This window comes from Hirundo rustica, chromosome 6, assembly GCF_015227805.2.
Source record: "Hirundo rustica isolate bHirRus1 chromosome 6, bHirRus1.pri.v3, whole genome shotgun sequence".
Taxonomy (NCBI): domain Eukaryota; kingdom Metazoa; phylum Chordata; class Aves; order Passeriformes; family Hirundinidae; genus Hirundo; species Hirundo rustica.
Genome location: NC_053455.1, coordinates 5,489,014 through 5,560,248, shown reverse-complemented (window position 1 = coordinate 5,560,248; position 71,235 = coordinate 5,489,014). Strand labels below are relative to the sequence as shown.

General features: G+C 43.1%; 2 protein-coding genes across 2 annotated transcripts; one reads left to right on the top strand and one right to left on the bottom strand.

Moving 5' to 3' along the window:
- Nucleotides 1-19,165: 19,165 nt before the first annotated feature.
- SIX6 (SIX homeobox 6) lies at nucleotides 19,166-21,114 on the bottom strand. The gene is made up of 2 exons (XM_040067676.2): nucleotides 20,517-21,114; nucleotides 19,166-19,352 (listed from the first exon to the last, which is right to left on the bottom strand). The coding sequence occupies exons 1-2, from the start codon at nucleotides 21,086-21,088 to the stop codon at nucleotides 19,184-19,186; spliced, it is 741 nt and encodes a 246-aa protein (XP_039923610.1). The 5' UTR covers nucleotides 21,089-21,114; the 3' UTR covers nucleotides 19,166-19,183.
- Nucleotides 21,115-32,299: 11,185 nt separating this feature from the next.
- Nucleotides 32,300-58,264, top strand: C6H14orf39 (chromosome 6 C14orf39 homolog). The gene is made up of 18 exons (XM_058420883.1): nucleotides 32,300-32,348; nucleotides 32,672-32,728; nucleotides 35,653-35,779; nucleotides 39,416-39,505; nucleotides 42,899-43,086; nucleotides 43,562-43,604; nucleotides 44,013-44,133; nucleotides 45,253-45,347; nucleotides 49,872-50,011; nucleotides 50,483-50,562; nucleotides 52,596-52,681; nucleotides 52,775-52,839; nucleotides 53,992-54,123; nucleotides 54,310-54,377; nucleotides 54,699-54,838; nucleotides 55,363-55,498; nucleotides 57,363-57,420; nucleotides 58,062-58,264. The coding sequence occupies exons 1-18, from the start codon at nucleotides 32,300-32,302 to the stop codon at nucleotides 58,262-58,264; spliced, it is 1,878 nt and encodes a 625-aa protein (XP_058276866.1).
- The last annotated feature ends 12,971 nt before the right edge of the window (nucleotides 58,265-71,235 follow it).

Genomic DNA, 71,235 nt, shown 5'->3' with positions numbered 1-71,235 from the left:
TTTCAAAGGCAATCCCAATGGTACAAACCAAGGAATGTTAGAGTGATAACATTTATATCAAGCTGAAAACTGCTGCTAGGAAAGAATTCCTAACCTGACTTTTCAGAGGGTCACGTTTTCACAGCTTTTGTCTTGGCATTGGTTATGACTCCCTCCCTGGGATTTCACACTTGCTGGTATACAAACCGAAGTTTTATGGTAGAGGGAACAATTTAGCAAATATTTCCTCATTCTCTCAATAAATCCCTTTTTCAACCATGCAGATGGCAGAGCAGCATCCCTGGGACCCCTCTCCTAAAGCAATGATGGTGCATCTGGAAGTGTTATTTTGCTGCTCACCTCCTGTGTGAGTTTTACTCCTTCAAAATACCCCAGGTGGTGAAACAAGTTTGCATGAGCACATCGAAGGTGCCAATATCCTGAAATCCAACTTGGATATGAATCCCACTGGCTGTATTTCATATGGGTACCTGATTTAGGGTCATTTAATCTGCAGCTTTTGCTGTTTTAGAAGTTATTGTGATTTCTAAACTGTAAGTCAGTTTAGAACCAACATAAGGCGAAGGCAAATTTAAATACAGAATAGCACACCGAGATACATTATCTTTCCATTCTTTTCCAGATTTTGAAGGTAGTTGTCCATTGCCCACTCTTCCCAAATTAAAACAACATAAAGAAGCTTGGATTGGATATCAGAAGATACCGACAGGGGCTGAAATCAGGGTATATAGGCCTAAAGGAAGATTTTCAGAAAGACTTAAGCACAGATTGTGCAATTTTTTTATTCTGTGGGATATCTGATGCTGTGTGATGTCAGGAAAGGGCTCTGCCTTTCAGAGAAGTGCTACTCAGATGCTAATTTATCTGTCAGATTAGCCAAGAGCTTTTCCTGCTGGAGGCAGTGAAGCAGGAGCCTGGTGAACCAAGAGCAGAGAAAAACTCTTGACTTTGCTGTCATCCAGATCCAACATGAGGATGGAGTTCCATCTGGAATGCTCCAATAAATCCCTAATTTATTCCCTGTAGCCTGCTGGCAGAGATATTCCCCTGGGAGGGATGCATTGGGAGTTCTTACAGCTGCACTGGATGGGGCAGGCACAGATCGTCTTTTTGGGGTGTTTTTTTATGAACACAAAACACCTGTAAGTCCATTTAATAAAGACCTTGATCCTGTCCAGGTATTAAAATGCCAAGGAGACATGAGAATCACCTGATCACCCTTTTCCATGGGAGAGGATGTGCCCAGTGCAGGCTTGGCCAGCAGTGCAAGCACGGAGGATTTTCTGTTCCAGGCAGCGTGGGCAGGAATTTCCATCTTTCTGGCTGACTGGCTGCTGAGCTGACGTGAATTTGCCCCGCAGTTTTGGGTTTACACACCTAAAGCTTGTCCAAGGCTCGCTCCAGCTCTCCCCAGCCCTTTGAGAGCAGCCGCTTTTCTCACCTCACCTCTTGCCACAGGAGGATGGAGCACAAGCCAGAGCAGGCACTCACATGTCCAACATGATCTGTTTTCCCCTGACTGCATCATCCGATGTGACACAAGGCTCACGATCCTCCTGTCGCCTCTTGCCGCTGCTGCGGTGACAGCACAAGTGACGCCGACTGCCAGGACAGCTGCTCTCACACGGGAGGATCCTCGTCCCTCCAGAGCGGCTTTTCTGGGCACACCTGAGCCCCAGTGAGACCAGCTGCACCCAGCCTCACCCCGAAACCTTCCCCAGCCGCCCGCAGTCCAGCCTGCTGCCCACAACGCCGTCCCCGAGGCGGCCTGGCGCTGGCGCCGGCAGGATGGAGACGTTTCCACAAGGTGGCATCAAAAGACCTGGGCTTCCTCTGGCAGAGCTCGGATCCCGCAGGATTCAGGGTTTTCCTGGGGTGGCCCGGCTCTGGGGAGAGGGAAGAGCGGGGCCGTGGGGTTCGTCCTTAGGCACTGCCTTCCTGGGGCTGCGGGGGTGTTTGTCCCTCACATCTCATCACGGAAGGGCAGGCGCGGACGGCAAACGCTTGGGGGGATCGCTAAGGAATTCAATGTGCTCCCCTCCTGCAGCAGGGGGATGAGTGGAGAGGGAAAAGGAGTAATGGGGAATGGCAGCAGGTACCAAAAAAGCCTAGGAAAGAATGACCCAGGACTGATGTGTCCTGATGAGCCAGCTTTGTTTTTTACAGGGCAGCGAGGTCAGAGAGAATCCCCAGGGAGAGGGGAAACACCGAACACAACCCGCGAGCGAACCCAGAGCTCCTTCCTTTTACACAGCTCTAGAACAACCTCATGGTTTTATTTACCAGCCTGGGAGATGAGTTTTGGCAGCCCTTATCCCACAGATACCATCCCTGGGGTGTGCCCGAGCTCCTGCTAAGCTTTTTTGGGGTGACACTCAGTCCTTCACCGCTCTGGGGCGGCGCTGGGTGAGGCCTGGCCAGGCTTGGCACTGCGATGGGCCGCGCATCACAAGGATGGGATCGGCTCTGCGGTTTGTAGCGTTTGGACTGTTTCGGCAAGAGGCAGGCTCCAGCAGGAATGTTAAACCATTACAAACCAAACCAAAAAAAATGACAAATCGGTGACCTATGTCCCACAGCAAGCTGTCACACACGGGACAAAGCCAGCAGCGAGGCCCAGGCAGAATTACCGCAGGCCCTGAGGAGGGGCAGAGCAGCAAGCTGCAATTCGGGAAACATTTAACCATATTCTGTCCACTCCTGCCATAATCAGCTTCTGTGTCCCGCTGTGGGAGCCCAGAAGAAGTCGGATCGGTGGGCGGGGGTGGTGGTGCCGGTGGGGCGCTGGTTTGCTTTTTAAAATGTTTTTAAACTTAAAAAAAAAAAAAAAAAAAAAAAAAAAAAGGAAGCCAATAATGCTGATTAATCGGTAAATAAAGGCGCAGCTGTGGCTGTGGGAGCCGGTGCCCGCGGCTCTCGGCGGCTCCCGGCTCTCACACGGTGGAGCTGTTGCTCCGCAGGAGAGCCGACCTCCACCCCTACAGCCAAGAGCTCACTTGGCTCTCAAAAAGTCGGATTTTGGCTGTGGGGCACGCCAGCAGCCACCACCCTAATATAAGTGTGGGTTGGGTTTTTTGGTGTTTTTTTTTTTGTTTGTTGGTGTGGTTTTTTGTGGGTTGTTTTCTTTTCCTTTTTTTTTTTTTTTTTTTTTTTTGGAGCAAGAGGCTGAGTCAACCGGAGAGGCTTTAATCAGGTAGGGGCAGGTTGAAGTGGGAACTGGAGGTCAGATCTTACCCTGAACTTTGCCTCAGGTGTGCTTGGAGTTGGAGTGAGACCAGAGAGGCCACAAAGATGCTCAGAGGGTTGGAGCAGCTCTCCTGTGCGGATGGGAGAGGGCTGGGGATGTTCAGCCTGGAGAAGGGAAGGGGGAGACCATATTGGAGCCTTCTAATACCTGAAGTGAGCTTATAATGAAATGACTTTACACAAGCAGGTAGCGACAGGAAAAGTAGGAGCAGTTTTAAATTAAAACAGAATTAGAGCTTAAAGATATTCAGATTAGATTTTAGGAAGAAATTCTTCCCTGTGAGGATGGGGAGGCCCTGGCACCGGTTGCCCGCAGAATCTGTGGCTGCCCCATCCCTGGTGGTGTTCAAGGCCAGGGTGGATGGGGCTTGGAGCAACCTGGGATAGTGGAAGGTGTCCCTGGCAGGGAGATTGGAACAAAATAGTCTTTAATATCCCTTTCAACCCAAATGACTATAATTCTGTTACTATCTAGGAAACAAAATAAAATTACTATCTAGAGAAAAATAAAATTTGAAAAATCCCAACAGTTCCAGCTGTTCTTCCAGCTCATCTCTCCTCCCTGAGCACAGGGACGCCCTGCTCCTGCTGCCTGTCCCTGCTGCCACCTCAGCTGCCCCAGGCCTCGAGCAGCTCAGGATGGGCACAGGGAGCGTTTGTGTGGCTGATCCGTGCAGCGATGATCGGTGCCAGCTTGGGGAGCCCTGCCTCGACACTGAGACAGCTCCAGAGCCTGACACTGCTGTGGGGACACAGACACAGCTCTGCTCATCCTTCATGGCACACATCTGCCATCCTCATCCACACCTGCATGCTTTCCTGGAGCAGGGGGGTTCTGGGCTCCTTTTCTCGCTGCCACCCTCAGCAGGTCTGAGGTCTCACTCCTTTCCAGCCACAGATTCGTAGCTGCAGGGGGTAGGCTGGGGATCAATGGCTCCTTTAAATAGCCTGACCCAAAGCCTCTCTAAGCAGCTGGCTCTGCCAAGCAGCGAGAAAACTGCCTGGCTATAAGCTCTTCTATTCAAACATTTAATGTTAACATTACCAGATAAACTCTTCCCTTTCCGAGTGATGGAGGAAGACAATACCTGTCCCGTGAGGAAGACACTGCTGCCGTCCACCTGCACAACAGCTTTCATGGGACAGGGTCATTACAGCCCTGGCATCACAGTCCCACATTCTGCACACACACATGGGCCAGCACTGAGCCTGGGAGCACCCTGAAATATTCCAGGCATTTTTTGAGAGTCTTCTCTGGGAAGGCAATGGGGCAGAAGATTGTGTTTAAGTGCTTCCCTGGCTTGGGGCTTGTATTAACTAATAATCATAGTTAATCTCTGTCTCATACAAGTCAACCTGCACACACATCTTGTTTAAGCTTTTTAAGATACACTTTTGTTTACTGCAACCACCTCTGTGCCATCATTTTCTCACAAATGGCCTATGAATAATCAGTTATGTGCTATTAATGTTGTATGGCAATGTTCAGTGACAGAGGAGCAATGGAAATCTACTGGTATTCAAAGGAAAACCTTGAATAACCCCGTGCAAATCCAAGTGTTCTCAGCCTGCTGCCGAGGCTATGAATATTGCAGATATTACATGCCTTTGTATGGTATTTGTTAAATAATTAAGATGGAGGAAGAGATTTTAGTCTAAATGGCTGCTTGAAGTTGCAGCATTAGAGACTTGCAAAATTATTGCTGGAACCCATAAACACAAGTTTGCTTTGGGATCCAAACAATTTTTATAGGTTAGGCAGATGTTTCCCAAAGATCAAGTACAGGTTCCAGCTCATCCTACCTGGAGATGTGAAGAGACAAAGGAAGGAAGAGATAATGAATGGACAGCAGAGTCCTGTTGGGCTGAGAAAATCCAAGTGTTCTAGGGCATCATCCTCAATGAATTTTTACATTGTGCAGAAGATGGTTATAGACTGGGTTTTTTGAAATATCCTCAGAATTGCCTGAGCTGGTGTAGAGGAAAGTTATTTTTCACAGAATCATAGAATTGTTAAGGTTGGAAATTACCCCAAAGACCATCAAGTCCAACTGATAACCCAGCATTAGCATGTTCATCAATAAATTATGTCCCAAAGTGGTACATCCACAACGCCTTTTGAACACATCAGGAGTGGTTCCAATGCCTGAGCACCCTTTCAGTGAAGAATTTTTTTCTAGTATTAAATCTAAACCTACCCTGGTGCAACTGGAAGCCATTCCCCCTTGTCTTGTCACTTGTCACCCAAGAGAAGAACCTGACCCCCACCTGGCTGCACCTTCCTGTCAGGGAGTTGTGGAGAGTGAGAAGGTTCCCTCCTGTCAGGGAGTTGTGGAGAGTGAGAAGGTTCTCCCCTGAGCCTCCTTTGCTCCAGGCTAAACAACCCCTTGGCTTGTCCCCCCGACCAAACTCCTTGCTGTGCTGTCCCCTGTCTCTTGCTGTCTCTCTGGTCAATGCAGCCCCTTGGTGTCTCCAGTGAAAGCCACACAGGAGCAGCTCAGCTCCACCAGAGCCCTGGAGAAGAGCTGTGGGATGGTTCCAAGACACCAAGCCTGTGTTTAGCAGGTTTTCACAGAATCACAGAACAGTTTGGGCTGGAAGTGATATTTCAAGGCCATCTAGCCATCCCTCTGCAATGATCAGGGATACCTTCCACTGGACCAGATTGCTCAGAGACCTCTCCAACCTGGCCTTAAATGCTTCCAGGAATGGGGCATTCACCAGTTCTGAGCAACCTGTGCCAGTGCCTCACCACCCTCATCAAAACCAATTTTTTTCCTCTTACATACTCCCCATTAGCTTAAAATCATTGCCCTTTGTCCTATTGCCTTTTAAAAGGTCTGTCTCCTCCAGTATTTGATGTGTTAAATTCAGCAGCAGCTGGACCCCCCCCCTTTGATGGGTTGCACAGAAAGATCTGGCTCATGGGATCAGTTGAAGCCATGGCTGGCTGGTAGGGCACCTTCACAGCTTCACATTGGGCTTTCAGGTGTGAGGGCTGCTGCCAACACCCAGGGGATTATAACACATGCTCAGGAGCAGGCAGGAAAAATGAATTCTCTCTGGCAACTCCGTATGGTTTTGTCTTTCCCATCAGCCGTCTCCTGGGAAATGGGCTCCATCCTCCCCCACGTGCAGGCTGCTGGGAGAGCAAAAGCAACTCCCAGTAACTCCAAATCCTGGGGCATGTCCTAAACCCCGCTCAGGCCAACCCCTGCTGGTGCTGCAGCCCCTCAAAGCAGGGGAGAAGCCCCTGAGGACAGCAGCACCTCCAGCCCACTGCGCTGCTCAGTCAGGCTTGACTGTTTTTTTCCAGCAGTCACCTTTGGGCCTGGGCAGTAATCTCGAAGCATCTGCTCCAAATCATCCAGGATTACAGGAATTAAAAAAAAAACCAAACCCAATTAGAGTCCCAGGGTCCTGCAAGCACAAATCCGTTTAGCCCTAATCCAGGCTGCTGCCCCTTCCCAAAAGGCAAAGGGATGGTCCTTGGGGGCTGCTTTTTGTGTGCCCCAGCACCACCTCCTCTCCTCAGCCTGAATTTGGACTGGGACAGCTGCAGTCCCATGCTCACTTTGCTGGAAATTCAATGTGGGAATGCTCTGCTGAGATAAGGCACAGAAATTGCAGTCTTTCAGTAGAATGAGGGTAGAGACTGAAAACCCGTTAGGAGAATATTTCCTTTCCTTTGAAATCCTCTATTTCTTTTGGTGCTGTTGGGGCTTCTCCAGCTGGTTAAACCGTTCACCTGCAGCCCTAGACATCTAAGATAAAAATGCATTATCAATGGACATATGTCCCAGTCTGGCCATAAACTCTGTGAATAGGCATTTTGGGTGATTTTAATCAACATTGGATCCATTTCATGTGTGGCAGCCGTTGAATCTGTTTGCAAATTTGACATCCAGAAGACGTCCACAAGGAAAAAAATCACTGCTTTCATTGTTAATAATTGAATGGGAAAATCTTTGAATTAATATTCAAGGACTTCAGGGAGTTAGCATGCTTCCAAGAGATGGGTGACTGCTACAGCAGGAGGGAAACAAAATGCTTTTTTTAAAATTTGCTTTTTTTCTTACATATGATGCAAGAAAAGGTGCTCACAGCAGAGCTTCTAGACAGGTGATGCTGTGACTATCAGCACATTTAGATGTGCTGAGACATGAGATGCTCTAGGTGGCAAAAACTTTCACAATTCAAAGGAACCTTCATGGGTGGGAAATCCTTTTCTGTCTCAAAAAGTCCTCTCCTGTGGGTATCCTCCCAGGACCACAGGGTTCTGCTCTTTTCTGGTGATGCCTTGGGAAGGCTGACCTGGAACAGAGACTGGACAGAGCTGGAGAATAAAGTAGGTATTTATTAAAGGCCTTTAGGATTCACCTTGGGCAGGACAAGAGCCTGACCAGGGCTACACCCAAGGTGGACCCAAAATGGACACAAAATGGACAAACGGTCACGAGGTCTCACACTTTGATAAGTTTTGGTTCATTTGCATATTGGTATTAACTGTCCAATTACAGCTTGAGGTTGTGAGGTCTCATCCTTCTTGTTCCTTCCCTTCAGCCACTGTTGTTTGTGCTTCTGGGAGTGAAAGTTGTCCTTGGTCTCCAGCAGGAAAAGGATTTGTTTTTTCTCTCTGCTCTGTGAAGAGAGCTGTCTGACACTGAATGTGAGCTCAGAACTGCACCCCTGGGCAGCACAGAATCTGAAAACATGAAAGTTCAAACTTAAGGCACCATATGCCCCCTTTAGAGGCTTGACAAGGCCTTTTCCTTGTCAAGTCTCTATTCTAAACATCTACTAAATATAGGTATTCAATAACAAATAAGTATCTAGCAATAGTAAACAGCTAACAGTAATAAACATCCAACCACAGAAAAATATCTAGCAACAGATAAATATAAATATAAATATAAATATAAATATAAATATAAATATAAATATAAATATAAATATAAATATAAATATAAATATAAATATAAATATAAATATAAATATAAATACAATAATAAGTTAAGGCATCACTGGCACCTCCTCCTGCTTCCAGGCCATGTTCACTCTAGGTTTGGTGTGACAAGGGCAGGTGGGGGATATGGAAAGGGTGTTTCTTGTTAGAAGAGGGGTCCAGGTCTTTCCGTGAGCCTCAGTGGGGATTTGGGGAGAGGGCCTGTCCAAGAGTGATGGGAGAGGGCTGGAAAAGAGGAGGAGCAGAAAGGAGGGGACACAGGGGTTGAAAAGATGCTGAAGCAAAGAGCACATGGACAAGGGAGGGTTTGTGATGAGCAGACACTGCAGGGCAGAGGATCCACCATGAGAACATCCAAGTACTTCCTCCAAATGCGTCAGACTCGCTCCAAATCCCGTTGGTTTTGGGGTCTGGCACCTCTAATGCCTCAGTGCTGCAGGGATCCCCGTGCCCTGGGGTGCATGGCACTCAGGGTGTAAGGGTGTGCCCTGGGGCTGTGGCAGTGCCACAGTTGTCTCATGAGCGTGGGCAGTGTCAGGATGTCTGTGTGCTTTGTCCTCATGGGACACCAGAGCCATGACTGCCCCACCATGTCAGCACAGCCCTCAGCTGACAGACTTCTGCATTTGCTGACTTTTAGTAAAAGCTTTGTTAATTCGGTGTGTCCCTGACTTAAAGGTCCATCATCTTCCTTGGAACCTGGAGCTTTCATCCTGGGTTGGCAGGAGATGCCAGCTGGATATGATCCAAACTGACTTGTTAAGAACAGCACCCATTGAAGGACTCTCCTTGTGAATAAAAATTTGCAAGATAAAAAATACAGGTAGCTCATTTTTTTAAGACCGGTTTCTGAAACTTCTCCGAGGCAGAAATGAGGGACAAGAGTAACACCACACAACACCCAGAGCTGTGCACTTCTTCCATCCCTCACAAAGATCAAAAGGCTGGCAGTTGAAAATAATCACAGACTTCTGCATAATGGCTAATTTTAATTTGACTGGGGATGTGGCTGCCCCACCCCTGGCAATGTTCCAGGCCAGGTTGGACAGGGCTTGGAGCAACCTGGGATAGTGGAAAGTGTCCCTGCCCATGGCAGCAGGTTGGAACTGGATGGTCTTTAAGTCCCTTCCAAATAAAACCATTCTATGATTCTATGATTTTATCCATTTTGAAGGATTTGGATCCATCACAAGAGTTTCCTTCTAGCTCCAAAAGGGAAGCTGTAGTCCATCTCCCCAAGGTCCAAGGCAGTGAGAGGAACTCTCTGGATTTTCTTAATGCCCGGCAGCACAGCCTCTTCTGGAGATAGGATGGAGAATTTCAAGGGTGGAAAAAAAACTTCTCTTAGGTTTTGTTGTGGAGCTTGTTACAAAGTTTTTAATGTCCAGGTAATTAAAGCCCTGAGAGGTGTATTCTCATGCTGTTGTAGAAAGATTTGATCTAATGGCCATGGAAGTTAACATGAACCTGTCTTCTCATCTTAAGATATGTTTGGTTCTGGCTTGAATTGACAGCGAGATGCAATGTAGATCTCAGCAATGAATACTGAAGGAAATATAGTTTATTTAGTTATGCAACAAACAATACCATTCCATTAAAGAAATGAAAGCAATTCACTAATTATGCCTACTTTGCAATGCAAGGAAGGAATCACTCTGCTCCATCACTCTTGGTGCCTTCTGATACTTTTGTGCTGTCAGGCATTCCATCTTCACTGAGCCTTTCCCTCATGCCTTAAATAAATATTCTATAAGTGCAAACAAGATCAGCACTGCCAGTGAGAGCAGATGGACCAAGGCCCTGGGCCAAGGCACCGTGCTCTCACGTGTCTGTACTTGGAAGGTGAAACTCAGAAACCTCACAATGACTGGCTCAGCCCTGTAACACAAACAAACCTGAACAGACAAAGTGTATCCCTACAGCCCCACGTATGTAAGACACACAGAGGTGACATGTGAACAGCCAGCTGTAATGCCTGCAAGGCTGTGAGGGCCTTGTCAAGGTGACTTATTCATAATAAAGCACGGGAAATTGTTTAAAAAAATAAAGATATCAAATGAAAATCACGCTGCAGCACTGTCTGTCACCATCTGCCACACAATGTGGGCATGATCCTGCAGCCCCTCAATGCTTCCTGGCACCACAAACATCCCACTGACAGCAGCAGGACTGCAGGGAGGCTGGGGACCACTGATCATGAAGGTGACTGTGCAGGATCAGGGCAGCACACGGTGACAGATCAGTCCTGCTTCTGCAGTGCAGGAGAGCAGGAAAAAAAAAAAAAAAAAAAAAAAAAAAAGGCATTTTTGATGAAATAGTTGAAGCAGTGGGGATTTACTGAACCAGTGTTACAGTGTCCATGCAGCTTGCTCAGTTTCCTGTTGCTAGCAATTCAGATATTGTCCAAGCTGTCCTGCTCATCAGTGCATGAACTCTGAAAACACTTAGCCACTACCAGCTCTTTGCATTATTTCAGCTGGAAGAACCGTGGTAGGTAAAGCAGCGATGATGGATCTAAACGATAATAAAGTCTCCCTGTTGAAAATTTAAAGTGCTATACAACTATTTTTAGTGACCTCTCCAGCTGAGATAATGCAGAAAGCTAACTAGATGTGAACATCCATCTTAGGAGAATTGATTCTTGCAGTTTGCAAACCAAGGTGAACTGTAGAAGGTTAATGTTCATGCTCCAATACAAGAGATATCAGCTGTATGAGAAGTTGTATACTGTACATGTAAAGCAATAACCTATTCAATGGCTAATGTGGATGAAATGGGGTTTTTATTCCTCAAGCATGTTTATTTCCATAATGGACATTTAGTTTAGACAGAACATTAAGAGCTCCCTCCACCACAGCCTCCTCCCTCTGTGTGTGTAGATGTGTCTGGGCATGAGGGAGGGAGAGGAATCTGGCTTTGGTTCAGGAAAGTGAACATGCAAGCATTCAAGCATGGCCCAAACCTAAGTTCTAGGGTCAGCATTTTCAAATTCAGGCTTTTAAAAAGAGGCAACTGCATTTTGTGGCTTCCTAAATAAAAGAGCTGAGCACCAGCAGTTCTCTCTCTGCAAGGAGGTGGAGAGCACTGGGTGCTTTTGCAAAAATGCAGCACATATTCCAGGGCTGCTACAGCAAATTCTTTGCTTCTCAGAGCTCATTTGTCTCAGAAGGGGCTCCACATCCAGCAATGCAGCCTGCTGCCCTGCCCCTCCAAACCCTCAGATGGCAATTAGCAACATCAATAAGTAATAGAACAAATACTTTGTCTCTAAAAAAAAACAAGCCGCAGGCAGAGCAGCTCATTCACTTTACTCTGAGACTGCGCTAAAAACCTAAATTTTTAATATCTCATCTGCTTAAAGCCCCAGTCCTACAAACACTTAATTTTGAGATGAGACATTTGAAAGCCAATGTGATGAAGGAAGGGCGAAAGGCAAGACCCGATGCTTGTAAACAACCGTATCCATCAAGTCCAGTGCCCACCAAGGATGCCGCTGTAGGGAGGATTTTGAACAGAGTTCCTGTGGCTCACCTCTTTAGCAAAGAGACAATGATTTTCCATCAGAAGCAAAGGCTAAAGAAAATGGCAGAATACAGCCAAAATACTGTAATAGGAATGTTTATGCATTAACTAGTAATAAATTGAAATATCACTGGGGAAAATAGCTTTCAAAAGTTGAAAAATAATGAGATCCACCAAGAAGCCGTGAGCTTTGCTCTCTTAAGTAGCAATGTGGCTCTAGTGTTGCTTCAAGAACCATTCCTTAGAGGAGACATCCCACCACTGGAGCCCTGAAGTCCCTCTGACCCACGAGTGACCTGCCACATGAGTCTGCCAGGAAACACTCCAGCAGTTTAAGCTTAACAACCAAATTGGTTTGCATCACTCCTTCAGCACTTGGGGCTCTCAGGGGATAAAAAGGATCACCGACTGAGTGGGAACAATACTCACAGAAATCAACCCTGGCCTCAGGAGTCTCCTCTCACTCTGCGGTCAATAGGCAGAGACGAGCCTTGGCAGACAGTGAACTCGATTAGAGAGATGATCTTGGTTAAAACTGCCTAGATCTCCTTGCTGCTAAGGACACAGAGGGAGGAGGGTGGGGCCGGCTCTCCAGGCAACACAGCCTGATTGACGGGGCTGGATTACTGCACCAGCGTAACCAGAGTGGGATTAGGTGCCCTGAGTCACCTACCTGAGCACTGCTCTCTCCCACTGACCACACGGCAGCCCCTGCAGATCAACCCCCTCCGTGCCAGTTTTGGGGACATCTGTCCCCAAAGTGACTCCTCACCGGCCCTAGTGGAAGGTGTGGTAGAGAAAGTGGTTGCAAGCCAAGGTTATTTTGAAGAACAACCCATAAAGTCTTCAAATTGACTTAAGAAATGACCTGGCCCAAAGAGCTCTTTCCAATATAAATGTCCTGACAGAGGTGTTTATAAGAAGGCTTTTTTCCCAGTCTGAAGGCACAGTGATTTGCTCCCTGAGGAATTGTATCTTGTGTTCTTGTGTTTCTTCAAGGTGCTTGGAAAACATTGGAGCTCTGTGTCCCTGTGTGTAGCTGGTTCACTGTACATTTAACGGGGAATTACCCTCCCAGAGTTCCAAAGAGGAGCTCTCATTCCATCCTCAGTTACCTTGGTATCACAATGACGTGTTATGAAAGCATTTGAAGAATTGCTTCTGAAGAAGCACATGCATTTCAGTCTGAGAAATTGGGAGGAATGGGAAGGCTTTGTCTTGAATGGAACCACTAATGGCATTGAAAGAAGATTCAGGCTAGCAAAAGGCTTCCAGATGTAAAAAAGAAAAAAAAAAAAATAGAACAAGTCCTGCTCTCCTGTTGTAGAGCTCTCTCTTGAAATCAACAGGTCTTGAAAAAGAGAGGGTAGTGCTGGGTTAAAACTTCCTGCTTGTCCTAGACAAGCCCCAAATAGTGTGCCATTGGGGTTACTATGGAGTTATTGAATAAAGGCCGAGAAGCTTGTTCTGCTGATCAATACCTGTGTGTGCATGCAGACCTCAGCAGCGGCTGTTTGTCTCTTAGAGGCTCCACTCTGAAACCTTTATGCAGCTTTTGTGGAGTTTTCAAAGGGGTTGAACTTCTGAGACCAGTGCAAAAAAGATGTGGGTGCTCAGGACAAAGAGATGCCTCCATTCTGCTCCTACCTCTAGATTATTTTAACTTCTCACATCTTTGCTTTATATTAGACTGTTAAAAAAAAAAAAAAAAAAAAAAAAAAAAAGTATCAAGAGGAACAGCTTTAAATGGAAATAAAGAGATGTGTCTAAATCCTTTAGGCTGTTTGGGATGTCTCAAGTGATTTAGTCTGGCTGTATCTGTACATTAAAGCATATGGGGGCACTGAGGTTCACCACTTATCCTATTAAAACGTTAGAAGAGTCCCTGGCTCGGGTTTGCCTCAGACCAGGCAGAGCTGTGTCACACGATCCCTAGGGAAGAGCTCAATACCTACCACGGCATGCAGAGTCTTCCCCATCGACACAGCCCCATTATTGGGAGGGTGAGGGGGCTGAAAATCACGGAGCAGTGACCCCACCAGCAGGCAGCAGTATCAGGAGAAGTCATTTAATAGCACAGATATGGCAGAGTGTCTTCCTGCTCCACGGCAAGTCTGTACTGTGGCAACACAGAGATAAAACCCTGCCAGGTGTTTTCCATTTGGGAGTGGGTGCTGGAGGAAGGTGAGATAGGGAAAAGAGAGACCACCCCACAAGTCTGGTCTCCATATGGACACTCTCCTGATAAGGCTGTCCTAGTTGCCTGAAAATGAGCTGCAAATCCAGATTTTGGGGGTAGTGAGCTGCAAATCTTGTCTGACACCATTTATTTTGCTGCCTGGTGAGGAGGGGGTCCTGGAGGTTCCTCCAAGCCCCTCCTCGGGCATTGCTGGAAAGGAGATGCTTTTCCCTCAGCAGTAAGTGGGGAGGGTGAGGATCCCATCCCACCCATACTGGGTGTGAGGGTCAGCCACAGAAGTGGCTTCAGCTCAGCACTGTGGGACCATCCCAAGATAAAAGACAAGTCCCCTGGGGTTTACTGCATACAGTGGGAGAAGAGCCTGTAAAGGGAGAGCACTGGGTGACTGGCACAATTTTTAGGATTTCTGGGACAGAAATAGTGGAAAGAGTGGTGAGGGCTGATGCTCTGGGCTGACTCCAGTGGGATGGAATGGCACCAGCTCTGCTAAGTGTAAGGAGAAAATTAACAAAGTGTGGAGGATTATGGGGCAACAGCGCCTCTCTCCCACCTCTGGGAAGAGGCAGAGATGATAAATATGTGAACCCACTTTGCTTTTACACGGTTTGAAGCTGGAAATTTCCTTCCAAACTGCATTTCTTGCTGCGGAAAGTGTGTGCCACTGAGGCCTATGTCACAGATCAGAAGGCAGCAGCGTTAAAATGAGTTTTCTGGGGAATTTCTGCAATTTGGGAGAGTTTAGACTGGATGCAGCCAGTGATGAAGGAAGGGAAGCCTTTTCCTGGCCTTTGACTGGGAGTTTTTCAGCCAGTCCTGGCAGAAGGGAATATACACCCACAGGCTTTTTCTGTCACCATGGTGCCAAGAATAAATGCTGATAGAGTGCAAAGTGCTGAAAGCCTCGGAGGATCTTAGATGAAATGTTTCTTCCCCAGATCCTCAGCTAGGTCTCACCCTCGTGGGAGCACACCAAGGTCAGCCCGGGGTTCAGGCTCCTTTGGGGTGCTGGAGCTGCAGGATAGCCTTGGGGAAGGGACAAGGGAAAGGACAGGTCAAAGTTAGGCAGCTCCTGCACCCCACAGTGCCCTTTCCCTTTGGCCTCTGACGCCTTCATCCTCCTCTCCAGCAAACACACGTGGCTCCTCTCCTGGAGAATAACAGAAACATGGAAAAGCCAGTGCCTGGCATTGCTGGGAGGCGGGGGCAGACACGGCTGGGGAGTATTACGCTCTCTCTCATGGTATTACCCCAGCAGCAGCCAGGGGTAACTGGATCTGAGAGAGTCTGATCCTCCCAAGCCGTTAATTGGATGCGTGAAACGTCCAAAATGCGGCTCACTCTCCTGCTTCCCACAGCTATGACACACATACGCTCTTCTTGTCACACAAGAGTGTTTCCCCCTGCACCCAGCCCCCTCCTACATCTCCCAGCACCCAGCTCCAGGCCAGCAAGATAAAGCTGACCCTTTGTACAGGAGCCCTCCCAGCCAAGAGAAGTACTGCTCGTGGTGCAATGTTCAGCAGGTTTCCAGACATCCCCTTTTTCTGTTCTGCAAAGAAAACACATTGGTTAGACAAGGGGCAAAAGGCAGTGGCAGAACAAACAGGGAACAGTCCCTTTTGTGGGACTGGGCTGTGGGATGGGATGAGGGCTCTGCCAGGGCTGTGCAAGCTGGAGCATGAGGATGGACGTGCAGGGAGCACCGGCATGGACCAGGCAGCAGCTGGGCCAGTACCCCTGGCCTGGAGAGGTGGTGTGGCTTTCCCAAGGCTCTTGCATCCCCCAGCCCTCCCCCCACCCCAGTTCTCACTGCAAGCAGCAGCAGCAGTCCTCCTCTGCAGTGTGGGACTGGGACAATGCTCCCTGGATAAGTGGGCCTTCTGTCCCCAGCTGCACCAGAGCCAGGCTGTCTCCCTAACCTTCAAGATTTTTGCTTTTTCTTTTTTGTTGTTGTTGCAAGGGTTTTTTTCTGATTTTTTTTTCCCCCTCTTGCAAAATCAATTTACGGACAGCTCACTCATTTTTCCCCCTTGCAAACTTATTAGGTATTCAGTCCCGGCTAGCACTCGTAAGCATCCTTTGTCCCAGGGAGGGCTGGAGACCCCTTCATTAGCAGTGATTACCTCTGAGCAGTTTGACAGCCTCCCAGCCCGCTTACAAGACTTTCCCATTCAGCCCTGGCCGGGGCCGCCCCCCTTCTCAAAAGAAACGGAAATATTCAAACATTTCTTCCCCCCTTCCCATCTGAAGAGAGGAAAAGCTGTTTCTCTTCTCCGCCTTCCCCATTCACTTCACTTTTGATACAATATTTTCCTTCTTTGTTAAACCGGAGAGAGAGAGAGGTCAAGGCAGACTTTTTAGCGACCCTTTTCGGAGCGTTTTGTTTAATGTAAATACAAACTCCTTCACTCTTACCTGTTTATAATTATTATTATCATTAAAACAACTGGCGGCTCGGGAGGGCGACGGCTTGGGCTGATCTTTCCGGGGGGAAAAAAAATACTGAAAAAGCCACAGGAAGGACATTCACTTTCAATAAGGGAAGAGAAAGGGCAGTTGGAAAAAAACAAACAAACAAACAAACAACAAAAAAAAAACGAACGGGGGGATGGGGTGGGGAAACCGCCGTTTTGGTTTTTGCTTTTTTTTTTGGGGGGGGGGTGTCTTCTTGGTGGAACTACAGGCGCCGGCGCAGCCCCACGGCCCCGACCCCTGCAGAGCTCCGGCGGGGAAGAAGCGGAGCTGGGAGACGCTCGGTTCTCGCCTTCTCTCTCCCGCAGCAAGCAAGGCCGGGCAGCGGGGCTGCTCTTCCCACGGGGGCTCCGGGCTCCTTTCCCCGCCCCGGCCACTCTTTCCGAAGGGGTTGGTTTGTGCTCTTGCCCACTCGGGAGATCCCGCATCTTTCATGATACTCGAACCCTTTGTCGAAGGACACAATATCTTCCCCGCTGCCTATTGAACATATTCCAGGTGGGGTTGTTTTTTTTTTTTTGGGGTTTTTTTTTTTTTTTTTTTTTTTTTTTTTAGTTGGAAGGAAATCCCACGTTACCGGGCGCTGAGCGCATGTGCTCTCCGCTCTCTTTATATCTTTAATTCCCCACAATAAGCGCTGCTACTCTGCCCGCAGAAGCCGACGGAGAAATTGAATCCAGTTCACCGATTTCCCGGGGAAGGAAAGAAATAAAGAACACGACGTATTTCAGCAGATTCCGTTTTGAGAGCGAACGCCGCTTTGGCTCCCAAAACAACCCCTCGGGTGGGAAGCGCTGGCCATCAGCGAAACCCAAACCCAAGGTAAAACCCCAACCTCGTTTGAGGCTTAAACGCCGCAGCCGGGCTCTTCTTGCACGCTCAAATCTAGTGGGGTTTAGGAGGCAACAAACCCCAGGGTTTGGGGTGCAAAGTGAGCTCCGGACCCTCCCTTAGGTGGGTACCCCAAGGGCAGGTGGAGACCCCCACTCTGCCCTCGCTCCCCGCCCTGCGATCCGACCCTCCCGCACTCCTAAAATGTAGATTATTTTCCTGTTACACCCCACCAGGGAAAGAGCTGCCTGTGAATTGACTTGAAAAAAAAAAACAGCTAAAAAAATTCCTGCTACCTGTCCCATCCCTGGAATAGTCTGTAAGGAAAACCAAGGGACATGCATTTGGGGACGGAACGCAGATTTAGTCATGGGGGGGTTTAAACCCCTTGAATCCAGGTTTTAAATTCAAACTTAAGTCAGAGAGGGAAAACTCGCCGCCGAGATGGGAATATACCTCCCGATTAAAGGCAGCACGACTGAATTAAATTACCACGGAGCTGAAATGTTCCTGCAGGCAGCCGGAGCCGAGCGGGAGCCGGGGCATCTCCCGCTCCCAGCGCTGACCGGCTTCCCCCAGTGCCAGGCTTCGGCTGCTAAATAAAACGAGCCAAGCAATCAGCTTACCGGGGAAGCATCTCTCTGAGGACAGGGAAGTAAACGCGATGAGACCGAGAAGACAAAAAAAGCACAGCTCAGGCGATTTAAAGATCAATGTCAAATTGTATAATATAAAATCCTTCTGCTGGGGAAAAAAGCTTAGCACGCTTCTTGGACCTGGCGTTTGGTCTCCTCCAGCAAAACCGCCGCAAAACAAAGCGAGGGAGGCGGATGGTGGGGACAGCCACGGGCACATCGCAGGGGTCGAGATTTGGGGTAACTTGGCCCCCGTTATGGCCTTTCACCGGCATGGAGAACTGTTAATTACCCATCTTCTCCTTGCCTTTGCCAGGTGAGGGAGGAAGCTTAATTTCCCCGGCGGGGCTGCGCCCCGAGCATTCCTCTCCATAATACTATCTTTTTCTTTCCCCCCTCCCCCTCGTTCCTCTTAGAAAATTCGCCTCCGATAATCCCCAAATCTTCAGCCCTTGGGAGAGAAGAAGCTGCGGCGATGCCGCCTCCTTCCCTTCCTCGGGCACCGCATCCCCCGCCAGCCCCGTTCCCGCTCCTCTCGCCTCATCCCGGCTCCTCCCAGCTCCCTGCCTGGCAAAGACATCACCCCCGGTCCCGGGGACCGGCTAGTTCGATTCCTGCCGAGCTGCTGCTGAAATACCCGTGGCCTCCGAGATTTGCTCTGCGTAAAGTGGCGGGCTTGAGAGCGACACCGTCATTTCAAAGCAGATGCGAGGGTCGTTCACCAAATATTTTATTATGGTTTTAGGCTGCTTCATACAGTTTCGTCCTGCACATGCTCTACAAGTCACCTGTGCACATAGAGAACAAGCCAAAAATAATAATAATAATTAATAATAATAATAGAAAAAAAAATCTACCATAGCAATCCCTTAAATAAGTAAATAAACATTATATATATATATAAAAAACCCTTTAAAGTAAAGCAAAACCCAACCAAAAGAACAGCGTCTTTTCAACATGAAACAACCCCGCGGGATAAGGGCAGGGGCTCAGACATTTTGCAACTTGGCATTCGGTTTTTCTTTTTTTTTTTTTTTTTTTTCACGTTTTCTGGGCTTTCTTAAATGATTTCTTTTTAGGCATCAATTCTTCAAATCCTTCGAAATAAAGGCGACAACGATTTCAATTACGTTTTTTTAAATGCAGTCTGCTGCGGGGCTGGGAGGGAGGCTCGGGCGGGCGGCCGGGGAGCGCCCCGTACCCCGCGTTCGGCGCCCGCGCCGGGCACCGCCAGCCCCGCTGCTCCGGCCGTGTCGGCAGGCACCGCTGAGCCGGGCCTCCCGCCGCCCCCGCTTTGCCGTGGCGGTGCTGTCAGATGTCACATTCACTGTCGCTGGATGTGATGGAGATGGCGGAGGTGGCCGCTTTGCTGGAGAGGCTGGCCGCGGGGCTGGAGGCGGCCCCCATCGCCTCCCCGCCGCTCTCCTCCTCCGCTTGCAGCGAGCGCACCGAGCCCTGCGTTAGGACCTGCTGCTGTAGCCTGCAAGGAACCGGCACACACAGCATCACCGCCCGCCCTCCGCACCCCGGCACCCTCCGACAGCCCCCTGTGTCCCCCCAAGGGGCTCTCCCGATCGGCACCCCCGCGCCGCTGCCCCCGACCTCCGGCTCTCACCAGTGATAGGAGAGAGCAGAAGCTGGCTGGGCACCCAGTTCCTCGGCTCTGTCTGAGAAAGCGGGTGCCCACTGTGGGGTCAGCCCCTCTCCTCGGCTGGCACACCCAGGGAAAGGCTGCCCCATCCTCCGCAGCCTGCCCCCAAACCGGGCCTCATCTTAGGGGTCCCTAATGCCCTGCAGCAGCTCCCACGCCGTGTCTCCTGTCCGGTAGGCCTTACATATTCCCTTAGCCGATAAAAAAGGGCTCCGGGTGACAGTACCCACGTCCCCGAAGGGTGACAGCCCGGCTGAGGGGTGACAAGAGGAATTTTCCCCACTCCGGCAAGCAGGGGAGGAGATAAAGGGGGAACTCCGCTCCCTCCCCTGCTTGCCGGGGTGCCTGCTCGTTTCACTAGCGTTGGGATAACGCTGCTCATTTAGAGCCGTGATTTTGTTCTGTAACATACATATATATATATATATATACACACACACATATATATGTTGTATTTCTATAATATATATTTATATAAAACAGAAACAAGAACATTATCCCAAGGAATGTTCCCGGATGGCTCCGGCGGGTGAACGGGGCACGGCGGCTGTGGCAGGGCCTGCAGAGGGCATGGCCGGCTCTTCTCAGGATGGATTTATCTCAAACCGGTATTTACATGTCCGGGCAAAACTTTGAAGGAGGTTTGTCTCCGCTCAGCCCCTGAACGTGGCCCTTCTGCCGCCAGCTCCAGCCAGTGGCTCCAAGCGGCCCCTCTCCTGCTCCCCCTGTCCCGCTCCCACACAGGGCAGCCAAGAGCGAGCCCAGGGCGGGGATCCTCCCCTATTAAATCCAAGTAATTAAAAAGCCTTAGCGTTTTCCCACTGTTCCTGCTTTATCTCTCTGCATTTCCCGGGGAGAAATCTCCCGGGCTCCTTTCCCCCATCCTCTGCCGGCAGTCTCGTACCGCGTCCCCGCAGCCTCCGGCCTCGGCGGGCGGGGGCGAAGCCTCCCTGAGGGGGAACGTGCGTCCCGACGGGACGGGCAGCACCTTACCTGTTCTTAGCGGCTGCTGCCCTGTCCCTTTGCCGGCGGTTTTTGAACCAGTTGCCCACTTGCGTGGGGGTAAGTCCCGTGGCCTGAGCCAGTTCCCGCTTTTTGCTGGGGTTGGGGTAAGGGTCCTGCAGGTACCACTCCCGCAGCAAATGCCTCGTCCGCTCCTTGAAGCAATGTGTCTTCTGCTCGCCGTCCCAGATGGTGCGGGGCAGCGGGAACTTCTTCCTCACCCGGTACTTGTCCACCGGTCCCAGGGGTCGGCCCCGCAGCTTCTCCGCCTCCTGGTAGTGCGCTTCCAGCCAGAGGGCTTGCAGTTTGGCGTGGGACTCCTTGGTGAACTTGTGGTTCTCCAGGATGTGGTAGAGCTCCCGGTAGTTCCCCGTGTGGAAGGCCACGATGGCCCGGGCTCTCAGCACCGACTCGTTCTTGTTGAGCGCCTCGCAGGCCGCGGGGGCCACGGGCAGGGACCAGAGGAAGCGCCCCAGGCGCTCGATGTCCCCGCTCTCCTCCAGGGTCTCGCATACCCCGGCCACCTGCTGCGGGCTGAAATTGAGGATGGGCAGCTGGAACATGGAGGCGGCGCCGGGCTCCGCTCCGCGCTCCGCGCACCCCCGGCGATGCCCGCCGCCAGCGCGCACAGCCCCGCGGCGGGGAAGGGGCAGCGGCCCCGGGCCGCCCCTGGCTCCGCTGCTGCCTCCGCCGGCGCCGGCGGAGCTGCCGCGGGAGGGACGGCGGAGGGCGGAGAGGCGATGGGGATCGCTCGGCAGCTTCGGCGACTGGGGGCGGTGGGCAGGGGCGAGGCGGAGGAGGATGGAGCGGGGAGGGAGGGAGGGCGGGGAGGAGGGAGGGATGGAAGAAAAAAAAAAAAAAAAAAAAAAAAAAAAAAAAAAAAAAAAAAAAAAAGAAGAAGGAGAAAAGGAATCCAGAAAAGGCACAAGCACAGCTCCCCGCTGCCGCCGCGCTGCTGCGGGAGCGGCTGATTTGCTGCGGGCTCGGCAGATTGGCTCCCGGGTTTCCATGGCGGGGCTGCCACTCACTGTCAGCCGCTGCCAATCACGGCGGAAGGCTCCGCACCGCCCCGCTCCCCGCCCCGCTCCCCGCCCCGCTCCCCGCGGCTCCCCGGCCGCTCCCCGGGGACCGCGACCCCGCCGCCCTGCCCCGCCGACCCGGGCAGGTCAGAGCCGCCCTGCCGCCCCGGGGAAGGCAGGCTGAAGGCAGGGAGGGGGGCTCCCGCTTCAAGGTGCTGGCGGCAGGTTGGAGGGAGTGGTCCTAGCGATAGGACGGCCGGGACCCCCACATCCTCCCGGTAAAGCTCCGGGGTCCGGCCCGGTGATGCTCGCACGGAGCTCCGCGCACCCTCGGGCGGAGAGCGGGATAAGGCAGAGCTGAGGAATCAGATTAAAAAAATTGGCTGTGTTAACAGTGACAATGATGCTGGGAGCGTCGCTGACAATGGATGCAGCGGGAGGACGGCAGGAACAGCCGAGATTTAGGGAAAACTCTCCCCTTTCCCCATGTAGGTGACTTCCCGTTTCCATTAAGACGAGGAATTATCTGCAAAGAGCCCAGAGCCTTTCCTCTTTCTACCAAAGCGTTATATACACACACACACACACACACACACACACACACACACACACACACACACACACATATATATATATATTTAAACCCCTTATTGTTTTCGGCTGAATGGTCCTGAATAGACGCCGAGAATAGCAGCTAGGAGTGAGAAGTCATTTGTAGGTCAGGAAAGCGACTTAAAGCAGATTTCGGGAATCTTTTGAAATATTGATCACCTCGTAGCAATCATTCCCCGTGGGTTTTTTCGCCCCTCGGTGCCCCGAGAGAGCGACCGCGGGGCTGGGTGCTAGGTGAGCCCCGACAGCCCCTTCGGAGGAGCGGGGCCAGCTCCAGGTGTCTCGGGATGGGATGAAATCACTTTCCGAGCTGCAAGGATACGATTTATTTTCCGTAGAGAACGGGAGGATGATCAAGAAGCCACTCTTTATCCTACAAATAGCTGCTCAGTGGTAATTTCTTCCCGGGAATATTAGGGATTATGCTCGGAAAGGCAGCATATATTTTGAATTAAGCTCAATATGTTCTCCCCTCTGCTTTTTGCAATATATATATTTTTTTTCTAGAATGCTTGTCAAAAAAATCCCTTCTTAATTTGATATCTTGTTATTGTCTCTTCCACTCCCTTATTCTTTTTTTTTTCCCTATTGTTTTTGTTTTTCTTTCTTCCCGTCTTTAAGAAAGCTCCTTTGCTAGTTGCCTGTAGACTGAAATTAAACAGATTTACATTTTCTCCAATCATTTCTCCGCAGAAATGGAGCTGGACTGAGGCTCGCCGTCTTTTCTTTAGTATCAAGTACAATTTGTCTTTTGCTTGTGAAGATTTGGTAAATCAGAAGGCAGATAGATAGCGCAGATGGTCGGAGGTGTCGGGTCAGATTATGGTACGCCTCAGTACAGTGCTAAGCTCATTCTGACGGAAAACCCTGATATTATTTTCACAGATCTACACAGTTCACTTGAAAAAAACCCTTCGAGCCATTTACATCATTTATGTGAGGCTCACAGCTAGCGGGATGGAAAAGCTTTCAATACTGCTCATTTTCATAAAACCCGACAGAGCTAGGGAGACATAAAAGCGCACACAAAACTCACGAGTTCAGAGACACTCCACAGAAACTTAAAAAAAATAAAAGAAGTGACTTTTCGGCTTCACCTTCACTCAGGTTTGATTTGCCGATCTGTTTAGGGGGGGAAGGGAGGGAGAAAAGAATTAGAGAAGAGGAGAATATAATCTATAAATATTGCTGAGAGTCTTCTTCCAGCCTTCCATCCCATCGCTGTCCTCTCCTTTAGGGAAAACAATAATTTGGCCGAGTCAACGAAAGATCCCAAATAACCTTTTCGGGCAGGAATTTAAAAAGCCTCCAGAGCTCCTCGCTGTGAGCATCGGGCTTCCCCAGCGAGCGGGCGAGAAGGCGGCGACCTCGGCGGCTCCGGGCGCGTCCCCGCGGGCAGGAGCTGCCCCGCCGCCCCCAGCCCACCCCGCCGAGCCCCGGCAGCGTCCCGGGACGGGGCTGATGGAGAAAAACCTCTGCTAAGAGAGACGTGGGAGGATAGAAATCCTGTATTAACGAGTAGCTAATTTAGAACGGCCAGATGATGATGGTGATAATGATTATTAATATTACTGAAGGGGTTTTTTTGGTTTTTTTTTGGTTTTTTTTTTTTTCCTTTTTTTTTTTTTTTTTTAAATCATGCACATGATCTGGCGAGGGAGTTACTGCGCTGCAGCCTAATGACCATGAACAGAGCGAGACAGGCTCCGTAATGAAAGCCAGGACTGTAGGCTAAAGAAATGAATCCTCATTAAGAGCGGCTCGCAGGGGCGAGGGGCTGTCCCCCAGGTCCCCAGCCTTTGTTCCCCAGAAACCGGCCCGGATGGGGCGATGCTGGCAGCACTGCTGGGAGGGGAGAGGAAAAGAAAGAAAAGCGACACCGAAATGGACCCAGGAACCTTGTGTTAACCATTTAAAGGGTCGCCCAAGGCGGAAAACCAGCTCAGCCCCAGTAGTTTTGCACCCTCTCCAGCTGGGAACGATGGATTCTGATTAAGGGAAGTGGCACGGTCCAGGGTGACCGGATTGTCTCTATTTGGGAAAGGTTCTTGGGTCTCCTTGCTTTGTGCCACCAGGACCAAGAGACATCAGCTTCAAGGGGGCTCCTCCATCCCTTTCCCCGCTCTCAGGGAATTTCATCCATGGCCGGTACCACAACAGGTTCCCCGTTGCTCCTCAGGAGCTCTACCGCCGGGCCGGGCCGGGCTTTGTCTCCTGAGCGCGACCCGCAGCGATGGCAGCGACCCCAGGAGCGACCCCATCCCCGTGGGACGCGACGCCGCATCCGGGGAAGCCGAGATTCCTGCGGTGCCCGAGCTCCCGGCTCAGCCCCCATTGTATTATTAGAGCTGCTGGCGAGCCTGAGGGTGCACTTGGCCGTGCCCTCTTCTTTTCGGCCCTTTCCCCACATTTTCTTCTTCCCTCCTCCCATAGAACAGAAACACTACTCGTGACATTAATACCCGGCAATGATTACAACTTTTATTTAGGTGACAACTTTGACCCTTGCTACAGGTAGCGTGATGAGTTAACACTGCAGAGACAAACTCGCCGGAGATCAAGAAATAAAATTGTACATGAAAAAATATTTATCAAAAATATGACCAGCCTTCTCTAGCATTTCGACGGCCTGCATGGACACGGGGATTCTGGATAGGACACATTCCTCTCTCCTCAGAGCATTAAAGCAAAAATACGCTGAGCAACATATCTATACATCTTCACATTAGCGTTTGTCAGCTATCCTGGGTCCTACAATCTCAGTCACTGGGGATTATTTATCTAGACGGAGCTTCCAAACGCAGCAGAGGTGCGAATGCATTTTTAAAGCCCCTGATTCGTGTTAAGTAGTGTATTAAAAATATCTTCGGGAAGGAGAAGCCTCACTTTAAAGTCTCGGTAGGATTGTCAGAGATGTGGGGGTTCATTAAGGGATGCTGACCGGGAGAACGGGAGCGCAGGCAGTCCCTCGGGCGGATATCGGGGAAACCAGCCGGGATTCTCCGGCCTTGGATGGGTCTCGGCAGGACCCGAGCTGGTGCCGTGGAGCGCTGCGGGACTGGAGAGAGCAGGAGTCCGTGTCCTCCCCCCGGCTGGCTCTTACCCCTGCTTGCCCCCCGGAGCAGGCGGGGGATGCTCAGCCCGAGGACAGTGCCCGCTGCCGCGGATAGAAAAGGTTACTGGAAATGTCAGCTCCCCTCGAGGAGCGGGGACGGGGCTTTCGGAAGCGTTTCCCACCGAGCCATCCCGGAGCTCTGATGGAGGAGCTCAAGCTCAGGATGCTGGAGTGGGGGATGCTTGGTGGGGAAACGACATGTGCCTCCATGTGTTTCCCTGTGTTTCCGTGTGTTTCACGTGCTTGCCGTACTATTTTTAAGAGTGCTACAATTGTTGAAATAACAGCTATCAGTCGTTCCATTCTTTCCTAAAAATGAAGCTACGTTTAAAGCTGTAATCTGCTTAATATTAAAGAGAGTGGCCAGGTTGGATCTGCACTTAAGCTCCTGATTCCTGTTGAAAGCACCGAAGAGTCCCTAAAATGCTGTTGGACAGGGAGAGACGTTCACTCAGTTTCTACTCTCACACAATACATTCATTAAATCTCTGTTCTTTGGTGTATTAGAGTTAAAAGAAGTACCAGGCCATGGTTGGTATATCTGAAGTTAAAATAAAGATGCACTGAAAATTCAAAATATCTAAAATATTATGATATTGGTAAGGAAAGACATTCATTGTACAGGCCTGGTCAAGGCTATGGCTACAGACAGAAAGGATCTACCTCTCAAGAGCTCACGTGTAGCTATGAACCTGCTTTTAAAGTTTCAAATCCTTTGTGATTTGTTCGGCTGCTGCCTTCACCTGCAGGTAAATACACACACTGCCAAATCTCCTTCTACAATGAGATGTTCCTATACAACCTTCAATCTGCTTCCATCAGAATTTCACTGAAAAATTCAACAAAAACAACAAAATCACGAAGTATTCAAATAAATAGATTTTTTTGATTGCTGGTGTTTTTCTCCCCATTAACTCTCTCCTCTCCTCTCCTCTCCTCTCCTCTCCTCTCCTCTCCTCTCCTCTCCTCTCCTCTCCTCTCCTCTCCTCTCCTCTCCTCTCCTCTCCTCTCCTCTCCTCTCCTCTCCTCTCCTCTCCTCTCCTCTCCTCTCCTCTCCTCTCCTCTCCTCTCCTCTCCTCTCCTCTCCTCTCCTCTCCTCTCCTCTCCTCTCCTCTCCTCTCCTCTCCTCTCCTCTCCTCTCCTCTCCTCTCCTCTCCTCTTTCATTCATTCATTTCACTTTTCATTCATTTCATTTTTAATTCATTTCATTCATTCCTTTAAATATTACAACTTCCCCCAGGACTGGGACGAGGGTTGTCATGAAAACACTTAGCAGAAAGCAGGAACGAGGACAATTCGCGGGTTTGGGGGAGGTGAAGAACTACGGTCAGATACCCTGAGGTGTCTATATGTTTCTGGGGCTGAGTCCGGGAGAAATCCTGTGTCCCGGCTGGCCTGGGTGCTTGCCCTGAGCTGGACTCCAGCTCTTCCTGGAGGTGGCTCGCTGCGGTTAAAGGCTGCTCAGGAATTGGGGTCCCTCTTTTTTTGGGAGGGAGCTCCTCCCAAGCTCTGGGTACCATGTGAGAGTCAGACACCACCCCGGGCTTGCAAACAGGTTTGGGGCCATGGCTGAAGGTGAGCATCTGCTTGGGCTCCAGCATCACAGCACTGCTTCAAGGAGAAAATTCATCCCAGGGCAGCTTCATGAGGACAGGAACCTTCCATCCCTTATCCCGATAAATCAGGCAGAGACATTTCCTTGCTTTCTTTTGGGGGTATTCGGCCGAGTGTCTCCAGAAACCTTCCCAAACTCGATCACAGTGGCAGGGGCACTGGGTTTCCTGTGCTCTCTGCGGGGAGGTCTTGGGTTTCCATCAGCTGGAAGAGCAATCAGGACTGGGGGAGCCGCCAGAACACAGGAAAGGGGCATGGAGCTCGACAAGAGGCAGCACCGAGGCTGTCCGCTAACAGGATGATGGGTCTGGGGGTCTGCCAGCAGTGGGGAGAAGGTTTGGGAGCCTTTTCTGAGCACTGACTTGACTACATTTCTTTTCAGAATGAGGCAACCCATTCATCATTGATTAGAGATGATACCATGAAAGCCCTTCCTTCTTGCCATCGCTAATGAGAGTGGTTGTTCATGGCTTTGGGGTTACTTGGGGACTTTTTAGAGGGATTCTGCTGGGAAGCAAGAGAAAACAAACAAGTCAGAACCAGCGGTATACAAAATTCCCCTTTCTGCAGCTACAGAAGGCGTTGGTGGTGTTTTTGTGGTTTTTTTTTTTTTGTGGTGTTTTTTTTTTTTTTTTTTTTTTTTTTTTTTTTGTTTGTTTGTTTGTGTTGTTGGTGTTTTTTTTTTTGTTTTTTTTTTTTTTTTTTTTTTTTTTTTTTTTTTTTTTTTTTTTTTTTGTGGGTACAGAGTGATAACCTCGGCTTGGGAGTCCTTATAATAATTAGATGGGTAAAGGAGCTCCCGGGCCCTGCCAAGCCCCGGTGGGAACAGGCTCTAGGAGGAATTAACCGGGAAGTCCCTGCCGGGTTTATCCAAAGCCTGTTGAACTGGCTGACCACCTTCCGGGTGAACTGGGGTCCTTGGATCTGTGGAAACCTCAGCCTCCCTTGGCATCGATACTTAAATTACCGGGACGCGGCGAGGTGTTAATGAGCATCATTGAAGTTAGCTGCTACTCTGCTGTTAAATTCCCATTTCGAGAAGTTTAGAGCGTCTTTAACGAATTGCTTAAGGCAGGACAAAGCTTTGAAGCCATTTCTCCTTGGGAAAACGTTTTATGTTTTGGGAAGACGGAGTGGCAAATGCAGAGCCTCAGAGGCAGGGTGATGTTCCTGGAAAGGACAGAGCCTCACCACGGAGCACAGACCGCAGATATCTACTTTACAAAAGAGCACGCCTATATCCATATCCCTCTCTTTTTTATTTCCCTTCCTCATGTCTGACTCGAAGCCAGGTAGATCAGCTATTTCTCTCTGAAGCTGCATTTCTTGTTGGTTGAATTGACGGCTCTGAAAGCAGCTTCGCATCTGACTGACGCCTGGGCTGCAGTTGGCAGAGAGAATTTTCTGTGTATCTCTCTCTTCAGTCCTGTTTCTATTTCTCTATCCTTTTTTCTTTCATCGGCTGATGCTTTTTTCCCCCTCCAGCTTGTACCCTATCCCCCAATTTATTTTCCTTTTCTTATTGATAATCTTAAATCCATCCTCTGCCTCAGTAATCTCAGTTGGGAGTTAAAAACAACCAAGTGTAGAGGGAGGCATCATGTTCTAGTTTCTTGCACGCCCGGACTGTGCATTTTTGCCTTGTAATGCTGCACTTCCATAAACCAACGCACGGGATTTTGTGAGCACAACTTGTGTTGAGGCAAGCGGCGGCATTCCACAGCATCCTTCGTGCGAAGCACTGCTCCGTGATGGGAAAGGAGATGCTTTAATGCCTTTTTAAAGTATCTGAGGGCCGGGCCAGTGAGAGTTTGAGGGAAGGAGGATTTAGGTTGCTTTTCACCAGCTGGGTCAGCAACACCAGCGGGACCTGGAGGGTTGGATAAAGCACGTTGCACACTGCAGCTCTTTATTTTTGTAACACATCCCGGAGCGTGTATGTGTGTAATTAACCCCCAGTAGGCTTCCTGACCATATCCCGTTCTAGCGGCGCTGCCTCCTCTCCCCGCCCGGCCACCGCCCGCCTGCGCGCTGCCCCCGGTAGATGGAGCATCCTCATCGCTTTTCGCCCTCAGAAATGTTGGTCTTTCCCTCATGAGTCCCACTGTTCAGGCAAACGGGTGGTTTGGGGGGCACACGCGCTCCACCGCTGTGTCTTTGGGGGAGCGGAGCGCCGCGACCGCTGGCGATAAGCCCGCCCGGCCGGCCCTGCGGTTGTTCCGCTGGGTGAACGGGCTCAGCCCCTTCTCCCGACCGCCCAAGCTGCTTCGGGCTTGCCCGACTATTCCGGCTCCCAGCAGCCCCGGCACGGAGCGCGGCGGGCAGGTGGCATCTGCCGCCCTCCCCGCACCCTTCGGCGGGGCTGAGGTGCCCCGGGACGCGGGGCTGCCCCGCGGGGCGTGGCCGGCGCTGAGGGGCAGCGTCCGGCCGTGAGGGGGGTCTGGCTCCTTCGTTCTTGGGTGAGTCTCTGGACGGCTCCCCGCCCTTTCCCTTCTGGCAGCGCCCGAGGCGGTGCGGGGCCGCCGCGTTCTGGTCGCTTTCCCAGTGCTGGTGGCCCCCCAAAGGCAGAGAGGGTCCCCGGAGCGCCCCGGCCCCGCTCTCCGCCTGAGGGACTCGGGCCCCCTTTCGCACGCCGCCATTTTGTGGCGTTCTTCCGCAGCCCCCGTGGTGTCCCACAGGATGGGGGTTCCCCCCAATTTTTTCTCTTTCGACAAAAATAGTTTTACTTTTTAAATCCAAGGTTTTTAGCGAACATTCTGCAGGAAAAGCCTTTTGTTTGGTATGTGCTGGACTAAGTAAAATGTGGCAATCCAGTGGGTGCTTGGTTCAGGTCTCCTCAGGGGGTTCAGGTCTTCTCCAGGGTTTCCTACAGCAGTGTGTTAAAAGAAGCGCAGAGGTGCATAAGCAACACGATGAGGGGCACATTTTTATTTTATCAACAGAGGTAAAAAAGCTTACGAAATGTAAGCTCTTCTAAATTTCAAGAAGATTCAAACAACCAGTCCCTTTACAGTCATACACAGTAATGAATAGCATGGGAGGAAGCACAAGTTTGCTCTCAAAAGAGCCTCCCTAAAATGAAAATTATTCATATAGAGCCAACTGAAATTAATACTCTTTCACAGCCTACAACTGGTAGAATCGAGATTTTAAGGAAGATATTTACCTCAAAGGCTATGGGTGCTTTCCACCTTATTTTAATGAAGAACTTGGCTGTTGCCAGATGGGTTTCTGAGAAGTGGCATTTTTAATGTTAGTGATATAAAGGCTTGAGACCACATCAGGCAGCTTGCTTGTGGGTTCTGCACCCAGTACAATCTTCTACTATATGAAATTTTATTGCCGCGATTGAATTCCATATAATTACATTAATGCCGTGCAAAAATGCAAAATGCATAATAATACTTTTCTCCTGGCAGCATTCTGAATAGCCCCATTAGAAAGAAGAGACGCAGTCTGAAGCTGGCTTACCCAGGCGTGTGTGTTACATATTTAACAAAAATATCAGCCGCGTAGGAGAGTTTCCTCTGAATCTCTCATCCTAAGTTGGCTGATGGTTTGATACTACTTTTCTGCAGCATGAATGTCCAAGAATCAGTCTTTGCTACAGTCATATCCTGGAGGACATCAGATGTCAGAAGTTTGTTGCAGGCTGGTGTTATCTACTGTTTTTAAAGTCTGCAAACACCGTACATATTACCAGTGCTATTGAATCTCTCAGCCCTTTCTGCCAGTGACACCTGTATCCTCTTAATTCACAGCACAAAATAGCATTTGACATTTGCAGTTACACTACTTCATTTTAACAGTACCGGAATAACAAGTATTTTACATAGGCATGCTCTGAGAAGCACTGTTTTCTGCAACTTGACCCTTTTCATAAATTTTATTGTAAAACTACAGCAAAAGAAAAGAAACACTTTAGTTCTCTCTACAAAAGCATTAGTGCTCTTCTACAAAAATATTGTAAAGGTAAAATTATTTGTATTTTTATGTGATAATATAATAGTCTCTGTCTTAATAATATACAGCTATACAGTTTGCTCTGTTGATGAACTTTGTGTTGCAGTTTATTAAACAAGAAATAATTTTTTTTGCCCCAATATCTTTCAGTTTTTATGGGAAGTTTCAGAAAACCAGGTAATGAACATTATTAAGTTGTTTCTCCAGAACAGCTTTTTGATACATGCTCCAAACCTTTTTGGTTTTTTTTTTTTTTTTTAGTAGTAAGGAATTACTTTGGATTTTTTTTTTTTTTTTTTTTTCCCACATGGTGTGAAAGCAAAATTATTCTGCCTTAATCTGTGGTTTGAGGTAGTATTTTTCTCAGTATTTTCTGAAGATTTTTTTTTAATTAATTTTTTTTTTTTTTTTTAATTTGCTACCTGAAGTGTTTCCAGGAGCTAGGATTTCAATCTTTTAAATACATTTGGTAAAACTATTATTTCTTTCTTGGAGTTTTTATCACAGCCTGTGCTAATCCAAGCACTTGGATTAGGTGTTCTGATCCTCCCCTAACTCCCTTATGAGACAAATTCATTTCTGTCAAACACCCAGCGTTTTAAACTCTGCCTCCCGCTCCCACAGCCTCAGTGCTGCAGGGTGTAGCCTTAATGCCACTTTGTTTAAATTCTGCAGTTGTTTTCTATTCCACTTTATCCTGGATTAGGATCTCATCCTCATCACCAGTTTGTCGTGGCTTTGCTCCTCTCGCAGTGTGATGGGGAAGCCACTGTGGAACAGTTAAAGCCCGGACAACTTTGCTCACTGTTAATGCACCTGAGCTAACGAGCTGTGTCCAGAGCGTTCTGATGAACGGTGTTTGCATCCCTCTTCGAGATCTCCACCATCCCCCCATCAACTCATAGCTGAGTTTCTGCACAGAGCAGCATGGTACAAACAGAAGAATGAACACTCCGTTTTCCCTTTGATAAGAATTCTGTCTTTAATCACACTTAGCATTCGTACACCTTTGATTTAAGTGGAGCTGGTGGTTGTGCGGGAGGTGTGTGCTGGATGCTGAAGGAGCTTTTCCATCTGCAGCACTGCAGTCCATAGGCTTAGTAACCAGCCGGAGTGCAGGCTGCACATTTTGTACACAAACATCTCTTCTTGCATTCTTGATTGCCTTCTGAGAACATTCTCTCAAACAGAACTGCTCCAGGAGCAACGCTCCTAAATTATAAATCTCCTTTTTTTCCTGACTGTGATTTAGACTCTTACAAGTCCCTCACCACCATTAGTGAGAAATTTGGTTTCACTAGATAGCAATTCAAATGCAGTTAAAACTACTTTTCTCCCTTTTATGTTAAAATGTGTGGTATTGTCTTGCCGTTTTGACTTGTTTATCGTATCAACAAGGCTTTTGACTGTGTAAATCCTTGAATTTCATTTTTCTTTTGAAGTTTAAACAATGAGTGACGAGGTTTTGATCAACTTGGACAAAATTCTGGTCAAGCTTGGTAGGTCATTCTATTATCCATTTTTTGTTAGCAATTACTTATGCACTGCATGCAGTGGTATTTTCTGCTTTAAATAGTTATATTAACTTCAAATGAATGTATTATAATATTAAGCTTTTGTTCTTTGCCTACATAATGTTTTGTTAGCTGGGAGGTTATGGAGAGGGATTCTGACAACTATTTAATAGTAAAATTTCTCTTCAGATATTTTGCTAAAATAATTGTTAATCAGAGTTTGTGCAATTAATGCTGCACAGTGCAAGATTGTTTCACGGCTCCACTCATATATCTGTATATAACGAAGGGTCAATCTTCTTCTTAAGCTTCCGAGATAGAAAAAACTCGCAGTGCTAAGGAACATGTGGATCATCAGATAAATTGTGAGTAGTGATAAATTATTGTTTTATTGGATGCTGAACACTGATTTTGTTTCATTAATCCTGGGACACGTTCTGTGTCTCGGGGGCGGAAGCAGGGCAAACAATGGAAGCTGTCCCGTGTCCTGCTCTCACCCTGCCTCATCTTTAGCCATCAATGCTTGCTCATTCTCCCCAGCAGACTTTGCTTTTGCTCGCGACTTTTAGCTGAGGCTGTTCAGCTGCCTCATGGGCAGCCAGTTTCATGCTGCGCCATTTCCTGCTCTGACTCTGCAGCTCCTCACAGGCACTGGCAGCCCTTTGATTCAGCTGTGCTTGCTCAATACATCTGCCACTTGCCTCCCTTTCTTTCTTCATGTTTTTTGTTCTTTCCAGATTTGGACCTCTGCCTCACTGCATCTTCTCTCTTTCTGTTTTCTTAAAATAATGAAAGTTCTCTCAGTTGCTACTACGTACTCAAGCCTGGTTCTTCTTTTTTTGCAATCAAGCAGCTGGTTACTTTATTTGAAATTCAAAACAGTAAACCCAAAAAGAGAGTCTTGCTCTGCATAAAATTTCTCCCCCAGGGTTTACAAACAACACGATATTATGGAGTTATGTCTGGACTGATTTTTTTTAACCATGCTACTATGTGGAATCCCTCATAAGAATGTCTGAAGAATAGTTTCTCTACCACAAACAATCTGAGAACATCTGTGCTCATCCTCTGGTACGCCATAGGTAGATATTCGAGCACATAGCCTCCATTAAAAAAAAAAAAAAAAAAAAAAAATTCTGGTCTGATTATTGTTCTTTCTGATTATAACATTTCAAATACTCTTCACTGATATGTCCAAGCAAGTACTTATTAATTAAGAAGATTATTACAATTAAATTGAAGCATCTTAAACATCAAAACATCTGTAACACTAAATCTGGCACACCTTGGATTCTGGTTTAACTCTCCAGTCACGCAATTGAACCTTAGAGATGAGGCTTTTAACATTTATGCAGGCTTAGGGTTAAGTGCTCTTGGGGAAAATCCAAAGGCTGTGTAGTAACGTGGCATGGCTGATTTTGTGTCCAGTTCAGGAATACCTAAATATGTGTAAACACATAGCCAACACTCAGGCTTTTAGCAGTTTGGGTTAAGTCTTTCAAAAACTTAGCAAAAAATAGTAACACTGATGTAATTTTGTTTCTGTGTGAGTATTACTTGGCAGATGAACAGCTGTAGCATTCAGCCTTGGACTTTTGGTGTGAGATCCATCAGGCTGTTTGGCTACAGTCCCTTTCTTTCCAGTGGAGGGAAATAGGCACTTTTAGGGTGTGATTTACCTTATCCTGAAGAAACAGTTTAGAGTGGGTTAGATAAAATAAACTTTGAGGGTGTCAGCTTGTCTCAGCTGGGTGTAGCTACAGCCAGGGGGGTGCTGTTCTGAAGAAGGTCCCTGCGCTAACATTGGGTGAGATGGATCTCACCCACCAGGTCCTTGTGAAAGCACAGGGTGAGTTGAACAGGTCACAGAAGAGCTTATCTGTGAAAAACACTAAAGGAGATGTGAAGTGGATATTTTGTTAATAGTGTTATGGTACATTTTGGTAAATGTCAAAAACTCATCTGCAGGGTTCTGCCGCATTCAGCTGCTTATTTACAGAAATGAAGCTGTGTCTGTTGTCCAATATTTATGCTTCATGCTAAGTAAAGGCAAGTTATTGACTTTAGATATTGAAAACATTAAGAGACTTAAGACAACCCAAGATACTAAATTACATTGAGAATTTTTTTGCTTTTCACTGACTGACATTTCTCTATGAGAAATGGTTTATTTTCTGTTATAAATGCAGATGCTGTTGAAAACTAATATATAGCAAGCAGTGTAAAACCAGAGCCAAACTTCAGGATGAACTGAAGTTCCAGAGCAGTAATTCCAACAACTCAAGACCCGTCTTGCATTACTAAGATTCTCTTTCCAGTTGAGTAGATGAGGATGTGGCAGGATGTGATTGACTTCTGTATAGGGCCACCTACTCTAGCATTTAGTATTTCAGGGCAGCACTGATAGCAAGGGATGATTTAGCACTGATAAATCTGAAACCTTGCATGGAAAAAAAGAATTAAAAAATGCAGAGAAAAAAGAAAATCACCAAGGTGTGCTTATTGCATTGCAAGGTGAGTATGCATGATAGTTCTCACAGCTTTTACTTGTGGAAAGAGCACTGATCATGTTCAACAATATGGCTTCTCCTCTAACCACTCATTCAGAAAGTGTTATCAGCTCTCTGCTGTCAGAAGAGGCAGAATTAAAAGTTTGCCTTAAGAATCTCCACAAGTATCATAATCCTTGAGAACCTGTTGCTATAATGCACTTTTTAATTAGTTAACCTGTGTCCTATATTAATTTATCATACATTGCACATTCCTACATTGAGTAAAATTCTTTTTTATTTTAATTTTTTGCTTTCTGTTTTCCAGTAATTGCTTTCATGCCTTTTGTGATGTTTTTATTTTTCCTTTATTGTAGTCAACTTTCCCACTCAGAACATTTGACTTTCTGGGCTTCTGCAAAAGAATACAAATGTTTGAAAGAGTGTCCTGGTTCTGGCTAGAGAGTGAGTGAGCAGTTCATGGTTTGGGGTGTTTCAGTGGGAACACTGAACTGGGGAATTCCACTAATAGTTACTTCAGTTCTATACAGACTGGGAGTCAGAAACAGCACAAATCATGGCAGTCACACAATATTAGATGATAATTAAGGTACTCACTCCCACAGTTCTCTGTGTTTTGACTCACTTTGTTGTTACTTTGCTTAATTGCAGGCTCTCCTGGAATTATGGAGATTAAGCTTTTCGGATGGAATTTTTAATAATTCTGAATGTAGACTTTTTATTTGATGGATTTGTTGAAATACTTGAATATACTTTTAATATTGTTCTTTTAATTTCAGTGTACACTGCAAAAATCACAGAAAAAAAGAATCAGATTGCTTGGTTGGAGGAAAATATAAAAAAAGGCAATGAGGAACTTGCTGATTTGCAAAAGCAGAATGAGAGCAGCAAGAAGAGCTGCGATGTGTGAGTATAAAAGGACCTGAACTCTGAGTTGTGGCTGGTATTAAAGAAGTCCACGAGGAAAGAAGGAAAAAATAGGTGTGGACGTGTTCTGGCAGCAGTGATGTTAAAGAAAACTTTAGTATTCTCCTGATTTTTTTAAACTGCAAATCTTTAGGAATAAAAATTACAGTACTACCCATCTGCTGAAGAAGAATTATAGAAAAGCAGACTACATTTAATTTTGGTGTTTTTTAATTAAAATCCTCAGTTTTCAAAAGATCACATGTACTATCTTTGCAGCATGCTAAAGTATTCCTGTGTTAAGGTAATAGAAGCGTAACTTTTCTACACTTGGATGCATCTGAGTTTTGTCAGATTTGACGAATACTAAGAATACTGTTCAAAAAAAGACTTCCCTAGAATGGAACATCTTTCTATTCTTTGTTCACAACATGTTTCATGTTCTATATTTTGTTCTGTACATATTGTCACACAAGATGTGCCATAGCTGCCTTTCACACACGTGTGTGTGCTTCTGCGGGCAGATTCTAGTATCAGTTTTGCTCCAGACTGCAAAATTTGTCTTCTGGGCACAATCTTTTGATGAAAGCAATGGGCTGCCATTCACAGTTTTCCTTACATAAATGTTTGTATCAGATAATTAGTTCAAGTTTTAAATGCTGATTGCTTTTGGATCTTAGCAAAACTTTTCGAGACACAATTTAGCTACAAAGAGTTTTATCTCCGTGACATGTAATTTAAAAAAAATTAAAACCTCAGGTGTTTGCAAGGGTAGCTGAAAAGGCATATCTATATTTGACAATACAGAGAATTTGTCCTAGGTGATAAAATCCATCAGTGTTCCATTTCTCCACAATCTGACTAGTTCCTCAGCAGCTGGAGTGAGGATTTGTTGGCAAATTCTGTTGTTTTTTTTCCTTACAATTCTATATCTAAAGGTAAGTACTGCAAGAAAAATAGCTATGAAATACATTTGATTTTTTTTTTTTTTACAATGTGAATGGAGAGTGTGGGTGTTTCTGAGAATAGAGAGGGAAGTAAAGATGGCATTGGGCTCTTTCTAGGTTTATTTTGAACTCTCAGAAAGAGATAGAATGGAATCATTAGTGAATAAAGTGGATATAGTGGCTGGCTTATTTGAATGAATTGCCATTCAATGCTGATTTGTAGCTTTACCATTAAAAGTGTTGGGAAAAGATCTGACCTTGGTAAAAAAATTCTGTTTTTCCATTACATTAAGTCCTTGCCTCCAGTGTAGTAAACATAAAATGAACACTTTAGTAAATATAAAATGAACACTTACACAAGTTTATGAAACAATGCACACTGCTTCCTTTGATATCTTTTTGAGGCTGCAAATCTGTTTGCAAATGACAAACTGTTAAGTGATGCAAATGAAGGAGTGAAAAATTAAGGGTAGAACTAACGATCTGATCTAAATTTTAATCATTGAATTCAATGGGTTTTGGCTCAAGTCCTACAAAGAATAATTAATGGCATTAGTGTAAAGAGACTGAAAATGAGAAGTGACTCATTAATGAATACATGTATTCATAGAAGGACAATGCTTGCAGAAGAGTGGAGACTTTGTGTCTTAAATTATTGGAAATGTCATTTAACGATAGACTGAAAACTTCAATAAACAAGCCCTGGCTATAAGATCAGACAATTAGAGCACTTACACAGTAGAATCACCCCAAACTTCTAAAATTTATTCTGGTTGACACTCCATCTATACTGGACATGATTCTAATGTTGGTTTTGTAAATTCAGATACTGTTTCGGAGTCACAATCACCCTCACAGCTGACTAATTGCCAGTGATAGAGCTCAATAGAGCTCTCAGAGAAACAACGTTTTGTCTGGGTTACGAGACATCGTCGGTATATTGAAGCAGGTTTGAAGACTTTGAACAAAATACCAAGTTCTTAGATTCAAAAAATCTAGAGAAAATATGATAGATGTATTGGGATAATACTGTGTTTTCTGAAGAAATCCATATTGGTCCATGTAAAAAAGACCAGTAGACCGAAAATGACCCAAATGAAACATATTTTTAGACAAGTGATGGCATTTTGCTAATATTTAGTTTCTTGAAGGATCCAAACGAGAAATGTTGATCCCAGAGCAGTAGGAAACAGTGAAACGCTGCTGATGGAACCTATTCCAATTTTATTTTTTCTCTTAGAATTTTTAAATTTGGATGCAAGGATGGTGGGATTTCATGGAAATAGAAGGTAATTTTAAAAAAGCCACATGAACTCAAAACATTGTTTGTTAGGAAAAGAAATTGTTGTCTTGTCCCACTGGCCAAACTGCAGGATAATTTTATTGCTTTCAGAGTAGTGTGGATAGAGATCTTTTCTATTCCCTGGCTGATGAAAGGAAGGACAAATAAATGTGATGGCTACCAAGGACATCCATGAGACAGCGATGCATTTAGCAAACAAGTGAATGAGCTGCTTCAGTCCTGCATACCTGGTTGTGTTCACAAATCACTGTTCTTGTACCACATGTTTTTTTCCATGTCCACAGAATAGATGTGAACCAAACATCTAACTCACAACATGTGCTCTGATTAATAAAATCTCTATGAATTTTACATCTCAGGGTTCTTTTTTCCTCCAAAGAAAGGAATGGAGTTTTCTGAGTAAAAGAATGTCACAGTGTGTGGTGTGCAAGTGCATTTTTATATGTGTGTTGGTTTCTGCTTTTGAAAAATCTGACCCTTTTGAAATTCAGCTTTCTCCTGAATTTGCAGTAGATGCAGTGAAGTAACATTTTGTTGTTCCACTTTTAATCCCCAGTGGTGTCCAACAGTTTGTGCCAGGAGTGGTTCGTACTTCTTAGACCATTTTTTTCTTTCAGACAGGTTGCTTTCTTTTCAAAAACTTTTTATTATGCTTCTCCTAAAGATCACATCTGAATTTCACTTGAATCAGAAAGTCTGTCTGCCTGTTTTTCTAGTATTCCCATATCCAAGGCAGAGGTATCTCTAGTGCCTGGGTGTTGAGAAAGTCGTGCTCTTTCAGTAGTCATAAGTATTCTGTGAAGCTGCTCTGCTCTCAGTACCATCTACAGCATCCTGCTCTAGGAAAGTCACTTTGATGCCTTCTGAGCAGGAGAGCTTAGCAAATGGAGAAAATTCAGAGTTTGTAACTCCTGCTTGCATTTAGGTGTGAGATGGGTGCTGGTGATACTGGTGAGAATGAAGTTGTGGGTATCTCCTACAAGAAGATTCAATATATCTAAAGGATTTACTGATGGTGATGTGTTGAGGACCTAAAATGTGGATTTAGATACTTTGCTTAGCGTTAGCTCCAAAAATGTGTGAAGTTCATTCCATTAATTCCTCAAAAAGTGCTTTGTAACGTTTCTTAATTCTAAATATATTTTTTTCCTTGAATTTGCATGTTTAAAATATTAACAAAATAAATGTGTTCCTCCCGAATCTGTCCAAACCAGGACAGCCTGCAAAAGATTTCTGTACTAAACCTATTTATGTTTAAATTTTAAAAAATTTATAAATCATTTGTAAGTCAGCTCATGTAACTTGGTGTCTTCTTTTTTAATTTTTTTTTTTTTAACTAAGAGAGACCACTAATTCGCCTTTGTTTTTTGTTTACTTTGTCCACAGCTGGAAGCCCACCTATGCAATTCTTAAAAAGCATGGAGAATGTCTGAAAAATGAAATTAAAGCTTTAGAGGAAGCTACAGAAAATGAGAGGTAGCTATGATCACATGGGATGAGGTTTCCAGCAGTAGTACTGACTAAACTGCTCAGCAAAACCAGTGCTGTCTGCATGGAAAAATTGTTGCAAATTTTCAGGAGTTTATAGTCACTTATAAGGGACTGAATAATTAAAAGTTTTTTTGGTTTACATTACTATGAGATAATATATTATTTTGTAGTTGCCAAAGAGATATGATAAAATATGAACTCTCGAAATTCAGTTGCTTCCCAAATGCCTATCACAATTTTTCAGAACATTGTACAATTGCCTATTGTTTCAAGAAAAGCCCAATAGATAAAAACAATTAATGTTTTCAAGTAGCAGAAGCATTCAGATAATTTTATGCTTTTCCTTATTCTTGATTATGAATTGTGTAGGATTATCAGACTAAATAATCAAGGTTTTTTATAATGTATATTCTTCAAAATAACCACGCAAATTCACTCTTAGGTCCTGCAAAATTAGTAAGTGGCTCAGAAAAGCCTGGTCTAGAGCCATTTTAAGTCCAGTTGTGGGCAACCTTCTAGTCATCATTAATTGCAAATTCAATTTCATTCAGTGAGTGGCATCTGAGGTGTTTTCATCTTCATTAATTAGAGTCGGCATTTAAAAGAAATTATTAATTGTGCAATGTAGCTGCCTAGAGTCAATGAAATAAAGAACAGACCCTGAAGATTCTCACTGAAATGTACCAAATGTGCTGTGCCAAGGTAACTCTCCAAAGTTCCACTGGACAAAGTAGAGCTAATCTCCATTTTAGAGAGGCTGCTCCCCTGCACTGCTGTGCCTGTGAGGGGGTGGAGGCTGCTTGGTCCTGTGGTGCAGAAGTCACTGCAGACCCCTCCAGATACCCAAATACCAGTTTAGAGTTGTAAATTTGGGTAATTTCAGACATTGGCTTTGAGTCTTTTGTAATCCTTCTTTTTGCCAGTTGTCTAAGGCAGCAGAAACAGCATGCCTGAGAGCCTTTAATTAACTCACTTAGTAGCTTATCTTTCTTCTTCCTGTTCAGAGCTCTAAATTTGGTGAAAAATAAGGCTAAATTGGCTTTCTATGAGTATATGATTAAGCCATTTTGGCTTTCACTAATTTGAGCTGACAAGCCAAAGAAGCATTACTTTTAAATTGCTTCTTTAGATAACTAGTTTCAGTTCCAACATGAAAGTGTTTGATCTGTTTTCCTGAGCTTAATTATAAGACAACATGAGTACGAATCACAAAATAAATTTAATTCGTGTATTTTTCAAAACGGTGCCCCAAATACAGTCTCTCTGCACCAAAGCATTTGATGATATGTTCAAGTCAGCAAATTCTAAATATTTAAATTAGGAAGAAAAATAAGTGTCTTTAGAACTTTATGAGCTGAATGTTGTTTTTAGCCTGGCATTTGGGGGCACTGAGGACATGCTGCTTTAGATGGAAAGATGTTTTTAAAAGATGGGCAGATCAGCTCATGTTTAATTGAGCACTTATAATGGAGGTTTATGAAATGTTCCACATTTTTTTGTTGTTATTGGTTTCAAGAAAGTATAAGAACGCATATATGAACTGGAATTTAATCCTGAAAATGAATTATATGAAGAAGGAAAAAGTTATAAATTGCTATCCACATAATGTTCAGGGGGTTGTGAGTCCTGCCCTTTTCCTGTTGTAATTAGATAAAAACTTTTTCTAATTAATGTGAATGGTGAATTCTAGTGGTGAATTCTAAATATTCTGTGTTATCTGCATGAACTGGAGAATGTAAATTACTTGGCGAAAATACTAAAAATAGTGATGATTACTCAAGACTACTATATATATATATATGGCCATAAATATTACCTGTAAAAAATAGATTTTGGGAAAAGAGTACAAAGTTTTAGGATTATATTCACAAGCTTGAAATTCACCTGTTACAACAAATTATTTTACTTATTTATATTATTTAAATTTATTTGTAATACATTCTAAGTTTATTAGGAAATTAATTTTTTTATTAACAAGCTATTGTTGTAACATCTATTTAATTAAATAGAACTGAGTATTTTTCATGTTTCATACCTGGAAAATTTTGTAGAGTATACAGAAATATTAAGTAAACCAAAAAACTTAGATTTCTGAGACCACCTGTGTAGAAAAGTAAATAGATTATTGTCATTTTCTATGTGAAGTCTGGGAAATATCAATTCCTAGGCTTGATTCACAGTGTTGACCTACAGCTTCTCTCCCCTAAAGTTTTACAGTCAGTTTAACAGGAACTCGTGCCTGGAGTATAGTTTGATTTGAAAATTAGAATCTGACTGTGTTTTGCATTGTGAATTTTTTTTTCCTTTTGTAAGAGCAGAAGATTCTAGTATTGAATTTGGACATAAGTTTTTGTCTCTCCCTTTGCCTGGCACAGCCATTGGGCAGCCAGGACTGTCGAATGCAGCCTTTCAGTCATGCTGCCATGAAATGATTAATAGCAGTTTGAGATAAAATGTGTTCCTTAAAGAGAAGTCTCATGTGCTTTGAAGTGAGAGCTGTTCCTTAATGTAGGGGCAGGTTTAAAGGTGGGCTTCTGGCTTTAATTACTTTTATGCAACCATGTTGTTCCCATAAAGGAATTTCTTGCTAATTTTTAGGTGTACTAATAACTTGATTTATCTCTCCATTGTTCACATAAGCTTTTCCTGCACTAATGGATGTTACCTACTTCAGTGTTTCATAGCTCTGTGCTCACATGATGTCAGTGAAGTGACATTTAGTGTAACATTAATTTACAGGGCAGCCCCACAAGAAGCTGAGCATTCTGGCTCTTTGTCACTTAAAACATTTAAGTGTTTGCTTAACCTTAAGTTATGAATAGTCCTGTTGTTCCAGGGTGACCGATGTGTGTTTTTAAGGCTTCCCTGAGTCACACAGAGATTACTCAGCATCTCCTTGGAGGCAGCTCTTAGTCCAGTGGTGCACCAGGCTGCTCTGAGTAAGGGAGGTTTGGCCAAATTCTCTTCTGCTGTAACTTTGATCCATCTCCACCAAAACTGATGGAACTGTGCCAACGTGCACCAGCAGAGACTTTGGCCTACAGTGAGTTTCATGATAATTACACAGGGAAAAACACATTTGTCATCTGCCAGGCTGTCTTTGAATATGGTATGGTCTACATTCCCTTCAGAACAGGGAGGTTTGGCTGGTTTTTACATCGTGACTATTCTTTGTTACATACAGCATAGTCTTCCTTGAATATAACTGGAAAACAAAAAATAAAGCCAAATATTGCCATATTTAATATAACCTGACTTTTCTTCCTATGATAGCAGCAAATTAACTGAGCTGATGCCATGGATTTATAGGTTTATTTTTTTCTTATAAACAATGGTTTCCTGTGGGGGAAAAAAAAATAAATTGCATGTATTTTATAGGAAAATGTATGAGGAGTCCATAGCCCTGTGTAGAAAGACTTTGGAGGAACAGCGCAAAAAATATACAGAAACTCCTCTTGCCCAGAAGTATTACAAAAAAAAGCAAGAAGTTGAGGAAATCCAAAAGAGAGTTTTGAAACGCCTCGAAAAATACAAATGGAAAGAAGATGCTTGCTTGGATATTCTGGGTACTGCTGTTGTCAATGCTTTTACAGTAAAGCCTTTTGGCAGTGCACTGCACTATAAAGGTGCCATATGGAAAACATCTAATTTTTCGAAGTTAGTTAAGCTAATAAAATATATTCTTGTTATTATGACATTTATTAAAAAAAAAAAAAAAAAAACAAACCTGTAGCAAATAAGAATTTAGATTATAGATACTAATACTCCTTCCTCCAACCCTTAAGTGTAATGGGGAGAGATTTGTCATTGAACTTCTAGGGGTAAACATTCTATGATTTCTTTAGATCAAGCGTCTCAAAATTTTAAATTTAATTTTCATCACTTTTTAGTGCTGCTTTTTAATGCCATTACTGTTATACTGCAATTTTTTTTATTTACACTAAGCCAAGATAAATGCTCCTGATCTATTAATTTATCTTATATATTTTAAGAAAATGGATTTGTTAGTTAATGATCTGAAAGCAAATTTCATTTTTGCAGATGCTGCTCCTTTTACATCCGTAAATGCTTGGGTTGTACACATGTATCCTTGATTTCTAGTTTTGTTTTGTTGGCAGGAAAGAAGTTTTATGTTTACCTTTCACAACTTTCTATTTGAAAATAAAGTAATTATTTATATATTTATGTTTAGAGTGGCAGCATTAGCATTTCTCTGTGAGAAAACTGAAGGTCAAATTCAGCTATTCAGTTTAAATTTATGGGAGCATTTTGGGGAAAGAAAATAAAATTTAATTAATAACATATCCATCAAAATGTTTAATTTTGGAGAAGTTTAATTGAAGTTATAGTTGAAGATTTGCCAAGGAAATACGGATTTATCAGCGCTTCCTGCACCTCTAGCATTTATTATAGCATAGAGAGGTCAGGGATCTGGTGGCACTCCTTGCTTGAAAATATATATTATTGTAAAATATATTCCATGACTTGGAAGTGCCTCCATGAGGAAAAAAACACAGGAAACCTTGCAGCTTGCTGAGGCTGCTGCGCAGGAAACCGCCAAACTGGAAAAAGAAGCAGAAGAATTGCAAATGAAAATTGACTACATAAAAAAGGTAACTCTATCTTAATTTTATTTTGTATAAATATGTGTTATATATGTGGTCATATATTACAGCACCGTTACATTTTCTGAAACATCAAAAAAGTCATGTATTTTCAAGCTCACAGACCAACAGGATGATTCCAGCCTTGTAATTATGTTTCTATAGCATCCCATATGTTTTCTCAGAGAAGAGAATGTACAGGTTGAGTGTAAATGTTCCTAAATCTTGATTTCTGCTGACCTCAGTTTGTGCCACGGTTTCTGCTAAGGCACCGTGTGACGATGACTTTGGTGTCGGCTCAGGAGAATACACTTGAAAATAGACCAGGGCCACTCCTCAGTGAGCCCCAAGGCTTGAGTGTGCAGCTTTCACAGGTCCTACTGGGTTTTTAAGGGTTTGTATTTAACTAAATATGATTTACAATAAGAATAACATAAATTCTTTCTCTCCTCATTTTTTTTTCCCCCAAAATACATGTGCGGGTTTATAATACCCCGCTGTGAAACTGGCTGATTGATTAGGAGAAGCACCGATCCCAAATCTTAAAAAAAAACCTAAAACAATCAATGGGATTTTATCAGTACAGAATTTGGACCCACTCCTCTGTAAAAGGTCTCTTCAAAGCCTGAGTAACCCAGTCTTGTAAAGGTTTAGTAACTTTTTATGGCATTGCATCTGGGTGCTTTTACCTGTCTGGACAGGGACTCCATTTAATGCCTTGTGCTGAGAGCAGCAGGTTTTGCACAGGTGATTTTTTCTGTTTATATCCTGTGATCCTGTTTGACACTCCTAGTTCCAGACTGAAGTTCCCAACGTGGTTTGTGCTGTGTAAACATACAAGAAGAGGGATGTGGTGAATTTGTTTATAGCTACGAAAGAGACCACGTAAGGAACTCCAGGTTCTGATATTTAGGCCCGTGCTCCAAAACCTCTGTGTTTATTCCAGTTGTTAGAGTTGACCCAACAAAAAAGATTGCCTCTTTTTAACCTTGTTCTCCTTATTTCTTCAGAACTTCTTGGCTACAAAATCTACTACTGAGCACTGATTCGTGATGTTTAGAAAACTTTTGCAGCTAAAGTAGTTCAACTTTTGTCAGTTTTTATGCCATTTGTTCTTTTTTTCTTAAGAACTTCAAAGAGACTAAAGAAGATCAAAATAATCCCAAAAATATTGAAGGAAAAAATCAGAAAATGCTTGAGAAACCAGAAGAGTTTAAAGAAAGGTACACTTCAAAATTATTTTTCCTCTTGTTTTTATCCGGAATACTACCTCAGAATTGCACAAAGACTGCTACAAAACACAGATTGTTGTTAAATAAGGACTGGCAGGCTTCTCTAATCTTGGTCATCTAATTTAATTCTGTAATTTAACAAGTTTTATATTTCCGAGGGTTAAGATAGTGACAACTCTTGATTCTTGGAAGCCCAATGTATATGGAAACATGCTGTAAAAATATTTTGTAGAAGCATTTTCTCCTCAGCTACTGCTGAGAGATCTGTGTAAGTAGTTTTGGATGCAACTACAGTGACTGTGCAGTCATAGATAAAATAACATTAACTCTACTAAATATTTATTTGGAAAAGGAGTCAGGGTTCCACATGTCAGTTGTCTTCACCTCTGAACTACTTAAGAAATTTAACTCTTAATTTAGTTCTTAAAAACAAGCATGAGTGAAAGTTTCATAGACAGGATTAATGGCTTAGTAAATTAGTCAGCAATCATTTACAGCTGGGACTCACTTTAATTTGAGCTCAATTACAATGATTGAAAATCACCATGAAGACTATCTTGCATTTATCTGGAGTCCTTGTGAATGTTGAAACATCTCCTGTTGAGCTGATACTTTTGGACCAAAATCCATTTTAAAGTGAAAATATATCTGAAAGACTTAGACAAAGTGACTTTATATTATGGTGTGCTTGAAAAATATTCCTTTTAGGCCTTTAAATAGGCATTTAGTGGAACATACCTATAAAAAAGTGTCATTTTAGTAATTCCTAAGATTCTTTTCACAGCAGCCTTTTAGGTCTTAATATCTCCTTACAGGCCTATGAATAATTCAGATGATCATTTCTTTGTGGTGTAGCCTTTGCACCCATTTTACCTTCTCATGTGAGATTTTTGTGATTGGCAAGAACAGAAACTTGGGGAAGCAAGAAATCCCCTTAATTTTAAGACAAGGTAAAAAAAAACAGATGCGAAGCACTGTCTGAATTTTCTAAGAAACCCATGTGTGTTCAGTCTGCAGAACACAAAATACCAATTAAAGGTAAAAATACCAGTTGGAGGTGTAAGAATCCCTCAGTGAGGCTCCTCGTGGTAAGGAATCCATAGGGTGCACTGCCAGACCTGTCATTTGTACATTTCTTTTCCTGTTGTGGAGTCTGCATGTTCCTTCACCTGAAGTTGTGTATGTTCCACAACATAAAGACTCGTAGAAAATGGCATAAAATTGGATTCTTAATATCTTCATCTGATATTAGTGTATTAAAAAAAGTCTTCACTAGAAAGCATGGAAGTGAGTGCTTAAGTAACTATTGGTGTTAAAATGGGTGTATTATGAAGCTGTAAAAAAAACCAAAACAAAACCAAAAACCCCAAAAGAAAACTCTGGGGGAAAAAAAAAAAAAGATAGAAGCTGTGTCTTGAGAAAATGAGCCATAGGAAATAAAACCTTTGCAGACTCAAAGCAATGTACAAAAATACAACACCAGAATGTGGGTACCAAAGGCAGGAGTTTCTTTTGAGTCCTGCACCCACTAAGAAGTTACTATTGAGCAAAAAGATCTTTGTGAAGAAAGGAGATATCTTCATCTTCTGCCACAAAAGAAGAAGAAATAAAAAGGAATTCATGTCAATCTCCATGAGCTGGTCCAGACCAGCATGAAACCAGCAGCATCAAGGGAAAGAACTAAAGAGAACAGTGAAAGCACTGGGCAGAACAATGTACAGATTAATACCCATGAAAAGCTTTAGAAGGCTTCAAGACAAGAAGCAAGCTTGCAAGCCAATTAATAGTTGCTGATATACATGTTCTGCTCTGGGCAGCAGGATGGCAGAGGGAACTGTTCCTTTAAAAAGCCTGGAACGCTGTTGTTTGAATCAGTGAGGTCTGGCCAGTTTTTGGGTCAGAGTGTAAAACACAGATTCCTCTGCTCTCACCAGCTCTTGTCTCTGATTCACAGCTCAGCAGTTACACTGACAAGTATCTCAGTTTAATTTCCAAAGCAAGAGTTCTCATCAACCACCAAACAGGACTCAACTCTTTTGAAGACCTGGTCTTGATGTCTCAATTAGACATTCTATTCATTACATAGAAAGGCTGATAGCTTAAACTGTGCTATGGCATATATAGTGCTCATTCTCTCTGCTTTTGTAAAATGGTTGGGAGAGATTTAATTCCATGACTCTGTAATTCTTTTTTTTTTTTTTTTTTTTTTTTTTTCCCAATTTGGTCATGTATTAATTCCATCTCTTACTTTCCAAATGAGACCTTTTTGCTATATCTTCAGATAAAGGAGATTCTGTGGTGGATTATTGCAGTTCTTTCAGCATCCTTGCATCAGAAGTGATTGGCTTTTACTGATCAAAGAAAAAAAACTTGATAATATAAATCTTAGAAAAGTACTTATGAAGTTGTTTCTGGATTTCTAATGTAAACGTATATGAGGAGCCAACTCAAAAGAATGCTCCTGATGAGAATACTGAACATAGTTTCAATAGCTGTAAATGCCACAGAAGCAGGTGTGATTCTTCATACATACAATGAGATACACTAGATTCCTGTAGTGGAAATTAATATTAATCTTTGGGTTTCTTTATGTTGCAAAGAAGAAAATACGACTAAGGAATTGGCAATTTATTTTGGCTTAAGAATATCTGTTTTTCTCTTTGCACTTTAAAAAACTCCTGCAGTATGGATCAAGATAGAGTTTTTATCTACTCAGATTCTACTGACAATGAAGTAGAAAAAGAAGACAAATGATTATTCTTGTTGCTGCAATTTGGGTTGTTTTGAGCTTCGTGATGCAGTTTTATTTTTCCTCCAGTGGTATTAATTAATGTCAGAGCAGATCTGCATGGTTTATATTTCAATATTTCTTTTGTGCAGGGAAGGGAGCAGGTGTACTGCGTATGCATAGAGTTTAACTGCAGGCTCTTTTGGAAGGTTCTGTTACTTAAGGAATGAATATCTTAAGAGCCTCTTAAAAACTCTACCTTTGAGACATTCTTCTATATAGATATGCATTGTAACGTGATTTTTTATTTAATGGAGAGTAAATCTTTAGAAATATAGAGTTGTCTGCTAGGCTTTACAGAAGCACAAGGAAACAGACTCCAGGAACTTTTAAAAACAGAGTTTGACATCCTGAGTTCTGAAAAAAACTCAAACCAACCCACCAACCAGAAAACCTCCAATCACAAACCCTCCCCTATGTATGGCAGTCTAACTGATGACCTCAGCCACAGCAGCCTTGTTCAGATGATTTTTGAGTGATGATTGTGGTATGAATGAATGAAATGTGGAGCCATGTGGAACAAAGTGAAACTGTTTTAGCCAGAGTTCTGTGCTTAGCTCTGTTTTGATTTCTCCTTGCTTTTGAGCTCCCAGCATATGAATTTAAAGATACACCAGCCACACACATCTTGTTTTCTGTATTCATTCTTGACATAGCTTTATCTAGAACTAATGTAACAGAAGGATTTACTGTGTTTTTTAGTTTTTTAGGTGGTAGATATTTTGTACAATTTGTTGAGTCTCAGTCCAGCACAGCACCAGGTACAAATGTAACTGCAAGAGAAAATAGTCCTTTTCATCGGAGATCCTTGGCTGAGGTGTTTTATGTGAGCACAGTTCACACAGTTCACGTTTAATGTTCATATGAGTTCATATGAGTTTAATGTGTTAGGTCCTTGCATTTAACCAGTGCTTCTCAGTGATATTTTTTCATTAGTGTTACTAATTTTACTCCACACTATATTATAAAGTCTGTCCTACATTTTATCTTATTTTTGTTTATGGAGAATTTCAAGAAGAACAAAAAGACTGACTCAGTTCTTCATTTGTTCTGAGCTGCATTGTTCAGTCAGCTACAAACCAGATGTTGTAGCTAGAAGCACAGAAGCACTAAGCAGGAATGCCAGAGAGAAAATAAAATAGAACTCATTATTCTAAAAAATAGTAAATGTTCCTGTGCCAAACAGCCACTTTACTCTTCATTGTTCTGCTAACCTTTGTCTTTCTGCACTGTAAAGGGCTATTTACCCTACACAGATAATTACCCCACAAGTGAAAACACTTGCTGCGGTTTTCTCTTTTGTGTATGTGTAGTGTAAGTATTCCAGATAATCTCAGAGAGAGAGAGGGAGAGAAAAAAAGTGGTTTTAAATGTGAAAATGTGATTTCAGAACTGCAATAATGAGGCACTTTAATCAAAGTGTAAAACTCCACAATACTAATACTTTTCTTTGACACTGACAAAATTTAAGCCATCAATGTTCTTATTATTGGCTGCTTACTTCTTTATGGCTTCCTTTTCAGGGATACTCTCCCTCTGATATTATTTAAAGAAAACCTCACTTTTTGTCAACTGCTGGTGCTGAAAGCGATAGAACTTCCTTGACAACATCCAATGCCTTTGAGAATTCCACTTATTTGATTGTAGTTATATTTTGTGGTTTCTTTCTTTTGCAGTGATGACGTTTGTTTGTTTGTTTGTTTGTTTTTTAATTTAAATTTGTTTAGGGTGTTTGAAGAGCGTGAACACCCACCTTTGCCAAAGAAGAAACATCAGCTGTATAAAACATTGCATATCCCATGTATTCCTTGGAAATCTGTCCAGTCTGTACAGAGTTTTAGATTCTCAAAGCAACGAACAGAAACAGGTGTAGTGTGTTTAACTACTTCAGTGAGCATTTTGAGCTATTTTTGTGCAAAAGAATGGGTAAGTGATGATAACAAATCAAGTGAATGCTCAACTACTTATAGTCAAAGTCAGGCTTTCAATGGAAGTTGGGTGCTTACTTTTTCTATATTCTGGAAATCTTGTGTGTCTGATTTCTCCCTTATCTGTGCATTGAGTGAAGTAACATGACATACACCTGATGCATGGTGTCAGAAGCATCTGAAGATAATTTAATTCCTAATCTAAAATACCTTTAGCATTGTTCACATTAGTGCAATAAATATTAAACAACTGTTATTTGTTTGATACTTTCGTATTTTTGGATAAATTTCTTCTTGCTCTCTGTTTTCTAGGGAAAATTTATAAGGTTTGTTCCCATGTTCTGTTTAACAATGCCATGCTTTGGATACTTAATCTTATTGATAATATCATGTAATACTTGTAAATTTAGGGAGAGAAGAAAAAGAGAAACCAGTGGAACCTTCAGTGGCCACCAGCAGTTCCTCCAGCCTTGCAGAAAATCTATCACAGGTGTGTTGCTCTCTCACTGGTAAAAATATGAAGTTATATAATATGTTTTTGTAGTTGTTTAAATTTAAAATACTTCAAGTATACCTCATGGTATTATGTATTACATAAAACCTGTTAGCACTGTAAGTTGCTAATCATGGTAATCTGCAATTGCTTGGTAATCACAGCAAAAATCTTTCTTTGGTGCCTTTTCGTTCTGAAAATATCTGTGTTCTTACAAAGTGCATTCTAACACCAGAATCGAGCTGGAGCATCTTACCAACTCATTTTGTATGACAGTTTTTAGCATTTAAAATAACTGCTGTAGATTCTGTATGTAGCAAATATTTGGAACTCTAAAGGAGGATCAGAATCTTCTGTTACTGATGAATCATGAGCCATCTAATCCATAATGAAGGATTTCATAAAGGACTGAGTGTACAGGACAGCCCACAGTTAACATCTTCATTCTGAGGTTTATCCAGAAACAGAAATCTGAGCTGAGAGGAATAAAACCATGAGCAACACTCCTTGGTGCGCTGCAGGAGCCCACAACTCCATTTTATATCTCTCACCCATAAGAATAATTGTTACTATGACATTTTTGAAATGATGGAGTGAGTTGCGGCTTTATTCAGATACAATATTTTTTATTCAAATACAATGAAATGAAAGCAGGAGGTACAACTTGCAAAGTTGTGGAAATGACCAATAGTCTCATGGAGTGCAAGACCATTCATAGGAGCAAGACACTGTTAAAATATTAAAAGGAGAAATCAGAGGTAAGGTCATAAGGGGGAGAGGAGTCTGTAACTGTGTTTGCTGTGCAGGAGCTTGGGGAAGTTTCTGTCTCTAAATCATCTTTCTAAAGGACATCTCACTGGATCTATTTAAAATCAAAATTTAATGAATGACAAAAAATCAGGTAAAAAAAGTTAGCATAACCAGTTGTGATTTTCTTAAGAATTTCAAGGGAACCGAAGAATGAGGTGACTGAATCACTAAATGGTTTAGAGTGAAGGCTATGTGAGAAGACAAAGCCTTCATAACACCAGACAAGATGAAGGACAGGAACAGGACTGGGTGGGACATGACCAGAAGAAATTTCAAGCAAATCTGATTTGTGACTGACTTAGGGAGTTGGACATGATGAGGATGATGGAAAAGCTGTTGCCAGGGTAATCTAGAGATGAGGCTGGGAGTCTGGGACCTAGAATTGCACTTAGACAATTGTAGGAAGCAGTAAGTCAAGGTTAAGAGAACTTTAAAAAAGGATGATGGCAACAAGGAAAAGAAGATGGAGTCTGAGGAAAAGGAAAAAGATTGGAAGAAAGAAGATTGTGATGCTTCAGAAAAGGTGTGCTGTGCACTGCAGGAGTTGAGTGGCAGGCAGATTCTGCAGAACCAGTTCTTTTGTCCCCTACCCTGAAAAGAATTCAGTTTGATACATTTTGTTAATTAAAATTAAACAAGAAGTAGACATTCCCTGTAAAATAATGCGTTGTTTGATGCTGAGGCATAGATTCTTTATGCTGCTCTTAAGGCACAGATACCTGCTACATAGAAGAGTGATGGTTCTGCTCTGATGAAAATCTGTGAGGTGGGAGTATTTAAATGTTTTCTGCAGCTTTTCAATCCCCACATGAAACCTGTGCTGACTGAGACTGATGTGGATGCTCAGTTGGCCATCAGAGGCAGAGCCAGGCCTGGCCCCAGCCCTTTTTGTGTTGACAAGCACAAGCAACCAGGCTGCAGCAGCAGCAAACTTGCATGAAGTTTGTAAATGACATAGCATTATTTGGGTTACAGAAATGTTAATTAATCACATCGAGTTATCAGTGCTGTGGCTAAGCCTTTATTAAAAAAATTGTAGAAGTGGTTTTGGATGTCATGCTGTCAAAATGTAGGTAAAACAAAGAATAGGTTTTTACATTGTCTGATCCTTAAGTTCCAGTTAAAAGAAGGGATTTGCACAGTCTAAGGAGAAATCAGAGTGATATTGTTGAAGTGACAATTTCACTTGCTGCCTTGTTTGAATTTTTTCTGTCTTTTAGATGGTTATTGATACTGCAGGGACTAATAACCCACAAATTGCCCAAGTTCCATCAATAGTAAGCATGCAAAACCAAGTGAAATTCAGGTAACTTTTCTTTAATAAAATAGCTTTCATTCTTGAGGCTGGCATTTATGGAAATAATTCACATTTAGACAAACATTAATCTTTGTCTTTTAGACTGTCAGATCTTCCAAAGCAGTTGACTTCCAATCAACAGTTTGAGAGTGAAAATGCAGTAATGGGTAAAGTACTACTGTGAAAAGTGCACATTATATGGCTCTACGCAAGATATTTACTATATGTATTATGTTGTATTAATTGTTAATGTTGTATTAATAATTTGATAATATAGTAAATGTAGTTTTGTAGTTAAAATGTAGTTTTTATGTACCAACCACAGGAAAACGTAAATCTTTCAGAGAAAAAGAATTTACTACTTCTTATCAGAAGAGACCAACTCCTCCTGCCTCGCTCGGCCTTGTGGATGCCATAGAGAGTAAAAGAAAAAAAGTGATACTAACCACAGACAATTCTTTGTTTGAATAGAATTTATGCATCATGTGTGAAATGTATGAATATTCAACAGGCTATTGCTTTTAAGAAATACTCCTTTGTTAGCAGGGGTCCTTCTTCGGAGCTTTTTTGCTCAGAGAGGCACCCAGACGTCTGTGACTTTGTTTTTTATTGTCTCATATTGTCCTAACTCTAATTGTTCAATTTTTTACTCTAACTCTATTTTTATAACCATCTTATTTTCTATTAAACTTTTAAAATTTTACAACAAGTGATTGGCTTATTTCACAACTACCATAATTTTTTTGATAAGGTTGGTTCATATAATTATAAACCAGAAAATTCTAGTCCAGCATCTCTTGTAAATTCACACTCAAATTACTTGGGTAAAATGAAATCCAGTCTTAACATCTAGCCATAAGGCATGAGAAAATGCAAAGAAAAGGGATATAATAAAACAAGTAATTTGGTATCTTGAAGAATCAGATCAAGATTATTAAAAATGAAAATTAACTGGAATAAAACATGCAGAATGCTTACAGAAAAAAAACCAGGGTAGTTAAAAATACATCTGGAGTTTTCGAAATCACAAGGAACTGTGCTTCAGTTTAAGTATTTATTTTCCTAATTGTACTGCTAATTTAGATGCATGTAAAAGATTATAACCTAGATTTTTTTACAAAGAGAATACTGAAACAAAGGACCTTAGCCCACAGTGCCTGAGATGTAGCACAGTCTGAAGCTTAAAGCAAAAATGCTGACAGCAGAAAGTCTGATAATGCTTCTAATTTCTCATCCTGACTCTTGCCCAGTTTTTTTATACTACACTTCATGGATGTGCTTTTTTATATTGTTCCCACCTGGTTTCTGTTGACTGTTAGCACTCTCAGAGAGCAGTAGCTGGAGGAGACAAACACAGCACTCTCAGGGAACAATGGGCAGGTTTGAAGAACACCAAACCACAAGCGGCAGCCTGAGTAATGCTTTGACAACGGCAAGTGGCAGAATAAGAGGTAATTGTTACGGGCAGAACCACAGAGTGGGTTGTTAAGAAAACCACAGTCAGAATATTGGTATTCCTTACCAATAGCAATGCCAAGCTAGTGTACTTCTCTCATAGATTCTTTCCCACAATGTCATTTTTATGTGTCTGTTTAAAATGCTGTTATAATACAGGCAGTGCTGTCTTTTTTGTGCAGCAAGCCAAGAGGCCAAACATGTTGCTGAAGAAGCGGATGAGCGCATGGACTGTTTGTATGTACCTCAAGTAAGAAAAGCATTTCTTATGTCGTAAGTAAGAAGTTTATTTAGAACACTCAAAGGATTTTGACATACTTCATTCAATTAGCAAGAGGCAAGTCTCAGAAAACTCAGTAAACTATCAGCTGGTGCATAACTTTTTCATTAATGTGAGCTGATGAAACATTTTGAAAAAATTTCTGCATTTAAAACTCCTTTCTTGCACTGAACTATAAATAAACAGGCTCATTGCTGGCTCCACTGAGAACATATTTCTAGTTAAAAGGACTAATGATATTTTGGGAAATTTTATATGTTACGAACATCATTGTTTATTTCTTTTTAATAGGATGTGCACACAGGTTTTAAGCCAAATGAAGATAATCCTGATATAGCAGAAGAAAGGGCAGAACCTTTCTTAAGAGCACCTAAAACACCTGACTTAAAGGGGAAAGCCTCACACTTCTCAAGAACACCTCCATTTGACTCGTATGATTTCAACTTTTCTTTTGATTCTGAGCAAAAAGCTGTACTCACGTTTATTGTATAAACATTTCTGCTCTTTTTGAAAGATACTAGAGAAAGAATTTTCTAGAAAACTCTTCTCAAAATGTTCAGATTTTTTTCCTGAGTTATGCTTGATATTTATTAAGTTTTTTTTTTCTTCCAATGTAATTTCCAGTTGAAGCTGTTTTGAAAGATCAGTACTTTGCTTAGAAATATATGAGACACATTGTCTTTTCCTGCAGTAATATTTGTTACTCTGATTTCTATCTTTAAACAGGCTTTTTGGGGCTTTTTTTGTTAAGAGGGCAGGGAGTTGCTAAGAACACCACCTCCCTTTACTTTAAAGAACTGGGTTATCTGTTCTGTGATGCAAAAAGCAAGTATTGATAGAAGCTGTGGGGATATAAAAAAGTGAAAAAAGAGGAAAAGGAAAAAAATAGGAGGAAAAAGCCATCTATATCACTTGAAAAACTAATAATATAGTTTCTACCTTTCTGTATTTACAGCATTCAGAATTTAGGTTGTGAAGAGGGAACATCAAAATCTCCTGCTTTCTTTTCTCTCATGAACTTCTCCCAGAAGTCACCTGGCTTTAATTTATTTGATTCTTCTCTGTTTGGAGCACAAAATTCATCTGATGAGGTAAAAATGATTAATTGTGATCATTAAATTTCCACAAAGCAAAATATGTGAACAGAACAGCATTGACATTTTTCAGACTGGTTATCTTTGTAGCAAACATTTTATTAATATCTTGGTTACTTTTAAGTTTGATGTTCTTTGAAAATGTTTAATTTTGAAGAAAGGACAGTCTGTAAGTGTTCCTGAACAGCAAATATGGATTAGCTATACTCAAATGGAGGAGCTAGGTAGGCAACTAAATGGAACAGGGAATAGAATCCAGGTCTTCCATTTTCTTTGGAGGTTCCCTAACTGCAGTGCTCTAGAGTAATTTTTCCTCTCCTGGGCTATTAGGTTGATAACTGAGGATCCAGGATAGATGTGTGCCTCAGTGTCTTGGTTTGGGACAAATTTGGGAGAAAACCCCTGTATAGGATCCTTCTAAGGAAGCAAACCCACGTGGCTCCTCCCTCTAACTGGTCTGGAAAAAAAACCCAAAACCCTCTTTGGAGAAAAGTGGAAAAAACTATTTTACTAAACAAATGAAGTGCATACAAGTATAAAGAATGAATAGTATGAAACAATAAAACCTCTCCTTCTGAAGTGAGATGGCAAATTGAGAAAGTCCTTGCCGTGGGTGTAGCTCGGCTCTCTCTCAGCGTCTCCAGTCCCAGTCCCTCCGGCGCTGCTGGAAAATGCCGAGGTCCAGGCCCCGGTGGGCCGCAGGTGCAGCCCCCAGTGCTCCCCTGGGTTTTTAGTCCAGAGCAGGTTTAAACAGTTCCAAGAAAAAGGAAAAAAAAACAGTCCAGGGAAATTCTCTGCCCTAGCTAGCTGAAACTAACTAAAAGCAAAGGAAAAAAAAATCTGTCCTGCAGTCTCTCCAAGCCTCCGCCGAACACACTGTCCGCAGCAGAATGTGGAGGAGTCAGGCAGTTTTCTCAAAACAAACTCCCCGCTTCTCCTTGCTTTAGAACCAGTCTTAAAGGCACAGGACTCAATATACAGCACAAACAGAACAGACGATTGGGGATACAGGCATCATAAAGTTACCCTAGGACACTCAGACAGGGCTTAGGTGGCACTTGGCAGTGCAGCTCCAAGCCCCATTATACAAAGAAGGGATTTGAGCCCAGGTAGCTGCTGTTGCAGGGGGCTGGGAGCTGGAGCAGGGATGAGGGAAAGCACCATTTTATTGTGGGTTTGGTGTCTCATAGCATGAACTGTGTGTAGGAGACAGCACACTGGTGTGTGCTTTGTGAATTGTTTGGGAATTAAGTTGGTTTGAAGTCACCCAGTGCTGTCAGAACTCACATTGTTTTGTGCCTGTTCAGCAGCAGAAACCAAGAATTGATCAGGCTGTAGCAGGTTTGGGATTCTTTAAAGTTAGATGAGAGTTTTGAAGGACTTCAGTATCTATTTTCAATATAGTCTAAGAACACATTTTAGGAGTGACAAGTGGTTATCCTGCTACTCTTTCTGGCAATATGAGGCCCTACACAGTAGGATGTATTTGTGTTGTTGCTTGGAGATTTTATAAAATGTCACAGATTTGAACAATTTTGAATTTTTTTTTCAGTTCAAAAAACCAGCAGTAAGTCAGGTAAGCTTTGGGACTGTTCATCAGACTGATGTCTGATTTTTTCCTAGAAGAATGGAGGAAGGATGTTTGCAGCTGCATGCAAATAATCATAAAACCCATCTGATCAAAGAACTTGCAACTTTAGGCAGCGATAAATACCTTTAAATCCAGATTTTGTAAAGGCAGCTACCATTCACTGAGACAGTGTTTTTCTCTCTAAAAGCAAATGAACATATTACACGTTAGTAATAAAATTTACTTCTTGCCTTTCTCATTTGTCGAATTAAAATTTTGTCTACACTTCAGACAGACGAAAATTATTCTGTGGGAAACCTGAACTCTCTGTCCCTACACAAAGATATTGGTAAGTCTGAAACTCAGATGTACTTGTGTATATCAGCTGTCTTCTTCTTGTGTTCCTGTGACTGACATGGCTCATGATCCAGCTTACCAGAGCTGCTTTGGCTGTCTGGAAGGATGCTCAGTTGTGATAATGTAGCTCAGTGGTTTTTTTGTGCTCGTTTGTGTTTTAACTAAATCTTTATCTTAAAATCTTCCTTTACATGTTGGGCTCCAAATGCCTGATGTATCATGGAAAAGAAGAGGTATGAGAAAGAAAGAAATAGGGATAGTGTTAGGTGTGTTTGAAGCAAAATGAGAAGACTTACAAAGGGGAAGAACAAGCCCAAGTATTTCAATGATTGATCACATTTTTCTCTAAATAAACACTTTTGCAGATTCTGTTTACAGATACCTCTGATGCAAAATGCGTCATGCAGAAGTGTTTTGTTGTTCTAAACCATTCAAGTGCTCCTCACTTCCTTCTATGTCAATTCTAAAAACAACACCCTGGAAATACCATCTCTGGTGTAGCAATAAACACACAACTGTGGGGTGATGCTCAGAGGGATATTTGGCACAATATATTAATAAAGAAGCATATGCTGAATGCATTATTCTCTCAGATTTAATCTAATAACAAATATTTATATGAATTCCATATAGGAAGCCTCTTTGGGAAACCAGAAAATGAAGATGCATTTGCCTTTCCCTTCCCCTCGGAATCAACTTCTCATGCATTTGGAGATGGAAAAGATGACGTTAGTTTTTCATTTGCATTTGGACAGGATCAGAGATCATCACAGTCTCCTTCTATGGAAGGTTTTCATTCTTCCATACAAAATACAAAGCCATTTACACTCTTTTGAATACCTTTGACTTTCTTTTAAATTGTTTTCCTACTTAGCCTTGACAAATGTTTCCAGTTTCTTGAGTTAAAGCGTTTCTTCTCCTTCCATTTCTTGTAAGAATACATTACTGCAATTGCTGCAATGTGTGTTCATCAACCACACGTTTTGAGATTTTCTTATTTATCTTTGAAATGTGTTTATTCATAAATTATTATTATATGCTCTTGCTAATTGGGCACGCGCAAACAGAAATATCGTTTTAGGGTAGAGTGTTAATTCAATGTCTGAGAGAGCATTTAAACATATAGAGGAGAATTTTCAGCTTTGATATGAGCTAAATTATTTATGTTAGTAAGAATAATTGTTGTAGCAGTTAAAGCCGAATTTGAATTAAAGGCAATGTTCTTGAGTATTCTGTGTATAACAGCCGGTTTATAAAATATTTGAAATAAACATTTTTGTTCATTTTATGTCAAGTTTTGTAGGTATTTCTTAATATCTGAAGTGGAACAATGTTACAATTGTAATACTTAACCTTCCTTCCTTCCTTCCTTCCTTCCTTCCTTCCTTCCTTCCTTCCTTCCTTCCTTCCTTCCTTCCTTCCTTCCTTCCTTCCTTCCTTCCTTCCTTCCTTCCTTCCTTCCTTCCTTCCTTCCTTCCTTCCTTCCTTCCTTCCTTCCTTCCTTCCTTCCTTCCTTCCGTTTCCTCCTCTTTATCAAATGTCTTTGAAAAGAGACAGAGACATTTTGCAAAGTCCAGCTGTGATCAGTACAAGTATATTCCTCAGTTCTCCACAAAGGCTTTTCCATATGGAAGAATGGCTGTTAGAACAACATCAGAGTTACTCAGCAAGGAATGGTCTGAGCCACCAGAGCCCTGTGCCCTGGGAATCCCTCAGACCATCTTCTCTAGAGCCACAACATTCATATTTATGGCCTTGGAAGGAAATACCAGATTGCTTTGAAGTTATTTTTTCTGTTACATATGAAACATAGGTTACTATTTTTTGAAACTCCTCACGTATTTATAAGGGAATTGGGTTTCCCAGTCACTTACTGTGAGAAAACTCCCTGCCTGACAGCAGGCAAGCACAATAAAGAGAGGTCCACATCATTCAGCAGCCCTCAAAGAAGAGATTGCAAATGCAGAGTCAGAAGGGCACAGACTGAGAGGAGCAAGTGGCCAAAAAGTATCCTACCTGTAGAGTCTGCACAGTCTGCCAAAAAAATGTCAGCCAAGTCCCAAGGGGAGTAGAGTCCCTTCCCCTCTACTGCCCTGAAAAACCCTTAATGAGTGACCAAAAGCTTGATTATCTATGCCACTGTTGCTTTTCTGCCAAACTCCTAAATGCCTCCTAAATGCTTAAAAATACTATTTTTAAGCCTGGACATTTGTGAAAATTCGATTTGTTTTTTTAACTGGAAGTGAATCAGGAAGTTTTAGTGAATTCCTGCTGAGGTCCAGCTACTAAGAAGAGAGACACAGCTTTTCTAATCTACTGCATACCTGTCGCTCTGAAAAACCTAAGGTAGAGGGAAGTTTGAGTCTCTACCTTTTTATTTGTGGTGGTGTTTATGGTACACTGCTGACAGATATTCTGAGATCATTTAGAAGGCCAAACATTTAATTTTGTTTGCCCAGTTATTCCAAAACCAAAGATCTTTCGATCTTTCCTGATGAATTCTGTTATCCATGCCTGAGATGTTACAGTGTAAAAGTCAAGGCAGCAGGAAAAACCACAGCCCTGGGTCTTGCTGGATGCTTACTGACACAAATTGGATAGACTGATTAATAACAAAGCAAAGAAAGCTGCTTCAGAAGAGGCAACCTCGCAGCATTTGGGATACTTTCCTGAGGTCTAAGACCATGAACTGCTTATAAACACACACTGGGATTTTTTTCATTGGTACCTGTCAAATTCCACCTAGAAATTGTCCCTGGTTATGGCTGTAAAATCAACAGCAGTGGTGTTGATGGATTGCTGACACTGGTACATCTCTCACTGCCCGGTGTCATTTTGCTTTGCCCTTTACACTCTCACCTGCTACCCCCATTTCTAGCCTGAAAGTTGAGCAGAGAGAGATTCTCTTGTCAGTGTAGCAAGGGCTGCTTGAGAAAAAAACACCAGGTACTGCAGCTATCCCACACGTGGTTGCAGCTGCACTGGAGCCCAGGAACCTCCAGAAGCAGCGGCAGTTGGGAGCTGCAATCCCTTAGAAGCTGTGCAGCTGTCAGCAGAGTGGCAATAGGGTGACACTGTGCACTTGTGCTGTGACTCCTTGGAGGTGTGGAGGCCTTTTTGTTCTCTCCTTGGATTGCCCCGAGTACAACACAGTTCAGACCCACAACCAAAGGTACCAACTGCAAAATCCTCTCTTAAATAAGCAGGGGAGGGATTTGATTATAAGAGTATCCTAGCTAGAAGGTGAATGTTTATTTAGAGCCCCTGATAGCTTTACTGTTCCACTTAAGTTTTTAATGAAGTTTTTGACAGAAAACCACTTCACTTGAAATATTTCTTGTAAAAGCTAATGTGCTCCATTAGGTTGAATAAATATTGCTAAATGTGTTATATCACCAACCTTGTAGGAGATATGATACCTGAATAAATAGATTTTTGAATTTGTTGAGTTAAAAAAAAAAAAAAAAACAACAAAAAACCTTTGAAGAAGTTTATTAATGAAATTTACACTTTTATCTGCTGCTGTGGTGAGGAAGAGACTGATGCCTTGGTTTTCTCTCCCACAGAAATAACAGCTATATGGAAATGCCATTTTTCTGATCAGAAATAACATAGAGAATATTTCTGCACATTTGCCTTGTTCTGCAAAGTGGTCTTCCAGTAAAAAAATGTTTTAATTTCTAAAATAACATAACATCATGATTGGAGCATCATCAACTATTTTACTGATAATTTTACTGATACATAAATGTAAAACATATTTATAAACAGTTAGGTATATTTGGCTGATAAATAAGCAACTGCTGTGTACGTTTGACACTAAAAAATTAATTTAGGAACTATGAGGTAAAGACTAAAATGTAATGACTTCCAGGGGTTGTGGAATATAAAATTTATTTTAATGTACTACTGTTTTATGTTACACCACTTTTAATAGGAAATAAGACATTCAGTGAACTGTTCCCACTCAAAAATCAAGTTTTATGTTCAGAGCAATTTATGAATTTTGTGTAATTTCAATCCAAGAATATCCATCTAAAGTGCATATGCTCAGCATAACTTTGCAGGACAAATTTTGTTGTATTGTTAGGTATCGTACTTAAGGTGATAAAACCACAAGAGTTATTTATATTTTATACAGAAAAACTGTATGAATGGGGCAACAGAGAGTGTTGAAAGTGTCTCTTTACCACACTGAATTGTCAATGGCAACATGTGAATACTTTGAGGAAAACAAAACATTTATGTCATGACATTGTAGGCTCATCTAATTGCTCACTGACTTTATGTGTAATATAAAAAGTGCAACCAGGATTTCTGGGTTGGAAAAACTGCAGTGGTACAAACCTGGAGTTACAACCCACAGGGTAGATCAGAGAACGTTGTATATAAGTAGTGGCTTTATTTCTATCTACCTCTTAAATGACAGCAATGAACCCCATAGAAATTCTGTACATAATTTCATACCCAGTCTGGGCTCCATGCAAAGAAAAAAAAATTAGGTTTCTTTTTTTTTCATTTCAAGACCATGAACATAATTAAAACATCCTGTAGGGAGTAACAGGGCATCTCTGTGGGTAAATGCAGGCTTTGGGGGCAGGGGCAGGTGAATCACTGCACCCTCAGAAAACAATCTTACACTACAGCATTAATACGTTTAAGCATTTCAAGGAAATAAGCTTTAAGTGCTACATATTGTAACAGATTGGAATGTGTAGACTTACAGCATTAGATGGTCGTAATCCCCCCAGTGCAAGGCTGATTGCAAGGGTAGCAAGAGTTGGCTAATCCTTTTGGGCCAATGGCATAAAACAAGGATTAGTTTTTCATTTACTGCTACTGAGTGGGTCATTAGGATCCGAAGACACTAATGAGCCTGAACAGGCAATTGGATTCCGGTTTCAAAGTTATGGGCCAGTTTGAAAGGAGATTGATTGTGTCTTTTAATGATTTAAAACATGATGTTTTGGTGACCTTTTGCCTGAGAAAAATGAATGGAGGGTATAACCGTGGAACACAAACCTGGAATTCTGGCTTTTTTCCTCCTGAAACATGAGTTATTGCCAGATTCGTTGCCTTAGAGGCTGAATGGCTCATTTAGAAATATCTCTGTTGCCTTGCTTTTATGTTCTGCTCTTGATGTCTCCAGAGTTGACACAAGTCACATGCGATCAACTCTGTATTCCTGGTGGACAGGCACTGTCCTAATATTCTCTGACTCACACCCAGGTTGTTTGCAGCTCAGCAGTTCTGCTTCCAGACACATCACTTTGTGTTCTGATGCTAACATCTTGCTGAGAAATTGCCTCTTGGCACGTTGTTTCTTGGATCCTTTACCTTGCTTGATTTGATGTGAAGATGATGCTCTTTTTAGCACTTGCAACACGTTACCTTTGGAAAGGTAAATCTTCCCTCCCACCTTGCTACATCCCAGATTTTTTTCTTCTCAGGGATCACTTGAATTTGGCAATAATAGGTTGCTTCTATTTGGTTTCATTCAAATTAAGCAAGGGCATGGAAAAAATATCAATAGATGGACACTACCACGCTACTAGAATGTTTAGACATACACAAAAGGAAAATATTTTGACTTTTATGACTCCATAGGAGAAATAGCGTCAAAAGTTCTAATAACATGAACTTAATTTTCTGTATCACACCACAGTCCACAAAGCATCCACAAAATTATTTCATACAGCACAGGACTTGATCCATAGTCCTTTGAGGCTTGGCTTGGGGAAGGGAAAGAAGCAAAGGATCAAGCTACAAAAAGTTCTTGCTAGTGGGGAACCAGCTGATCTGACTGGTGGGAAGCTTGGAAGCTGACAGTCCATACTGAAACTCAGTTTTGAGCTTGCAGTCCTTATCTGCTCCCTTCTGCCAGAGCAGGACTGCCTTGAGCTAAGTGTGGTCTCTTACTGCTCTTTTCTTTTTCTTGAGGCACATGTGTGGCAAGTTTTAACCGTTTCCACAAAATTCCTGACGCTGTGATCAGTGATCTTGCTCACTGCCACGGCTGCAAAGGACTCCTGTCCAGAAGTTATGGGTAAACAGTGGTTAAAAATGTTTCTTAACAATTAAAACCCCCTTGGAAGCTCTGTTTCCATTGCATTCCAGGGAGATGCCAAGCTTCTGAAGCACTCTAGCCATTACCCAAGCTGTACAATACAATTTCAAATTGTGCCACATGGGCTGAAAGAAATCCCTGGGCATAACAAGGTAATTTTTTTCTTTGGGAATGAAGGCCTCCACTTGTGTATCTCACTCTACATACATTGAAGGAGTTATCATAGGCAGCTGCTTATTTATTTTTCTCCCTCACAATTGGAAGAGGCTCTTGAAAATCATGCACGTTGTTACAAGTATGATCTTTAGTGAGAAGTTAAACCAAAGCCTGACCACCTCTGCTCAGTGCAGACCCAGTGTTGCCACTGCTGCTGTTTTGTTGAAGGAGAGTAATTAATGCAGAGCCATGGCTTTTTACACTTTTTAAGATTTTTCCTCTTGACCTAATACTTGTGACTCATCATCAGACACTAAAGCGCAGTAGAGTTCTGATAAAAGAAGATATAAATCACAGATTACATGGAAATCACCACTACAGGGGTGCTTTTGAACCCAGGCTGGCCATCCTGCCAGAGCACTTAAAAGAATCTGGTTCTGTGAAGTAGATCATGACTTCACGTAAACCTCCACTTCATCTTGGATTGTGCTCTTCCCAGCCTTCCAAAAAATAGATCTTTAATAAATTTCCAGCACAAGAGAAACATTCTGATCACATAAACAGGGGGTTCAGTGTTTGGGTAGATTTACTCTATCACTTGTAGACAGAGTTATATCAAGATTACCAACTGTAGTGACAAGTTTTTGAAGAATTGTTAAAAGAGCCAACACTTGGATGGACAGAAGAGATGAATTCTCCACATTATTTCTTTTAAATAGTGCTGAGATAGTCTTGTTGCTTATCAATATGATACTTGGATTATTTGTCTTGTAGTGCATTGGAATTATATCTGTTCCTCAGGTGAGTTTTGCCACATTATCACAGTTGTTGAGGATCCACAATCCTCATTAACATAACAATGAATAGAGTATGGGGTCAGATTGCTCTAAATCATAAAAATTTCTGTGTTGCCAGAATTTCCTTGGCATAACCTTGGGAATCTCTGTGACCCAGAGTAGAAGCAGAGGGTCTGAATGCTGAGGCACAAGTCTTTTTTTTTGGTGTGTGAGTGCCTTGTTTCCCTGCACGTTTATCCCAGCTAGCTCACATATTGCAGTGTCAATATTTTATCAGAGAACTCTTTACAACACAAAAAAGAAAAAGAAAGAAGAAAGAAAGAAAAAGAAAGAGAAAGAAAGAAAGAAATAAAGAAAGAAAGAAAGAAAGAAAGAAAGAAAGAAAGAAAGAAAGAAAGAAAGAAAGAAGAAAAAAAGAAAAAAAGAAAAAAAGAAAAAAAGAAAAAAGAAAAAAAGAAAAAAAAAAAAAGGCTGCTCCTGTGGATGCTGTATATGTTTCAGATTCCTCCATTGAGTTTTATCTGAGCTGACATTACTGGAATAAAGTAGATTGTCAAAGGCTGGGTAGAGTGCTTTTATCATTTGCAAGTATTGGCATAGAGTAAAATAATGACTCAAATTTCTGTTTTCTGTCTTTTGTGGATTACTCTGTCAGTTACAGTGATGCTTTTGACAAGGGAGTGCTGCTGGGTTAGTATTTCTTCCAGAGCTTCAGAAATAGTGAAGTTATCTGTTATCCTCATCAGATCAAGGCTGGCAGTTGATGGTCAGTGCTTACATATTGTCTTTGGAAATTACAAAATGAAGTTAGGAGCAGCGAATGCTTCTCTCCACTTTTATAAGGCTAATTCCATGGGATTATTTGCCATCTACTTATATATCCAGACTTGATAAAATTTTTCGTAGTAGTTAAGTTGTGCAGAACAACTTCAGGTAAGATATTGTTTGGGTTTGATGGGTGGTTTTTAGTTTGTTTTGCTTTTTGTTGCTTTAGTTTTTTTAGGCAGGGAAGATAAAAGCTCTACACTGAGCATGTATTTTGAAGTAGTGTTATGGAAATAACTTAGCTCTCTACAAGTTCCTGAGTAGAAGCTGTTATTAAAACACGGGCGGGCTTCTGTTATCTGTTTTTGCCACGTGTCACAGTACAGTGACTCTGTCACCTGTGTAGCTTTATAACCTAATGATCCACACAGATAACATTTAACTGTACATGAAATATCCCCAGCTGAAGCACTTATATAGACAGCTCTGTTATTGAGGGTTGTGATGTGAATACAGTTTAATCAATGTACCAGCGTACCGCAAGGGCACATAGTGATGGGACAAGGAAGAGTGGCCTTAAGCTGAAGGAGGGTAGATTTAGATTAAATATTAGGAAGGAATTCTTTGCCCTAAGGCTAGTAAGGCAATGGAACAGGTTGTCTGAAGCAGCTGTGGACTCATCATCCCTAGAATTGTTCCAGGCCAGGTTGGATGGGGCTTTCCTGGTCTAGTGGAAGGTGTCGCTGCCCATGGCAGGGGACTGGAACTGGATGTTCTTTAAGATTCCTTCCAAGCCAAACCATTCCATTATTCTGTGATTCTATACTGAAAAAAAAAAAAAATAGGGAGAGAGAACAGAAAATTTTAAATATTGCAGTCAAAATTAGCTGTTCACTCACATGGCAAAATGATAAATAAGTATCAAAGTACACAATTGCCTTGTGCTGTTTTTGGAATGTAGACCTGTGGAGCTATAAAGTGTAATCAGTGTGACTGAGATCTGGGCAAGAGAAAACAATAGTCACTGCTGAATCACGTTGATCAATGTGGCTGGGATTTCAGGAATCACGTAGTAAATAAACTAAAAATAAAAAAAACAAACTAAACAAACTTAGTTTTATGCAATCAGCTGCACCTAAATAAAATAATCAGCTGGCATTTTAATCACTGTAGGTGAGAACTGGGTAAATTGTGTGTGCATTCTCCTAGCTGGGAAAGCATCACTGCTGTTATGACTAAACAGGTTGTTCTGTGAGGAATCCTTCCCATTCCCCATCAGTGAAAGCAAGGATGTGTCTGAATTACTGAGTAGTTATAGCTGGGAGAACCATGCAACAATTATTATTTATATTAGAGTGCCCACAGGGCACAACTTGGTTTAAGGCCTCATTGTGTTACACACAATGAATGAGTCCAGTTCTTAAACATTTTACAGTTTAAAAAGACTGGCAGACAATGAAGGGCTGGATGATAAAATGCTGAGTGCTTCCCAAAAGTTCTAAGCAACTTGACTGGAAATCAAATGCGATCAATGCCTTGTAGTACCTTGAGCTATGTAGAATCCCTTAAAAAGAAAGTATCAACTGAAATAGTAAAGAATAAACAATTTCAACTAATTCCATAGCATTTGCAGAAGGGAGAAAGCCTTAAACTAAATTCTAAGCCTCTGGAAGTTGTTTTAGTTGGAAATAAAATGGAATTCCTCTTGTTGGCCAGATTTTGTTAGGTTATCTCAGGAAGGCACCAAATTCAAACCAGGCCATTTCCGCTGGATCAATGTTCCTGACGAGCCATGCTCTGAGCAGAGTTGTCATCAGGAACTTGAGCTGGGAGAAATTTATAAAATCCAAAAACCAGCAGCTTTCAAAGTGTTGAATGTCCCTTCAAGTTCTTGTCAGTTTAGGAAGATGATGAGAGAACAAATCTGATAAGGGAAAGAGGCAAATGGCAAGAAGGAAAAAGTTGTAGGAGGAAAAAGAGACAGAGTGACAATAAGTGCCTGAGATGTAACACATTTCCTCCCGCTTACCCCAAGACTGTAGTAAGACTTTAGGCAGGATTGGTCAATGTCTGCGTGTTTCAGTGCCTTCAGAGGCGGATCCAAGCAGAGGAAGATGGATCTGTGGCACAGTTGCACGTCCCCAGCCCTTGGCACGTTTCCTTTTATCAGGGGCTGCAACTCCTGTGCAGGGCAGTGTCAGTCAGCATGAAGGACTCCAGGTCAGTGGCCTGGGAAGCCAGCCTTGTTTTTCCTGCCGTGAATGCTGGCTCTGTTGGGGCCATTTTTATCATCACTACTCCAGCCAGCACCGCAGCTTCTGGCAGCTGCCGAGGGAGGCAGAAAGGAGGCCGCCCATATGGCGAGCGCATCGTACCAAAGGTGCCTCGGCGTTGGGGAAGATCCCTACAAATGTCACTGCTGGGTCACTTAAGGCCTGCTTTTATTTCAGCAAAGTCAATAGGGCTTTTGGCATTTATTAATAGGAGCAGGAACAAAACCTTAATCCCTGGTAATTCTGTTTGTATGACATTGTATGCAGTGTCACAGATGTGCATGGGATACTGTGGAAAACACGGGGTCATATGCTGCTGTCACCTGCTCTCCCAAAACAATGGGACTGAAGCCAGAGTGGACCTGCAGGAGGGCAGCCTTTGGGCCACCGCTTTAAGCTCCAGTTTCATTTTTTTTCCCCATCCTCTGGGAGAGAAAACAAATTTTGGGGAGGAAGTTGTGTGTCACTAAAGCTACCGATGCCACCTCCAGTCTCACTGCTGGTGAGCTCTCAGGATGCTGGGGGTATCACTTGGCCAGATGCAACTTCAGTTCCTGCATGTGCTGTAAGATCTGGAGCAGAATGACGGACACGAAGGGACAGCAGGGGCGTTGAGACAGAGGTTCAAGAAGGAGAGGACAAGCAGGAAAACACAAAATAAGCAAGAAAGCAGGATGTGAGAAAAAGAACAGGATTGTGGAGCATGAAGAAGGAACACTGGGTGGGAAAATAGATGCCCAATGGGTCCTGTTAATTCCAGCTGAGTCACTGTTCTTTGACCCAAATGCTTTATCTCCTCAGTATCTTCTTCCTGCTGTGCCCTGGGCACCACTCTGAGGGCATGGTCAAACCCTGCTAAGCAGAGACCTCTGCTTTCCTCCTGCTTTTGCAGCTTATTGTGAGGACCTCAATGGCTGATTACATCAACTTAGATGGGCAGCGATCTGAGGAGACGCTGAAGTGAAGACACAGCAAGTAAAACCATCGCTGAGATACACAGCAGCAAAGAAATGTGGAAACCCTGGAGCAGGAGTGCCCGAGGGTCTGTGTGCTCCCACTTACGTAATTGCCCGTTGTGCAGGGTGCCAGCCCTGGCTCTCAGCGCTGCCACGCTGGCCTGGCCTGACCATGAAGCATCTTTTCATGTGCTGCTTGCTGACAACGTGCCCCGTTGTTCTGCAGTGCTGACCTGAGCAGGCCAAAGCTCTTTGTCTGTGAAGTGGGCTGCACTAAATCCAGGCACTGCTCCAGCCCCGCAGGCTCCACGGAAATGAATGACCGCAGCTGAGCTGCTTACACGCTGCACAACAGGACCAGCTTCTTGGATACACTCCTGGGAATGCCAGGACGCCTAGAGCATTACAAACGTTGGATGCCCCTGTCGCTGGGGTGGGATTCTTGTCATGGGTGGAGCCAAGCCCCTGAACTCACCTCTCACTTCCTTCTCCATCTCCTTGTGACAGCCAGAGCTACCTGCTGAACTCCAACAAATGATTTTTTGTTTGAGACAGTTGTCCATAAGTGGCAACATTTATCATGGGATAAAATTGTTTCGTATGAAGAGTTTGTTTAATAAGAAGTCAAGTGTTAACTGAGTGGCTGCACTCTAGAGCCAGGGAAAGCAGAGCAAGGACGAAGCACATGTTGCTTTCCAGCTTTGTTCCTCTTGCTGGTACTTACAGCCTGGTATAAGCACCACTCACGCGCTCCCATGTCTGACAGATCTGGTTGTTTGTGTCTTTATGGTCACGAGAACTTTGTTCTCATGAACTGAATAAGTGCAGGGAGAGGTGAGTGCACATGGAAGCAGCACAATCCCTGTTCCACACCCACTTCACTGTCAGCACGTGTGGGTGTAGAAAGGTGTGGGATCAGTGCAGAGTCCGAATAAACTGCTGATGGATTTGAGCCACTAACCGAACCCCAGAATGGCTTGAGTTGGAAGGGACCTTAAAGATGACCTAAAGACGATTCCAACACCCCTGCCATGGGCAGGGACACCTTTCACTACACCAGGCTGTTGAAAGCCCCATCTAGCTTGGCCTGGAACATATCAAGGGATGGGGCATTGACATCCTGGTTGTGCTAGTGGCATTAAATAAATTTCTGATTAGAACAGCTATAAACATCATGTCACCATTTCTGGGGCCAGTCTTATTTTATTTATAATAAAATAATAGAATGGCAAATTTCTAAATTAATTGTTTTATGTAACCTCTGGAGAGCTGGGCCTGTCCCTGGGCAGTCTCCCAGTATCTCTTGTTTTCAAAGGGCATAAGAATTAACATGTTAACAATGTCTTTGTCACCATCATTGTTATTTTTATGCGCTACAAGCTCCACACATTTTTTGAACGCTTCCAGGGATGGTGATTCCACCACTTCCCTGGGCAGGCTGTTCCTATGTTTTTATTAGACTGAACAAGTGGGAGAAAAAGATAAGTTGGTTAATTTGATTTAATTTTGGCTGTGATGGTGCATATTTTGGTTGTTTGAACTGCATATTGAACAGGGTACAACTAATATTTTCCTAGAAGCAAGATGAGTGTCTCTTGCATAAAGGCTTATCCTCTGAGCATGAAGTCGTGATTCTGATAAAGTTGAATGATGATCTTAATAATGCACAGACATGATTCACCCCAGGATTCCCACTGAAAACAGACCCATATGCCACTGAAATGTCACCATCATAGAACATTTATTGGGAATAAATACTGTGAAATTGTCCTGAGCTTTTAGCTCCAGGAGTTTCAGGTGAAAACCCGGGGCAAACAATTCTAAGTTTCAGTTGAGAAAAATATTCTGGGTTTTATTTTTATTCACCAGGAGGGAACAGCCCCTCTTTGCCGGGCAGACAGGGTCTTTCTAAGGCTGTTGTCAGGAAAAGACAACACTGTTCACTTGGATGTTTAATCCAAGGTGTGCATTCATGCTGGAGCCCTTCCCTTTCTGAGCACTTGGAGCTGCTGTGGGTGCTGTGGGCATGAGTCTGGCCACATCAGCTTTTTATTGCAGCACCAGACTGACAGAAAGGGGCTCTTCTCTCCCCAGCAGATAAACTCTGATCAGTAGAACACACTAAAGATGATAATCACTGTTAGACCATACCCTTGTGTCTTTATTTCCTTTATTTGATCAGGGAAGATATTTTGCTAACACTGGGGACGTGTTTGAGCCACTCACCTTCCCAAGCTGTAATGGAAAGACTGGACCACCAGCATCCAAACTTTGGCTGGGAAGGCAGAAAAAACCCCAATTCCCAGCATTTTCTCCTATCAAGATACAAGATTTGTTGGCTATTTCCTCTTGTATCTCAACAATCATCCCTTGTGCCAGAACATCTCTGAACTGGTCTTTTCTTAGCCCCACAGGTGCAGTTTCCAAGACCAGATCACCTCATGCATGTGCAAAACAAACCAGATTCTGCTCTACTTTCATTGTGCTTTGTGTGTGTGCTTGTGACATCATTTAAATAAGCTTATCCTGCTCAGAAAGAAAAAAAAAAAATCCAAAAACCATTCCTACCACAGTATAGGTAAACCAAGCAATTATTCTGTTACTAAGTATAATTAATGCCTAATGATTTGCTTTGATTAATAGGACAATCAGCATCTGCTCCTCGAAATAGGGATTAGTAACCCAAGCCATCCCTAGTATTAGAAGGTAGGGGGTCCTTTTGTACTAAACCCTATTTTTCCACATTCATCTCAAAGTAGAAAAGCCCTGTGTTATATTCTAAAAAGAGAATAA

Bases quoted from the DNA above. Each gene is read 5' to 3' on its own strand.
- SIX6 (XM_040067676.2), bottom strand. From the start codon at position 21,088: ATGTTCCAGCTGCCCATCCTCAATTTCAGCCCGCAGCAGGTGGCCGGG. The intron at 19,353-20,516 runs GTAAGGTGCTGC...GGTTCCTTGCAG, and splicing joins GCAGCAGCCGCTAAGAACAG to GCTACAGCAGCAGGTCCTAA.
- C6H14orf39 (XM_058420883.1), top strand. From the start codon at position 32,300: ATGAGTGACGAGGTTTTGATCAACTTGGACAAAATTCTGGTCAAGCTT. The intron at 32,729-35,652 runs GTGAGTAGTGAT...TTTTAATTTCAG, and splicing joins TGTGGATCATCAGATAAATT to TGTACACTGCAAAAATCACA. The intron at 52,682-52,774 runs GTAACTTTTCTT...TTTGTCTTTTAG, and splicing joins CAAAACCAAGTGAAATTCAG to ACTGTCAGATCTTCCAAAGC.